At 36.4% G+C, this 72,089-nt stretch overlaps 1 long non-coding RNA gene across 3 annotated transcripts; it reads left to right on the forward strand.

The window, feature by feature from the left end:
- The first annotated feature begins 22,795 nt into the window (after window positions 1-22,795).
- LOC115610852 lies at window positions 22,796-45,155 on the forward strand. Of its 3 annotated transcripts, none has more exons than XR_003992359.1 (9): window positions 22,796-22,901; window positions 25,998-26,097; window positions 26,745-26,803; window positions 28,948-29,013; window positions 33,559-33,834; window positions 33,938-34,034; window positions 37,417-38,089; window positions 40,628-40,695; window positions 44,036-45,155. It is a non-coding gene; the product is annotated as an uncharacterized LOC115610852 (long non-coding RNA). The 3 variants fall into 3 exon arrangements; XR_003992361.1 differs by having other exon boundaries at window positions 44,129-45,155; XR_003992360.1 differs by lacking the exon at window positions 44,036-45,155 and adding an exon at window positions 40,796-40,852.
- The last annotated feature ends 26,934 nt before the right edge of the window (window positions 45,156-72,089 follow it).

The raw sequence follows: 72,089 nt of genomic DNA on the forward strand, positions 1-72,089 counted from the left end.
ATTGTGCTTGTAGAAACAGTCTTATCATTTTTGTATTGTATTTGGCTGAAAAGTGTTAGCTTTTCAGTCTGCCATGTTTCTGCTGCAAGTACTTGAGGCTGCTGATTTCTCTATGAAAAACATCCATGCTCATTCAAAAAGGTAAAATAAGCTAAACCAAACTAATAAGTAGAGTCTGAAAAGATTCCTGAAAGCAAACCTGTAATTCTTCTTTTATAATAGTCAGTGTGTTTAATAAACTGAAAAAAAAAAAGGAAAACCAAACCAAAAGAAAATCACAGGAAAAAGATACTCAAATGATGACCATAAACTCAATGTTCTGGATGATTAATCTCTTGTAACTTCTTGATAGCTGTTATAAAATATTTAAAAACATTGGCTACATATAAAAGAGTTGAAAGGCTGCACAGTCTTTTTTGAAATTTAATAGTCTGTAGTAAAAGATCTTCCGTTTGCTGGTTGCTTGGGAACCTACATCAATACAGAAACTTTGCACAAGAGTAAAGTAGGATTTAGGAAGATGCTGGATACATATATACTGTTATTCTTAACAACAAAGAATCCACAAGGAAAATAAACTTCAGACCGTCCATTTCACTGTGACTTTAAATACATTAAGAGATTTTACTGAGAAGCTTAATAGCAGAAAATGTATTAAGTGCTTTATGATCTATTCTCTTAATCTATTTTTATCTTTATTTCTATTTCTATGAATACTTTGTAGATCATGAAGAGAAAATGTTTGGCTACTGTCACGGTTCAACCCCACCAGGCAACTAAGCACCACACAGCTGCTCACTCACTTCCCACCACAGTGGGATGGGAAGGAGAGTTAGAAAATGGTAAAACCTGTGGGTTGAAATAAGAACAGTTCAGTAGTTAACATAAAGTACAGTATAATACGAATGCTTCTAATATTAATGATAAGGGGAAAAATGAGAGATAAAACAAACAAACAAACCCCAACAAACAACAGTGATTGGTTCCTTCCCCCAGTTTCTATACTGATCATGAAGTACTGTGGTATGGAATACCCCTTTGGCTAGTTTGGGTCAGGTGTCCTGTCCCTGCTTCCTCCTAGCTTCTTGTGCCGCTCCTCACTTGCAGAGTGTGAGAGACTGAAAAGTCCTTGATTGGGGTAAGTGCTACTGAGCAACAACTAAAACATCTGTGTGTTATCAGCATTGTTCCCAGACTAAAGCTGAAAATACAGCACTGCACCAGCTACTAGGAAGAAAAATAACTCTATCTCAGCCAAAACCAGGACAGCAACTAATTTTCAACTCTCTCTTCTTCTTCGACACAAAAGCTAGCACAGTGGATATTACACTCTCAAAAATATGTGTTGGGGTTGTGCTGATGGTATTACGATGCTTTGGGGATTACCTGTCATTGCTGGCTTGTCCCTGCCTGTTTGCAGAGGAGGAAGAAGGACCTGCTTCTTGTGAGAGCTTTCCCTCCAAAGCATAGCAGTGGGCACTGTGCACGCTTTTAGCAGCCAGGAGCCTTTTTACAGGGGTGCAGGTCCCACACACGTTATCTAGAGTGTGAACTTACTTTATTTTTGCCCCTATCAACTACATTCCCAAACACTGGACAGGGATGCAGGGAGAGTGAAGGTGAGAAATAAATATTAAAATCATGGAGCTTAGTATTAAGCAAGGCTTAATGAGGGCTTGGAGTTGCACTACTGGAAACAATTTCAAAGAGAGTGATTCAGCTCCACAAATACGGCCATTGAAAAGCTTAATCGTCCAGCTTAAGCTAATCACCTTATGTTTTCAGTAACCTGGCTCATTGAATAATTTGGGCAAATATCCCTTGGCTTTCATAATGAATTCAAGAGCTAACAAACTAGGTAGGAAGAGAGCTGTTGATCTGTGATAGATAACACTGTGTTTTAAGCTTTATTTCTCTTTGAAGCTTTTTTCTGGTAGTCCATAAGGTGAAGTCCCGCACTTTGCTATTATCCTGGGGGTCTTTGTACTTGGTATCATACACACAAACTGGTGTGTATGTTGTCTCCATAGTTGTGGTAATCTATACCCAGCCTCTCATATCTGTTCCTTTGCACTTTTTGGTGATTTAGGGTGAAAGGCTGAATTAATACAGAGGAAAATTGAAAATAAATTAAATCACTTAAAAATATATGCTACTTTTCCTCTTCTCAAGTACAATGAAGAGATAAAAGCATGTAAAATGACCGTGTTGCTATTCATTCCTAAACTCTATTCCACTTTGTCAAGCAAAGGTATAAAGGTCTTCATATTATGCCAGCCAAAATTGTCTTTCTTCCCTCCCCCCCCCCCTTTTTGGTAATATCTATCAGTGTTCATTATGACCTCCAAGACATAAGCATGGACATTCAGTCATAGTATTCATAATTTCAGATGAAGAATACTAAGGAATAAAACCTCCTTATGAGAGCTGGAAATTATTCAACAGAAGGATGACTTTTAGTAGAATAACCTGGTTACTTTGATAGTAAGTAGTGGCTGAAATGTCTACATTACTGGTTAGTTAAAAGATGGGTTTTCCTTGCAGACAGAATTGGGCATTGCAGTCCATTGAAAAGACTATGTTTCAAGAAGGAAAGCAAAAAGTGAATACAACTTGTTTCCTAGTCTAGCGAGCTGCATAGTGTGAAGAATAAAAAAAAAAAAAAAAAGTGGAGATGAATATTAAAAAAACCCCAACAAACAAAACTTTCCCCATTATTCCATTTTGTGATGTCTTCTAGAGAACTGTTTATCCCAAACTCAAACCAAAATGCATTTCAAGTACATTCTTATGAATATCTCAGAATAGGTAAGCTTAAACTAACGCAGGTTTCTGTCATTATGGTTACCCTGAAATTCCTGAGATTTTTTTGGTGAACCAAGTACCCTTAGATACTTGACTGAGAAGCACATGTAAAATTCCAACGTAATTCTGATGATTGTAAATAAAGTTTTCCTTGAATGAAACATCTCTAGAGAAATCTTTTCATCCTTTAGGTATGCATTAGAAATGAAAGGATTAGGATGCTTACTTGCTGTTTTTTACTGAAATCTAGATTGCTAATTAAAACATGACATAGAGTAATTGTCTTTCACACTCTTAAATCATGTGTATTTGGCTGCTTGAATTTCAAAGAATACAACACAGATAAGTAGTTAATTCAGTTTTTCCACCTGATTGCTATGCTTCTTACTGAATAAGCTGCAAAATAACATCAGTTTGGGTTTGGGGGGAAATGTGCACAAGAGTTATGAAATACAGCATAGTTATACAAATTTATGCAGATGGATTTCCTTCACACATACTTTTAAATCAGTTTTGAAACAAGGTTTATGAATATAATACATGGTGAAATCCTGTATGTAAATCTGAAAAGGCAATTCTATAGTCTTGCCATTTTCTGGGTTTTTTTGTTAATTTCCTAATTTTCTCACTGCCTTTGCCATTCCTTAGACATGGTTACTGTTACATCTGAATCTAAGAGGATTATAAAGGCATCTTAAATTTAGGGTAAAAAGGTGATGGACTGTTTTAAAATTTTACAGATGGAAAGAGAGGACATTTTTAAGTTCTATTTCTCAATGAAATGTTGCAGTCATGTATCTTGATCATTCATAGAAGTTTCGATAGTCCTATCAACTATAAGGATGTTTAGTTCCATTCCATGTGGGAAAAACAGATATACAAAACGATACTAAAACCCCCTGAATTCAAGAGGTTATAATAAGTTGTAAAAATCTCTGTAAGTTTTCATTCTGCCAGTGTCACCTTATACCTTCATTCCTATTCTCAGTCAAAAGCATGAAAATGCATGCTTAATTCTGCCTGGTTTATGAAACTTAAGTATGCTTCTAAATGAGCATAACTAGCTAAATTCAACTGATTTCCCCGACACTTCAGATTTATGTTTTTTTTTCTTAAAGCACATATATATGAGCTTTGCTAAATATAGCTTTTCTTTTCTGATAAGATTATGCTCCTTATATTTCATAGAGAAGATAGAGAGACTAGGTCGTATTGCTGACATGTAATTACAGAAATACCGTTAAATAGGCAAATTCTTTGATCAATAAGACTCCTTATCATTATACAGCCTCTTATAGCCACATGCTCATTAGGAAAGTCATGAATTCAAGTCTTTTATGAGAGCTTCATTGGTACAAAGTATTTATTTCAAGCACTAGTATCTCCAATTATCATTCTGATGCAGTTCAGCAGTGTTGAAAATTAATGCCAATCACAAGATTTCCTTTGAACTTTCAGAAGAGCAGAGCTGGAACAGAGTATACTACTGCCTTCTGAACTTCAGAACAGTTTAGGCACCCTCTTTGCATACTATGCAGCTCAAGTCTTTTGACTCTAGCTTGGATAATGGCAGGAAGCTTGAAAATCAATTACCTTTAAATACTGCACAAGGATATCCTTTTGATTCCTCATCAAAAGCACCTGGGATATGTGGTATTTAATTGTAATTTAAATGATATGCAAATCTTGTTAAAAGTACCAAAATGAAAATATATTGCCTGGTTTTGTAGAGTCACTATTTGCTACCTGGCTTGTTGAGCTTGTTGCCTATAGCCAGTGCACTCCAAGTTTCATATTCACATTGGGGTTGGCTCTTGGGCTGTACACAACTGATTAGGTCAAGTTGACCTTGACCTGTGCTTAGTCATGGTGCTGAATGGTCACAAAAATTTCAGAAATCTCATTTAAACATGTCTGGACTTTAAAGACCAGCAGAAACTCAGCAAAACCAAGGGCAAAATACCAACCATGGATGCAGCAGTTCCTTCACCTGCAGTGCCACTAAAGGCATGTTTCTTGGGAGCCACTGCCTTGCAGGGAAGGGATATGTTTACAGCACTGAGTCCATAGCATTGTGTTTGAGGCTATATCCTTTTGTTAGCCTGTTCCTAAGGGGGTTTTTTGTGCGGAGGTGGAGTAGAGCATAATGTGAACACCACGTTTTTCTGGTTGTACATCTAGGCTGTGGAAGAATTCTCTTCTGTGCCATAGACAAAAACACAGTAAGCAGCAGCTCAATGATTTGTGCAGAAATAAGTGTGTTGGTGACAACCGAGTCCTTCTGTAGTCATTTTCTCCCAAATGAAGGAACAGCACCTTGTGTCCCGATCTGATCAGCGTGTTCCTCCAAAGCTTGTTCGGCAGCTCAGTCAAGGCTAGGGGCATTTGCTTTTTCATATGTCTTTTGAGTAGGGCACATCTATAAGGTAAATTCTTGGGATTAAAGACACTGCCCAAAGCAGCAAGGGAAACCAGAGACATTGGAGCCAGAAGTTCAAGTGGAGATTTCCGCTGCTCAGCTACCAATGCTGCTTTCTAGCTGGGGTAAGTGGCTCTCATCTTCAAAGTGAAAACCATGTAAATGTCCTATCAGGTCAGAAAAACATGGCTGTCTGTCTTAAAAAGGTGCTTTAAGAAGAATTGTGTAAAATTAGGAATTAATTTATAGTATAAACTTCCATACTATGGTATAACCTTAGGGAAATTCATCTTACCTTTATCAAAATAATTATCCTGATGCTGGGTCTGGAAAGGGCAGTAGGATTTCCTTTAGAAAGTCTTGGTTTGTGCTTTGTTTTCAATTATCTAAAGAGATTTCAAATTGTTTTTCTAGTTGAACAATCTAAGCTACATTTCTCTGGAAATCAAGGTTTAACCTTTTTTATATTCTACAAATATTCACATCCTCTTGCTTAGGATATATCTGGGCTGATAGAGGAGATTTTAGTGCTGATAGTAAAGACTGATTGAAACAGAAAGCTGAATATTTTTATGTGCTTAATTCAAACAAAGGGTTTATGTAGGGAAAAATAAATGTTATTTATCCTTCTGTAGGAGTTTTTTACAGCCATCATCCTTATAGAAAGTGGCTGAGCTCCAGAAATCAATATTTATTTCCAGCATATTTAAGCTTCTTATATAACTAGAACATTAAGTTTATAGAGCTATGTAAAATATCTGATTTTAAGGCTGTGACAAGTGTTTAGTGTGATATAAATATATATATGGTGTTTATGTTACCTCCTGAGGAATGTATTGCATGAGAACAGTTGTGAGGGGTGAATCTAACACTTTCTAGAAAAAGACACCCTGTTTTCTATTTCTCTAGTAGCCTGCTATAGAAAATAGCAGTGAATTTAGTCCATCACCAAGATTTCATCAACTTCTGCAGAGGTCCATTGAAATCTCAGATTTATTACCTAACTTTTGAACTACCATACTAATGCTTTTTCACTGACTGAAGTTACAGAACTAGAAGAGAGTAGAAATAATGGAGGACAATCTGGATGATTATGGGCTTGATTAGTTGGAACAGCCATTTTTAAATCATACTTGGTCTTGTTAAATTACGCTTATACTCATCTTTAAGGGACGAGTGAGTTTGCTGGAATCAGTTTCTTTAAAGTTGGCTGAAAAGTGAAACTCCAAATCAACAGTTTTTACAGCTCTGGGGTACAATATTCTGTAAGAGCTGAAGATGGTTATATAGTTTTATGTGTTGAAGTTGTATTTTCTGAGTAATGCCTTGTGTAATTCTACTTAAAGTAGTACCTGATAGTCAAACTCTCATTATAAATTTTTCCCCCGTTATTGACATTCTTCTATGGAGTTTTGGTAAGAATTGACCTTTCTATTTTAGTTGTCAGTAGGTTAGCATGAAATATCTATTTTACAGCTATGATTTGGACATAGAAGACATGTCATTAGAACTTGACTTTATCTTGTTCTGTACAGTCCTTTTGTTCTTATGTTTCCTGACTATATCAAAGCTACATCACATTTCATAAATGTGTTGAAGTGTTGGTCTGGCTCTTGATCCTCATTTCTTTTTTCCTGAAGCTCACAATTTCTTCCATCATCCCTGCTTAACCTCTGGCTTTTATCTTTCTTTTCCCTCTATTAAAAAAGAATCAAGAAAAACAGAACTGAAAAGAAACAAAATATATAGTAAATATTCTTTATAAAGAATAATTATGTATTTATTGATACAGCTAACCCCAATTCAGTCTAAATTCTGATCAAGTTAGCTCCTTAGATAATTTTCTTTCCCTACCCTTGTGATACTTTCAGATGTCTCCTGTTGCTGGCACTCTTCTATATGGTCCTGATTCTATACTCTTTACATACAGCCCTCACAGAGACTGTCTTTCAAAAGTTATTTTGTAATTAAATATTTTTGTGAATACCCTTTTCTCACTTTCAAAGTTCCTTGTCCTGTGTGTCTGATGAGCTGTAAAATTGGAGTTTTAATTTGAATAACTTTGAAATTTGAAGGTCTTCTATTCATAGTATAAGTTGATATGTATTATTAAATGTATACATTTCTATGCAGTTTACAATCTATAAACAACAGTAAAGAAGGGTCATCCAAAAGATAGAGTTATTCAAGTGCAGTTGAAGGGCTGGTGATTTCACAGCTATTTACTATCCTCCCAAATTTTAGATTAAATGAGTAAGGTTCCTCCACTTAAAAATGTAATTACTCACTTGGTCTTATCAGGTATTCCCTAAGAGATTTAATGGAAAAAAAGGGGAAAAATTTAAGAGGAGAGGGAAAAAAAAAAAGAAAGTGCTTTGTACACAAGAAGACTGATGGATTCTTTTGTTGGTTTTCCCTGATAATCTGAAAAAATCAGTTGCCATATTAATAACATACTGGGATTTATTATTTGTAAATGTAGACTTCTCTAAGTTAAGACAGTATTTTGTAAACAGACAATTTTTACTTTACTTACTTTAGATCCTATTTCAGCTTAAGGCTGAGGCCCTTCTAATATCAGTTAAAGAAAAAAAAAGGAAATATAATAAAAGGCAGGACCCTCTTTCAGCAAAGCTGTATTTTAGACGTGCATAAACACATAAACGAGTGAAATAGCAGGCCAGATCTCTCACAAGAAAACATTATTGCATCAAGTTTTGGGATAGGGAAATCTGGTTAAAAATTAAAAGGCCCTCTTGCTCTTCCTAAATCTGATTTTCACAGGATGCTCATGTTAATCTGAACCATGTTGTAAAAGATGTTCTCTTCTTATTCCTTAATCTCTCCAAAAGACAACATTGTAGTAGATGCTGTCCCAATTTGAAATGAAATTCCATTTAATGAGAGTCAGCTCTAAGCTGCATCTGACATTGATGTGAAAGTGACTTTTGAATTACAAAGTGGGAGCATAGGCATTTCATCTTTGAAATTAAGTACTCAATTTTTCTGGAGACAGCATGAGATTTCTCTGTCCCTCTAAAATCTCTAGGTTTCCTGTGCACTAACAATTTCTGTCTAGATTTTCTGTCGATCTCTAGGAAATTGTTAGGTTTGTAGTGATTCTTCCCAATATCTTCCTCCAGTGGCAATCTTCTAGTTTCTCTTTCAAGAAATACTACAGAATCAGGGAAGCAATGATCTTTACAATGAAAAATACTGTTGTATTATAATCATTATCACCATAATAATAAAAAAAATAATACCTGTTGTAATATTAAAATCGCACTTTCATTGTGTGCAAGAGGTACATCAAGAGTATATAATCAAGAGCTGTCTTTCAGGTTTTATATTCTCATTTGCATTGATATTAATTAACACCACAATTAAGGATAATATTACTATCATGGGAGTTAAGGGTGTTGTGGTACAAGGAGAACTAGAACTAGAAATATAAGGAAAACAGCAGGACAAAACTAAGGCAATTGACAATAAAACTAAACATGTTATTACAAACTGACAAAATTATTTTGATCGTACTTTACTAGGAGATCAGTAACCATATGGATCAACCTAAGCAGCTTAAATACCTAGAAATAATTGTTTCGTAATTATAATTCCATGCGACACAACAGGACTGGGTGGGACTTATGCAAACATACATAACGAAGGAGATGCCTGCTACTTTTTAAAGTACTTTTAGCTTGACACAAGTTCTCAAAAATTAGTTGTCATGTCAGCTGCTAGGTGTGGAGAAGAAGCCTTGAGAGCAGAAATGGGAGTAATTCAGCTATTGGTCAAGGGCTTTGAGGGCCTTTAACAAAAGGGGCATAATATTTTCACTAGTACTCTAGCCTGAGGTTGTATTCAGCATAAATTTATTCAAGTACTTGTGTATGTCTTTTTGCAAATGTACTTTAATACTGTTGAAGCATTTTCCCTTGCCTTTCCCATTCTGTGCAGAAAAGGGTCAGACAGGTTGAAGAGCCAGCCACCTTGCTCAACTCCATCTCTGCTAGATCTTCTATCAACAAAAAACAGTCTCTAAGAATAGCTTTTTGGTTTGACTCATATATTTGAAGGACTGTGTTAGAGGAATATTGAAAAGAGAACCTAACTAAATCTGCTGCTTCTAACAACACACAATGAAAATAATGGTGGTTTACTTTTTGCAGTCAGATTTGGTTTTTAAAACTCACGCTACAGATGTACGATATGAGTGGGATTTTTCAGAAACCAGTTGGAATAATTTTGCTTCCCTTAAATTCATGGGATTTCAGTGGGAACTGATACAGGCTCTGGTTTTGTATTTGTAAATTAAGCACTTCATAGCAGTGAAGGGCAACCTCCATGAAAACCATTTCTGCCATTTTTATAGTCATCTTCTAAGCAGAACAGCATTTTGAGCTTTTATTATCATAGTGTTATTGTATAAAATGATGTTTCCTGGTTATAATAAGAGTGTGCTTACACTTCTGCGCATCATATTGTATTGTACTAGCTTAAGCTTTTAAAATGCAAGTATTTCAAAGAAATGGCTGCTTTTTAGACAATTTCACTCTTCTAGATCATTACATAAACCCGCATTACTTTGGAAGATTACTTGTGTGTATGTTTACTTGTTATTGCAGCAAGTTTCTGAAGTAAGTCAATATTACTACTTTATTTATACACTTAATTCTCATATTATCTCTTTGATTTCAAAGACAGGTATATCAGTTCATCAAAGCCATAAATAATTTGCTAAACAAAAAAAGTTAATACCTTTCTAACACATTCGCATAGTGAATAGGAAGGACAGCAAAGCAACCTGTGACATCTTTGAAGAAAGCAAATTTCAGGTATAGATAGATTAAAAAAAACCAAAACCAATTACTAGTACTAAGTGAAATGTAGTTTTCTGACTCAGATACGTGGTGTAACGGCACAGAAAGGATGTAGAGTGACTGTATTGAAAGAGTAGTTGATCTGCATCAGCCAATTACCTATTTTATATAATTTTAATCCCAACTTATCACTTACAATTAAGAATTAATAGCTAATCTTCTAAAATAGCATATATTCTTCATTGCTGGTATTTCTCCTTACATACAGCTCTTCAGTTGCGTAGAAATATTATATCACATTGGGTTTACTTTTTTATTGGTGATTATTTTATTTGTTCAAGCAGAGAAATTCAGTCAGCCAATGTCTTTATTTGAAGGTGAAAATAAAAGTGACAATGAAAGAAACCTCAGTGCAAGCAGAAATTGTAATAGAAATACTGAATTTTAATTAACTAATAATTACTATCCAAAATTCTGGATAATGTCAGTCAGACTCAGAATGCACTCCTTTGTATAAAAGATTTATGCAGTCTTTCTATTTTTTATACAAATTTCAAATTTCCTTTCATGTTACTGTTAATTCCACATGAAAAAGAATTTAGAAATTCTCTTTCCTCCTTTCTTTCTTGTAGGCATAGTATGTTTCTTCCAGTTTAGGTTTGTAACTGTTTTTCATTTTGCCTTCCTCCTTTAATCTGTAAGCTTCAACTTAAAAGGAATAATTTTTTAACTTTATTTTTTAAATTTCAAAATATTTGTTCCCAAATATGCTTATATACCTGAGTAAATAAGTCAGGATATTCAAGGGACTGTGCAGGGTCACTTACCTGAGTGACTGGAAACATGAGATTTGTACTACCCTGGAAATGACAGGAAAATCTTAGGAAATTTGGACATGCCCTATCATTATTTATTTAATTGATATAGAGCTTACTCTTTTTTTTCCTCAGTGTTTCCTGTAGCTTTCTCCCTATCCCCAAGGACCTATTATTTGATAACTTCTCATTTTATTTAGCTTTTTTTTTTGTTTATTAATTTGGGGAAAAAAGTCTTTGCAATTAGAAAAGATCTCTTAGGACAAAAGGCAAAGCCCTGCCAATACAGAACTGTATTGTCCCTTGTGTTTTACCCATTTCATTTTAATTGTTTTGAGGAAGATCTAGCACATTGTGGGATAATCTCTAGAGAAAAAAGTGGAAATATACCCTTTCTCATATACAGTAAGTCATTCTTCACATTCAGACTACATTATCCTTTTCTCAATTTGATCTCATTATTTCTAGATATATCCCATTTGTATTCTTAAATAATTACTCTTGCCCCTTGGTGTTTACCTTCTCATTACTTTTGACAGATGTATCTCCTCCCTCTCCCCCCACTTAATTGTTGGTTAGTCAAGCTGTACATATTTAATCTTTCTAAGCTTTTCTTATGTGTCATCCCTTCCAAACCATTAAGCCATTTTCCCCTGCTTTGCTCTGAGTTACTTTCAGTATGTCAAAGCGCAAAAGATGGAGTTGATGATAGTACTTGTCAAGTGTTTTCCAGTTCAAATTTGAACGGATGGTCTGATATTTGTTGACTTGCAAGGAAATGACAGCCCCGTCCCTTGTTTACGCTAAAGTCCAGTTTCTACACTGTGACAATGCTAAAATGTCTTCATAAGGATAGTGATTTCATTGCTGCTACTGTAAAATAGTCTAACACCATGGCTCTGGTTGATGCTTTGTCAACTTAATTTTAAAATAGTCCAAACTTTAAAATGCACATTTTTGTGAGCCTTTTGTTGTTGTACAGATATCTGTTCATATGGAGGGGTTATATCATGAGAGGACTAACAAGAATAAACATATTTTGGTGTTGTAACTCGAGAACTTGCTATATGTGAAAGAACACTGTGAGACTAAATGCATGGAAGGTTATGAGGATAAAGTGTCCCAGAAGGCAGTGTTAAATCTCTGATTATGAGCTGCAAGAGGGATTCTGCCACACAGATTACAACCCAAAATGTACAGCTTTTGATGGGAAAGATTTCTGAAACTAGCAGAACTATCAGACTGGCTGCATTTGCCGACACAACAACCCCTGCAGATTTTGTCTGATTTTTTTTTTTACAATTAAATGGTCTTCAATTATGAAGTCCGAATTAAGTTGGTAGGGTTTATCTGAAACCACTACCTTATTGGCAGGTGATATTTCAGGTGAGAAACAGATGAGCAGCTCTTGCTGTTTCTCTTACACCACTGGCTTCTTATGCAATCAAAATAAATTGCTGAGAATGGCACGCTAAATCAGGGATTTATATTGACCAGCCTTGAAGAAGTAACATGAAAAAGACCCAACCTGGGAAGATGTGAGATGAATTTTTCTCACTAAATCAAATAGAACAGCAACCAAAAAAAAGGGAAATGCATTTGGAATTCTTATTATACACATGAACTATGGAGATTATGTATTATATCCATTTCCACATGCTTATTGGCAAGTTTCAATTTCTAAAGAGATCTCCCATGTTTATCGGAGTGCTTTGATATCTGAGAGGAAAAAAATAAACCTATAACTGTACTGATCAGTGGAAATCTAACATGCTGAAATCTGTAGATATATCAATATTGGTTTAAATTAATATAAATGAACATATTTAAAAAATATTTATATCAACATCTTTTAATCTCTTGCTACACAAACATGTTGATGAAAACTTTAGCCAAACGTCTGTTTGTAGACACTGATACCCTACCATCATTACTGTTTAATGTTCAAAAAAATCATTAAAACTACGGCATTCACATTTAGGTCAAGTCTAAACATAGACATTTAGGTAGACTCTAAATACATAAATAAAAATGAGAAGAAAAAAACCAGGAATACACTATTCAAGAGATTAACAAAATCTTTCTTAAAATAAAGTGCTCCTTCGAAAAAAAAGAACGTGAATGATATGTCCTGGATGTACCTTCTCAAGTATACTTGCTTGCCTGTGGATTTTAGATTTCTGAGGTGATTTCTGAATCTTTCTTTTCTTTATTTCTGTTTAAAATATTGCTAGAACTCCAATTTAATTTCCATTTGATTCTCTTTGCTCACTAACTCCTTAAGCTTTCTACTTCTGACAGATTACAAGGGTATCATTAAGTAATGCAAGTTCATGTCTTATTAGTAGACAATCCTGTTGACCTTCATTTCCCCATGTCCCATCTTGCATCACATTTTAATGCTGGCAGGCTCATTTTTACTTTATCTAGGCTTTTAGCTCTTCCCTTACGTATAAAACAAGTACAGAAAACCATGAGAGCTTTGGTGCTCTGAGCTCACCTTGGAACTGTGGTGTTCCAAGGCAGGTTAAAGGGTAATGATCATGACTGGTTTTATTCCTCTGTTGTTTATATTTGCATGCTATTGTGTTAATGGAAATGCATCTTCTCTTGATGAACAGACTGTAAAGTGTAAAGGCGTTGGTAGTCTCATTAACTCTGGTGAGTCAAGATGTGAGAATTATTTTTAAGTCTCACCATTCTTCAGAATTATCGCCTGGTCTATTCTGTGACTTTGATATTAAAGTCCCTCTATGGAACTAATACGGTCATACATATATTAACCTGTGATATTAATACTTGATGATAGTGGTTAGCTTGAATTTCTCATGTGTTTTTATTCCTTCTCTGCATGGGTCACTTTGACCTGGCTTTAATATGCATGATTTGATTGACCCCTGACCAGTAATATGTATAAGCCCTGAAACAAATAAGGTCTGGTAGCAATACTAATCACCCTCTAAATCTCTGTAAAACAGGCTGGTATGAAAAGGACATAGCCAATTTAATGCCAGTAACTTTGTTTTCTAGGCAAAAGGGTATTAAGCCAGCTTTCGCAAAGTACATGTTGTACTGCCCTTTCATTTCAAGCCAGTGAAGGAAGCAAAGGCATCATCCATCACGAAGGTGAAAAGCTGCCAGGTATCTCAAAACCTCACCTTTCATCTTCTGTGCAGAAAACTGAAATTAACACTGCTGATATGAAGGAAGGTACAAAATCATATGAGTTCAAGATGTGGATCTTGATAGAGACATTCACCTAAAAATATGAAAGAAGAGGAAAGTGAATCTTTTCAGCTGGGTAAATCTTAGTAGTTCTGTATATATGGGAAGCTGCATCATAATTGTAAAGCATGAGGGAAAAGCAACTCCAGATACTATACTGAAATCTCCCTTTTCAATACAGGAATGAGTTGCGTTAGAATAGTTTTAGTGGAGATACCTATTTTACTTGCTTTGGAACCTTCTTTCAGCCAGATAATATAAACTAGACAAAGCATTTGCATTTCTGCATGAAAGAATATTGCCTGTAGTATTTCTTAAAAGTAGTAAATAGCCATGAGCCATTACCAATTATTTAGTCAATACCCACAAACAGATTTTCCCCTTTTATTATATACGGCACCTCTATTCAAAGGTACTTATACGTAGACCATATTTCTGTAAATACGTTTTAACACCTCATAGGAAAGCACAGTGTTTCGCAATAATCTTGTATTGGTTTTTAAAGACTAGCTATAAAATAACTTTGATTAAATGTAAGCTTTACATACCTGAACAGATGTAAAAATTAGTTTTCTATCTAACCTAATCTTGGTCCTCCAAAGAAAAGTTTTCCGTCAAGTATTCCCTTTTCATTCTAGTTATCTGGCAACAGTCATTCTGAAATACAGAGCTGCTGGCTGGGCGCAGGCTCTTACGTGCTGTATGTATCATCCCCTGGGTTGCTGACAACCACTTGAGGATTGAGGCCCAGAAAACAGCAAAAACTTGCTCCCAACCAAGTATGCATTGTTTTCTGTGCACAGAAGAGAGCCAGTAATTTGCTTTCCTGTGATATGCATTTGAATAGTCACATCTGTATGACATGGAATTAGATTTTTCTCATAATATTGGAATTGATCAACTGTGTAACAAAAATTTCTTGTTGAGGATTGTGTTGTAAGCTTGGACAGGCTTTACAAGAAGTGAAGAAAAGAGTGTTACAGTGGGGAATGATTTGAGGTGATTTTAATATATCCAGCCTCTCCTTCAGATAGGAACTTTTTATGTGTTATATCAAGTAATTACTGAATTAATGAATTCTATTATATGGCAGACAAATTCATCGTAAGTAAATTTCTCTGAGGTCTGACCTTTTTGTAAAAATTGGCTACTGACAGCATTGGGACACCTGATGTAAGAACAAGCTTAGAACTATGTGACATAGGCTTTCATTTCCTTGTTTACTAGAGATAGCAATGAATAAATATATTTTTTATCAAATTTCTAAATATATCTTCCTTTTTAAACAAACAGGTAAATCGGGGAATCTAGGTAATATCAAGTAATCTGAATAACAATCTCTTGGCTCTTTACTCTAGAGAAATCTGTAGTTTTAAAGAGTTCAAAGATCTCTCACAAGCTCAAAACCATCTGAACAATTTACTCTTATTATGCTTTTTATTGAATATCAGCAATATTAAATGAACTGTTGATTTTTGTCCAGAATTGTGGAATACAGTGTTGAGTTTAACTCATAATAAGTAAACAAGAAATAGCATTTTTCCTTCAGTAAGGTGCTTTGTTTTTACCAACATAAAATGGTAAAATGGAAGGTGAAATTATTTTCTCTACTCCTTCGGCAATTCTGTTTTGCTTTTGTCTACAGAAAACCAGCTTGATGTCACATGTAACAATTTCATATGTGCTGTGCCAATGAATATCTGCAGTTTTAGGTATTGAAGGTGTGGCTCCAGCCTCTCTAGGTCAGGGGATTTGCAGATGGAGGCCCTGAAATGAAGACTGCAGAAAGGCAAGTAGGATCTTTCAGTATTTTCAGATTATGTGCATCTGGAGCAGGCAGGCTCTAAAAACATGTCTCTGGACATACAGGAAGAAAGCAATGATGCGGTTTAATTAGCAACAGTGATAATCTGCCCTCTGAAAATTTTTGGTGATTACCTTTTATGGATAAATTTATAATACTTCCCACGCCTGTGGGACACTCTGGTCTACAGCTGGGTCTCCATGCAGCTTCGCAGAAAGTTATAAAGGCCACAAAGAGAGAACACTTCTCTTAGCCAACCCATCATTAATAGAAATAGAAATCCCAGTCCTCTGAAGGCAAGAAAGAGGATGCAGAAAGTTATTAAAGAAAAAAATATATGCAAGAAATATATGGTTGTTATTCCTAGAGATGACAACATGGTAGCTTATGTCCCAAGCATGACAGAAGGATCAGAGTAGTAAGATAAGTTTATATATGTCTGATGATAACGTGTGACCAAAGAGGAGAAATGGAGCAAGCGGTATCATCAGATCTTGTCAAACTGCACTCACACAGCACTCCCTTGCACCTACCTTTCAATGGGAAGAGGAACCCTGAAATGTGGTGTTCTCTCAAACTCCTGTGTGTTTTGCCTTTGTGCACAGTGCCTGCTGAACAGGAGAGAATTCTGACGGTGGCTGTGGCTTCTGCAATAGATTTTTTTCTCTTTAGAGTTGATAGAAATAGTTATGTTCATGTAGCTCTTTCTTTGAATAGTATTTGGCACATGGAACCAGGTGCTTTTAGCATGGGGTGGCAGAAAGGTGGGCCTGGGGTAACATGAGTTTTAACGGCAGTCCTTATCTATACAGAAGGCTTATGTGCAAGGAGAAGTGGGATGTTGACTCCAGATGTACTTTAATTCATTATGAGAGCACAGAAAATAAAAGGGGGGATACCGGGAACCTGTGAAAGCAGGAGTGCGTAGGTTTATGTTACTATTTTGTCTTCAGTATATATCATAGGTTTGAATTCAGACCAGTTATTGAGGTGGTAGTTGGTCCAGTATTGTACTGCACAGCCCAGCAGCTATTAAGAAGGATCAAGGTCAACCTAGAAATCATCTTAGGAGCTACAAATATAATTCTGAACCACTGGGGAAGATGAAGTCAAAATCAACAGCTTGTGAATCCAGCACTTCTATAGCTTGATTGTTGAATGTTGCTCTTTGAATGATTTTTTTTTCTCTCTCTCATTGTGACAAGGAAAAAATCCAACAAAATAATTAAAATTTGATCCAGCCCTTATCTGTTTTTCCCTAACTGAGCATAGCTGCCTTTAACAAGTAAATAATCCTTCCTAGCCTTGTAGCTGTTGTGAGTTGGTTTAGATTAATCATTTTATGTGAAATTACCGCTTGATTGACAAACTAACGGCCTTAATTCTTTTTTTTAGGACGTGTGTCCTTCACATATGAAACATAATTACATGATCATGTAAGAAGCTCTAGCAAAAATGTCAGCCCTAGAGTTAAGATTGACTGTTAAACAAAAAACAGACTTCCAATATTATAACCTCTGAGCAAAAATTAGCATGCTGGTTCCCTAGGCAGTCAGAGCACACAGAAAGCGCAGAGGATCAGGATTTCATCCTGACAGATGTATTATTGAGAAAATGGCCACTTTTGGCTTTGTGATTATTTGCTCAGATGTTTAATCTTCATATGATAGCAGAGCTTGCAGAAACTAGTTGCACGGCTGTTCATATGTGCCTGAAGCTGAGAGCACACATACATAAGGCTTGTACTTACTGAGCTGAGAAGCAGCCAGGTGAATCCATTGCCCTGACAATGAGGCAGCACCCGGAGGTAGAAGGGGGTCAGGTTAAACACACTGAATTCCTCATGCCAAATAGGCCAGACCTAATCACAGAGATGAGGGCATGTTTACACTCCCCAGTGCAGCATGACACAGCAGCTTTGCAGTAACTAGCTCCAAGCCTAGAGCGACGCTCATCCAGATGTATTGCTTCTGGTTTGGGCACTAGATTAAGCACAGCTAGATCAATGAGGTGCTGCAGGACAGAAGAGCTTCCTGGAAAACCTGGGCTCAGAATAAACAGCAGCCTGCTAAGCAGAGCCTCTTCTCTTGAGGCGTGGCCCTTCTGAAGCCAAATCTGCCCCCTGCCCGCTTTGCAAACCAGGTGTTGAAAGGAATATTTAAAAAAGCTTATCACATTTCCAGGATAACTACCCAGGCTGTTCATGCTGTGTTAGCATTTGTCACATGCCCCACTCTAAGAACCTGAAAGTGATGAAAGGACAGGTTTTGGTATTGGTTTGCAACCTGCAGGGTTGGTCAGCTCGAGCCACTGCAAGTACATGGACCAGGACTTGTACCAAACATGCCTCGGTACTCCAATTGGATACTCCAGTGCTTCTACTCTTTTTTTCCAAACAGCTGGCAAGTTTGGGGTTTTGATAAACCATTTAGACTCAGAAGCTCAGATCAGTTCAAGGCTAGGAATTCATTTTCATCTTTCCTTGATATAGCCATGTCATCAGACATAGATCCTCCCTTCTCAGCTGCCTACCATTCTGATACAGTCAAAGGTTAGGATGGTTGGAATGTTTCCTTTATTTAACATTTCTTCTATTTATTCAGCTATTGTGACACTTGTGACATAAACATCAGGACGGACTTGGCAGCTGAATGATATTGCTGTAGCCCCAGCTCTCAATACAGACACAGTGTGTGCTGTGATGGTCCTCTACTGCACAGCCTCAGCACCCATGGAGGCAGCCTTGAATGCCATGCAGTATCTTGAGCAAAAAAATTGGGATAAATGCTAACATCAAAATGAAATCCTACCATTTGCACAATAGGATACTTTAGCTATTAGCATATAAAAGTAATTTTGTCTTAACTCACTAATTTCATTCTCTCAAACGTCTAAAATGAATTTACCAAGTGGATGTGCAAGGATGGAAAGATACAGTCTAGTGAATCTGCTTGGTCATACACATCAAAGTAAAATACCATTTACATAAATATGAGATGAAATAGGTCAGTCACATGCATAATAACTTCTCTAGTATAAAATGGTACCTATACAATATGTGTTGTACGGTATGTAAATTAGTTGCTGTTACCATAGTTCATATTTAATTCACGTCATGTTATCTCTGGTCATTAAAGAATAATATTGATAAGCATCAATTAAATGGAAGGAAGTGTGTGGTTAATATGCAGATTTTTAATCATATATTTTGAGTTGGCCTCTAGTAACTGCATACTTAGAAAATACTATGGAATAAAACATGCATCTCAGAGAGATATGCAATGCTTCCACAAATTCTAACAGAATGCTTTCAGATTAGTAGACAAGCAGCACAAATCACAGCAATGAGATATGTTTGTAAACATGCAGAGCAATGTACATAATAAATACATAGACCATTTATATATATATATATAATTTATTGTCAGGTGATTAAATATCAGTGCAAATATTTCTCAAGGTAAGTCCTAAATATTTTAGCCTTTTTTTATGTTTTGGTATACACCCATGTAGATGTCTCTGTGTAAAATATTGGGCTTGATTCTTTATCAGACATTGATCTACTCACATTTATTTTGCTGCTGTTATTTCTGATTTACTCCAAAATTACCGGGACGAGATGATTCAGGTCCCTCATATCTTGGAACAGTAGTACATCTCAAAGACATTTCACATTCCAGAAATACCAGGATGAACAGCTTCCAGAAACAGATGATGTAGTAACATGAAGTGAATAGTGACTGTATGTACTACCATTGTTTGGTACATTTTGAGCCCTTTCCTAAAATTCCTAGGAAATTTCTCAGTAACAGATTTTCACTTGTAGCCTGCATATGAAATTTGGACTCAGGCAGAAGTATTGAAATCAAGTAGCTTGAGTTTCAATTCATCCACATTTCCAAATTCCAGAAAACCTGTTCCTGCAAATTGTCCAGATGCTTCAGAGACACAGGTTACCTTTCCTAGTGATTATGGTGCATCAATGCAAAGGATAGAAGGGCAAGAAATTCTGGACAGAAAAGATTAACACATAACTCCAACAAGGGCACAGAGAGTGAATTTTAAGAAAGATTACTTTCAGGAGAAATGTATGGGAAAAATATTTATATTTATACAGGAAATTATGTTTGGATCTTAGTATATTACAAATCCAACTGCTGATTGCAGGAAATTACACAATGGAAACTCGCCTGCTTGTTGGAGAATAGCTGTCCTTGGGCATGAGGGCATATGCCAACAAACTGGGAGTCCAGCCAAGATGGCAGATCAGAAAAATGAGGTACCAGATTTGCAGCACCCATAAGGCATCGTGGCAGAATACCAGAATTGCAAAAAATTCCAAGTGTGATGTGCATAATTGATTTCATGGGCTGTCATTCCCCTCCTCCCCCCAGTTAGTGGAAATAATATATTTAAAACAACAATCTATCCACATTTTTATGAAAATGCAAGCTGGAATCCTTTGAGCAAGTCCAATGTCTATTTTTTATCCAGTTGTGGTCCTATACATTTATAATTCTTTTTAATCCAGTCATCTGATAATTTTATTCCAAATTCTTAAAAAAAAAAAAAGTACTAGAATCAATCACATTTTAAGAAGGAAGGAAAATTTGTTTTGCAGTCCAACTTTAGGTGGAACTTGGGTAACCTATCATGAAAATTTCTCTATAAAATCACCAGAGGGAAAACTTCTCTTTTCTGTCTGCAGTCTTTTCTTCTCAACCACACCAACCGAGGTGACAGACTTAGGGATTTCTTTAGCTCAATGAGAACTCTAATTAATAATGGCTGGAAATGTAGCAATCACAACATGAACAAATATAGTACAGTTATGTTTAATGTTTAGTTTAATTGTTATTCTGTTTTGGTAATCATTTATCTTTACCCAGATTTAAAGCTTTGCAGAGTTAATGAACGGCTTTCATCTAAGTTCTGTAATTTTCCATTACTATATATTGTTAATTAATTTCAGCGAACACTGGATGAGAGAATGTTACTATCTACATCTCAGAAAAAAAAGTCCTACCCTGGGAAAAGTTGCTATGTATGGAAACTAACTATTGCAATCTCACCGTTTTTTACTTGGGTGAAATAATACGAAATAACGTGAATCTGGAAAAAGCCTTGAGAGCATTCATTATTTTCAAATTAACAAATGAATGCACTTCTCAGATCACACATTTTAATGAGAAAAAGTTAATTTTAAATTTTTAGGGATACTGCAATACCAGAATGTTCCTAAAAATCTTTGCTAGGCATTTCATTCTAGTAAAAAGGCATTGAGAATTACTGTGACTGTTTCACTTGTTTTCCTGTATATATGTATATATGTTTTTATACACACACACATTTTCATATATATACACACGCATAGAAAAACAAACAAAATATGTATATGTTTGTATATATACAAAGACACTTGTGCATGCAGATTTTCTGTATATATTTTTAGGATGAGACTTACTGATTCTGCGCAGTTCTGTCTATACAAACCTCTGTCCTGCTCTGCACTGCCCAGGAGTGAGGTAACTTGTCTGCCAGGCTTCAGTGGCCCGTCTGGCAGAGCATCTCATTCTTGTACATAAAGGAAAGGCAGAAAACTCACTTTGTTGCAGTTGGCTACTCTTGTAAGCAATTTGTATCATGCACTGTTTACATACTAACACACAGAAACAAGTATGTAGCAGAAATGATGGTCCTTACCTATATTTGAAGTTTAAAGGCAATGATGTGTACCAAAAACCAAAAGAAAAACCTGTGAACCACTGACATGTTTTCATTACTTCCATAAAACAGTAAGAACAGAAAAATTAACCTTTGTTGGTTTTTTTTTTTTTTCTAACTAGTTGTTCTGTTGGTTTATTTTAAGGGAAATATGACAATTACAGTTTTAAAGGTACAGCCTTTAGTATTTAAACTATTACTTTAGTTATGTTCCCCTCCAGATATGTATATGTTCATAGTGTTCCCCCCCACCCCCCATAACCTGGAAGTTTGGAGGACAAGGTAATCTATACAGTACTTAAGTGCTAAGACAAAGTAGGTCTTCCCTGTGTAACCTAGAAGAGTTTTTCCTATGCATTTTTACTTCCTCCATGGAGTTGCATTTAAATTAATCTTTATTATATTAGCAGTGGTCTGGTCATGACAGTGCCATTGTTCAGGTTATCCAACAGCTTTCTTTCATTGTTGTTTAGTCTTGGACGACTTCACCATTCAGACTAAAAAGCCTCTGTTTGTTCTCTACCTGGGACTGAGTTTTAATGGCAAGTTTGGGCAAAGCCAGTTGTGCCATTTGTCTGTGAGGGGAGAATGAAGGAATACACAGCTCTTTTCATTGCAAAATTATTGCATCTGACCTTTTTCTTCTTTTTTTTTTTTTTGTCTTTTGGTTGAACTGAAACACATCTTAGAAGTGATTTTCTTTTGACAGCTTCTAATGTGCAGACACTGAATTGTATTCCTGAGAATGTTTTCTGCACTTCACAGTCCTTTTATAGTGCAACTCAACTCATGTATATTTACCTGTGAGGAAAAGAACAGAGAGGGGATGGTCTTGTCAGTAAAGCAATAAAGCAAAACTTAGAATACTTGGATTTAGTTTCTAACCAGGTTGTGTATGTCTTGAATGGTCAGGATGCTTAGCGATATTTCAAAAACCACTTGAAGGCTTTTCAATGAAACTCACTTGCTTTTTGGAAAACAAAAGTCACATTTTTCTTCTCTCAGCATAATTCCGAGGCATTTTTTGTACCTCCCCAGGAAGACGGGCATGCAATAGATTTTCATACATTCCATTGGAATTATTTTGAAAAATAGAGGTGGTAACACTTTCTTTCTTTCCTCTATCTTGTTCCTTTGTGAAGGAAGCTGTCTTTTGTTGAATTTACTTAGTACAATGAAGCTGGGAGCTGAATAGCCATCCGCTGAATGGTGATGATGATGCTATGGAAGAATTCGTAATTCCTATGCTATCCATTTTGCAGTATGAAGGAAATGGGTCACAAATGGTGAGTAAGTTACTCAAGGGCACCAAATGTCACAGGAGGAAGAGATGGCTAAGTATTTCCACAGACCATTGAAACTTAGCAATGAAATAAATATAAGGGACTGAATTCATTATGGAGTTGATTTAAATGATGGGCTTAAAGCTCCAATTAGGAAAACATGCTTAGGTCTCATTACAGGCAGAACTACATTTAAATGAACTCTTAAGTAGGACTTCATCTTGCATTTAAAATTAAACCTGAATTGAAGGCTGCTTTTTCTATTAAATGCTAATTTACAAAATCAAAACTTTCAGTAATTTATGGGTATCTGAAAGCAGTTTCATATATGTTATGCAATTATAACTTCAGTAGTTATTGCCAGACCCACTTCTGCCTGTATACCCATGTGCAAAAGCGCTTAAAAATGCACACTGCTGAGAAAATACAGTGTTATAGATGCAAAATAAAACCTAAATGAGATTGTCCTAAGTTATTCACATTCCGTATACTGCAGAATATCAGGATAGAAAGTTACATTCCTAGTATTAAAAAATAAAGTACATTATTAACTATTGATTTTTTTTTTTTTCCTTCAGACCAGGAATGTAAACTGAATTCTGATTAGGCCTGATTTTGCCTAGTAATTAATGAAAATGATATTAGGTCCATAGATATCAGAGCCTGCTGTTCTATATGCTTGTCTTTTGAAAAATGTGTTTCTCTTCTTACATATGCATTCTTGCAAAGATTATTCATGGATTTCCAAAAAAGGTTTCAAGCATATAGATGGGCAACAGTTTCTAAGTGTTCACCGTTCTGGCTTTTAATTATTTCAGTGATTGAAATACCTCTGCCATCTTTGGATCACTTGTCAGTGAACCTGACATTCAGATAATATTTGGGGGGATATAATACTTTTAGACGCTATAATTATGAAAATTCACAATATCAGAAATTTCCTACATTCATCTTGCAGAGTGTGCTCCAAACAGTTAATAATGTTGTGATGATTAAAAAAACTGCAGAGATGTATGTATGCAGGCAACATAATTTTCTCATCCAATTAAAGCAACCAGGTGTGATGTTTCTCATGCTGTTATTTTCAATTTTGCTTAAGGACTTGCTGTAAATAGTCTTAGTCTTTTATGCTTAGGAAACAGTGAGTTAGTATGTAGTATTTTCTTATTTAAAATGTGTGACATGCTGCTTTTCCTTCTAGTTCAAGCAACCAGATGCAGGGGAAAAAAAGTAGAAAGTGTTAGTGCCACAGTATTATATGCCATGGACACTGTAAAAAGGCACTCGGGAAAGCAGGGCTGGTCCTGCATTTCTTCAGGCATCCAGTGAACATGCAAAGGGGCTCAAAGGCGTCTTTCTTTTATTCCGTGGAAGATGGGTCTGGAGAGAGGTGGCTGGGGTCGTGGCACTGTGTGGGTTGGCTTTTTTGTAGGGATAAATGAAGACTGTCATGCTGTGAAGGTCCAGGCTGTTTGAACCACCTTTTTACAACAACTTTTGCCGGCATATATTGCACTGGTATCTAGACTGACTTGTTTGGTCAGCTGATCTTTTAATAAATCACAGCTGGTGCAGGGGAATCACTGTAAGACCTATTTAAACACAGGTTAGAGAAATCAGGATTTTGGCAGGTCTGTGATGGGGGCGGGAGCCCCCAGGTGTATTTAATTGAGAGGACTTGGATGGCTGTAATGTTTGTCCCAGGTCACTTCACTGGGAAAATTATAATCTTTGTGGAGCGACTTTCTTGGGCCAGTCACCTGTATTCCCTAACCTTTATGAATTCCCTACATGTCTCTCTGGCTACTGCCTCTCCCAAAAAAGCTGCTTACTTACAGGTAAATTTTCAAGCTCTCTTCACTCTTCCTAAACAACTCCCATCCAGCCCCGTATCTCCTCCTGAACAAGAATAATAAAAGACTATACAAAAGCAGGTTCTGGGATGTGCAAGGATGCTTCTTGCTGTCATTTATCTTTGTGAACACCCTGATTATAATAATGAAGCAAATAAGACCCAAACAAATGTTTTAGAGAATATATTTCTTTTGCTATATTGCATATGCTGAAATTATACAGCCTTTATAAAAGTCCCAAATGAAGTGAACAAAGTAGAATTAGTACAAAACAGGAACTTTTCAAATGTGATTTCCATCACTGGATATAACCAGACCTGTTATTTTTCTCTGACAAATGGCTCCCAAGTTGGCAAAAAATACAAATGGATTCTTTAAAGAACATAATTGGTGACTGCTTTCAGTTTTGGTTGTTTCTGAGGAAGTTTTCCACCTTTAATTCATTCTTTATAGTAATGGGGTATTTCCTCACTGTGCCATTGTAAGTGATGATACAGATCCAGCTGAGTCCTCGGAACTGAGTGTAAATTTAGAATTAAAGTTCCTTGGGAATGCAGAACTTAATGAATAGGAAATTTATAAAGGATTGTATTCTACTGAAGCACTATGCTTGCAAGCTCCTCATTCTCAATACCATCCCTTGTGCACAGCCTCAAAAAAATCCTTTGGGGGTGATGAGTAATGCACCAGTGTGAACAGAAGCGGATTTGGAGAGAAGACAGGATGTTTCTGATCACTTTGGAAAGAGATAATGTCATTATACTAAGTGAAGACCAAAGTAATCTATGGGGTGGAAATCGCAAGATAAAGCTGAGGGTTTTATTTTTAATCCTCCATCCACATCCACATGCTTTAGACCCTTTAGGAAGGCCCTGCTAGTTGAACAGAATGTTGTATTATTTCAAATAAATGTATTAATAGAAGATATTAAAAATCACTGTGGCTTTAGGTAATGTTTTTAATGTTCGGCTCTGTTTGACACATCTGTCTGGAGCCATGGGAAAATTGCAAATTAAAAAGATCCACAAGATATGCACACCCCAGTGTCTGGGAGAGACTAGTCATTTGGGTAGGCCTTTTTTTTGCATGCTCTGACCCAAATAGCTTATTTTTCCCCTTTGATTTAGAACACAGCAGAAGTTATTTGCTATTTGTAGATCAGGTTATTTGGGTCAAAGCACTGGAGTAGGCCTGAAGTATCTGAATGGCCAACGTTTTTTCCTATTCTTTTTTTTTTTTGCATCAGCTCTGTTCTACTTCACTGCTGCTCCACATCACAGCATCAGTGACTGGTGCCAAGCTCCCTGATCCCAGCACAGCAAAACTCCATCTGGGTTGGAGTGCAGGTGAGATAAATACGCCCTGCAGGTATTTGTGGTGGGCACTTCTCTTTTCAAACAGATTCAAGCAGTAGTTGGCGAAGAACATGAGCTGCACGCACTGCACATGATCTTTGATAAGCCACTCGATACAGCATTTCTTAAGTGAAAACATAATTCAAAAATTATGCTGGATGAGAACTCTGCCATTAGGCAATGACAAGTAAAGGGTAATGATCAAAAAGTACTGTAGCTAGCAGAGAGCTGCAGGAATCATCGCTTAGTCCAGTCGTCCTTAACATCTGTGGAAGAGCAGGAGCAGCATATTACTATTTTGGAGGGCATAGTTAGCAGGGAAATGTTGAAAATACCCATACAGATACAGGATTGAAGTGGATCTGGGAAAAGATAAAAACTGCTGCTTAGAAAATTATCAGAAATGAGGACAATGTGGGGAAAAGTGATAATGTTATAGACTTCAGAAGAGCAAAAGAGAACAGATTATTAGATGGGCTTCTGTATGTCAGCGTAATAGGCAAAAATCAGTTTTATATATGCAGAATTAATGAACCGGGAAAGAAAGAAATGATAGTGAGAGAGAACAGAATATGCACACACCCTCCAAGTTCACTTTGTCTGATGAGTCTGATGATAACTTTTCTTGTACTCAACAGGGAGTTAAAAAGAGGACACCAGGAGACAACCTCTGCTTTGGAGTTGGTCCTCAAAGTAGGTGTGTGACAGAACATTGTGGTTTATTGCTGCAGCAAGGAGTGTCCTGTAGTCCTCTGTCTCTGCTTTCCTTTCCTTTATAGCCTTCATTATTGTCCCACAAGTAGCATTCCAATAGGAGCTTTAGATTTCCTGCTCATCCTTCACTATTCAGTGGGGGAACTGAATCTGGGAATGTTTGGCAAATGCTGTTCATCTGTGATTTAAATATATGAAAAATAGGTGTGAAGTGCTGCTCAGCTGCATGCCTACTATGTTTCAGGTTTCTGTATTTATGCTGAAGTCAGTACCCTTATCTAGCCACTTCTTAATGAGATTACATGTACTCACACACCAACTGTGCATGAATTTTTACAGATTTCCATAGCAGCTGCATCCTGCAGGATATACAGGCTGGTTTAGCTTTGCTTTTGAAGAGAAAAAAAAAAAGGGAAGGAAAATGTTTTTTTAATCGATTTTTTAATCGTTGTAATAAGATGTAACACTTCCATCAAAGTAAACTCTGGCCTTTTATCATCTCCTCTTATGTACTGCAGTTCTTTACTAGTCCAATTAGCCCGAATAGCGAATGTTCCTCTCCTTAATTCACTGTGTTGGGACAGTATCAGCAAAGTGAGTGACCAGTTTAACCAGCTTTTGCCCAACAGAACTCAAAATGCTCTTTTGTTCTATCAATCACCTTTTTTTTTTTAAGATCTTCTAACACCTGAAATAGGGCCAAGGTTTCTTGTTCTCTTGCCTGCAGAGTCCCATGTTTAATAAGGAAAACACAGTTGCAGTGTTTTGGCATTGGGCATGGAACAATGTTTGGGTAGGAGCTGCACCTAAAATTAGTATCCTCAGAGAACGCCTCAAAGGTATCTTAGGTGCATTTAAGCTACGGAGGGCAATTGCTGAATGGTGTGAAGACTTCTGCTCAACAGTCAAAAATGTCATAGATTTAGAGAAAAGAATTTTCTGCTGTGAAGCAAAGGAAAAGTTTTACTTGCATAAAAGCCTAACAGGAATATTTGACTGACTTTTCAGAAGATTTAGATTTTAAAAGAACATTCACACTATTGAGTTTTGTAATTAAGGAAGGAAATTATGTGCATTTCAACTACAATTTTGCCATGTAATATTGTTAATTTTGCACAGTTGTTATGAATATCTATCTAGGGTGCTAAGATCAAAGATAAATATGCTAAAATTAATGGAAAACCCCGAACCCTATTGCTATCCACAGATTAAAAAATAGTTGAAGAAAAAGCCACATGAATTTAAATGGTTTTCTTACAGATCCTTGCATTGTGTCATGAACATCCTAAATGAATCCTTACTATATGTAAGAGGTTTTTGTGTCATCCAGTGAGTGATGAAATTACCTTCAATGGTATTTTTTTTACAGACAGCTGTTTCACATGCATTTCCATTAGAAAGAACAAAGTGTTCAGGATTAAGATGAGAGTGCTCTTCAGTGGCCTCAATAGCTGGCTCATTCAACTCTTCAAACTGTCAATATGCCAGATAGTGCTATGTAGCGTTCCCATTAAACATTTTAATCAAGAAAAACTACTGTAATAGCATCAAATTGGGCATATAATTAAAACAGCAAAATTTCATATTTTCTCTTTCATGTAACTGTACTAGTTCTCTAATAAATTTCATAAAGTTGACTCATAATTCTACTTTGGCATTCTGACAAAAGAACAGAATTCTTTGCAAGTGTTTGCTTAATTTCCATTTTTCAAACCTAATTTCAATTTTTATTGCTTCATTTTGAATATACTGATTAAAGTAATATTAAGTCTTGCGAAGCTTTGCCAAAGAAAATGAAAGAATGAAATTATGTATATTTAATTAGCTACAGTTCTTATTTAGGCACAACTTATTCTTTCTCTTTTAAGGTTGATTTTTTTTATCAAGTAAACTCTAAATCACTTGTAACTCATTACTCAACCCTGTAAGAAATATGGGGAGTGAGAGCGATGAAGCACCACTTTAATATTTAAAACCTGTTCATTTAAACAAGTGCATACATATATTATTTAAGTAAAATTCAGAAAGCCATTTTATATTTAATATTTATTTTAGAATTTATTTTGTATTTATTATTTTCTATTTGTTATTTTCTATTTTTTATTTTAATTTTTTTGTTCTCCTCAGGTCTTCTCAAGATCTGTATTTCCACTTGTACCACTCCAGCATTGGCTTCAACATTTCTGCTTCTAGGTAACAGGTTTCTAAAGAAACAAAGAATAAAACATGGCAACATACGAAAAAAAAATTATTAAAAAAAATATTAGAGTTTAACTCCTGAAATTCCTAAGCATTCATTTCAGTTTAAAATACATTTTTAGGTATGGCTTCTATTAAAACAAGCAGGTATTAGTGTTGTTTGTTGGGGAAAGTGGTGTGTTTCTGTGTTTTCTGTCTCTAAGTAGCCTTCAAAATGCTTAAGTACAGAAGTAGTTGTTTTCTTCCTTATTTAAAAGTGGTTTTGTTTTCACGGTCAAATGTTTTTGGTGAATTGGGATTATGTTCAGCACCTTTACAAAGTACTCTGAAATGATCAAGCCACATTGAACTATTATTTCATGTGTCACATTACAGAATGAGCAGTGAACACTAAGTCAATCAAACATAAGTGTGACAATACTAATTTTCAGTCGAAAAATAAATTAATTAATTTCTATCAAAAAGAAAAATATTTAGGATTTACAATTCAGCATCATACTTACACAGAACTAAGGGAATGAATCTAATAAACCTTTGTTCATAGAAACAGTTAGGATTGAAGATGACGATCTCTCAAAGTTTAAGTTGTAATGCCTCTTCTACAATAGCTTTCCCTTTACTCTGAAGGGAAGAATACAAAACATAAACTAACTGCCCTCTTTTCCCCAGATCTGGGAAACTTACTTACTCCAGTGGACCTCTCAAGAAAAACCAATAGTTTCCTACTCAAAAGCAACCTTTATAAAAGAAAAAAATCAGGGGTAAAAGCAAAACACGATTGTAAAACCACTTTGCAAAACTGAATAATCTATCAAAATTGAGAATGAGAATACTTTGAAATGATGATTTCTGCTATTTGCAGAATAGTAGAGTAGCTGATGAAGTAGGTAGGTAGTCCCTTCTCCTGGATAAGCTCCTACAATTTTTTGTCCAAGTCTTGAAAAAAATCCAGTTGTCAGTCACTTAAACTCCAGCCACATAACCACTAAATAATGTATTTTCTGTCATATAAATAAATTCCCCTAATCATGAGTAATAGTTAAAGGGAGCTCAGAAAAATCCAACCACTAGAAAGACTGTTATCCTTGAAGTTCTCTGTGATTTCCTCTTGCCATAGGCAAGCATTTTAACGAAAAACTAATCCCTAAGTAAAGGGTTCTCTTTTCTTTCCCTTTCTTTCCTTTTTTCCTCTCTCTCCCTCCTTTATGGCTCCTTCATTTCACCGTGGAAGGCTGCAGTTAAGACAACACATGCATCAATCAACTTGGACATCACATTTAGCTATTCCAATATGAAGACTAGTGTCATATTCATCCTCATATCAGACTCTAACAACTTAACGTTGCAAATATATCCACAAAACTGATCTGTAATACACAAGCAGGTTAGGCACGGCCCAGACTGGCAGTTTCTTGGTGCCAAAACATACCAGCAAAAAGGTGTTTCTTTAGTAGGACCCATATACCCTGAGAACTCTGGGTTGCTCTTATGACTTTGGTCAAAAAAAAAAAAAATTAAAAAAAATTACTATCTTTTAAGATTTGGCCACAGACTTTCCTTTTCAACAATGAAAGTTCTGTAGTGTATGTGTAGTGCTGTACAGCTTCCCTGGTCATGATTTCTTAAGCTTTTTAGTTTAAAACTCTAGTAATTGTAAGCACAGGAGCAAGGAAAAAGAGCTTCTGGGTACAAATGGCTACAATGCCATACAATTCTGTGGTTTTCTCAGTCAATTCTATTTTGAAGTACCTCTGAGAGTCTAGCCAGTCTACTGCTGGAAATGTCTCTCATGATATATGCCATATAAAGTACATACTGCCTTATAATACGATTTAGTTTTACTTAGCACATGTTTAATAAGAGTGTCTCAACCCACTAATTAGAACAAGTAACCCAGAGGTCCATTATGAATTGCTAAAAGGACAGATATGATATCCCTAGGAAAGAAATATGACTGCCTTTATTTATTATTAATCATTACTATAGTTAACCAATTAACAAAGCATTTTATCCTTTCAGGATAGGCCATATTTCTATGTTAATTATTATCACTGAGTTATTAATGCTACATAATAAAAGAATTAAACATTTTGTGTTACTTTGCCCTAAGCAAACAATAGCCCTTAAGGTTTGAAACCTTCAACCCCCTCAATAATTTATTTAAATAGTAAAATAATTCATTTTCTAAACGATATAACCATATTTACACTGCAAGTAAATGGGTAAATGGATAAATATTCTGCATTCAGGCAGAAGCACCTCGGTCTTCACAGCAAGGACTTTTGCTTTGCCTGCTTCTATGTCTCAATATGTTATTCAAGCTCAGAATGCGTGGAATAAACTTCATGTCTACTTGCTGGAGTCCTACTGTCAAGTCTTAGTTTTGCATGAAGAGATTAATCAAAACATCTCATGCGTATCTCTAAAAGAACTACTATCCTGGCTAGGGAAGTAAGATGTGTCCTATTTTGATCTCTTTGTGTAGAGTAGTTCACTCTCTTGAGAACAAATACTTTAGTTCTTGTTTCCCTGATTACCATGTCAAGGTTTTCAGTGGAGCAAGAACTGGATTTGTGGCTCTTCGTCTTCAGGGGGGGTACTCATAGCCCTTGGCTAAGGAATTGCTCTCAAGTTTAGTCTTTTTTTGGTGCACTGAATATTTAATTAGTTATTGCAAAGTGGAACAGCTTTCAGGCTGAAATGGGAGGAGGGGAACATTTTCCTCCCTCATGAATATCTTATGGGATATTCTCCTGGAAGGTAAGAAGAATTCAGATCTTCTCAAGCAGCAAAGAGAGTGAACCCAGGTCTTTTACAGATAAGCCCAGGGCATAGGCTTGGAATTAAATTAACTGGAAAGCTGCCTAGTACTAAATGGGTCAGGCTGTGTCTGAGTAAAAATAGTCCAGGTAAGTTAAGTCACCTTGCTTTTGCTGCAGTAGGCAGTCTCCCAGTGAATCCTGATTCCCATCTGCCTCTGACGGGATCCATATTTGAGGCACAGTTTTCCACCATCACAGTTTCTAATTGTTTCCTTAACCATGTGCACTAAATTTTCGTGAATCCTACTGTAATCTTACTATTAGAGATTTAATTGTCCTCCTGCAATGTGTAAGAGACATCCAAACCAAAGCAAGGATGCAGACTTGACTAGGTAGCTACACAGCAGAAAGAAATTGTTTTCTCTTAGTTTAAACATGTTTGAACCTTTACTGGAGCAAATACCAACAGGTATCATGGCCTCCAGGAAAACCAAAGGGAGTACCCTAGATGCCTGGACTTCTCAATAGTATCCTAATGTAATAGACATTGTTGAAAGGGAAGTTTAGAGAATTAGTGAATCCTTTTAAAATTATGCTTGACTGGACATAACCACTGTGAGAACCCAAAGATTATACATAGTATCAGGTTTAGCTTCAGTATTAGTTTCTTATTTTTATGTGTGTGTGAATTATCTGTATTTTTAATCAAAATGGCATAGCCCTAAGCTAAAATATTGTGATGGATCTGTGCCTAAAATGCACACCCATCCAAGATTCATTGAAAATAGAAAGCACAAAGTGGTTCTCAATAACTTTCCACTTTCTTCTAACCTAGATATTACCTTTTACTTCTGAAAATCATCAGACCTTGATAGATAGCTTTGGTGTTCCACCACTTTTCTTTGTTAAATATTTAAACACTCAGCAGGTTTCCTCTTTTCATGTTTATGTACCAAGTGGAAGCTAAAACAGAAATAATGACAAACTTTTGTTAAATGAAAATTATGTCAGTTTGAGGCTAATTTTCCCATTGTGACTATGTTTATCATTCAGTCAGCAAATACATTTTGGGAATCCATTTACAATAAAATCTCCAAATGGAAGATTTATCTGAGAAAACATTCTAGCAGCATCAAATTATGGCAGTTGTTAATGATGTAAATAAACAAGTATTTTGTAAATTGATAATGAATGCTAACTTTATGATAACTGAGAATACCCCAGCTTTCATTAAAACCACTTTTCCTTGTGAATACCCTGTACAATTTGCAGTTTTTGTTGCTTTCCAACCTAAACTTAAGCCATGATACAAAGCTTTTTTTTTGTCAACATATTTGCATTTTAAAGGGCATCTATACTACATTTTTACTACAAATGTAATCTATACTAAACGTAGTCTATACTACATTTTTACTACAAAAAACATAGTAGAAAATATGTGGAGAAGAAAGAAAAATGGAGGGGATAAGGTTGATTTCACTTTGGCACTTCCACTTCTTCTATTTTCTTGATAAGACCTGCCAAATTTGATTCTTAAATATGCATATACAGCATATATCAAATGTGCTAGTAAATTTACAGAAAGGAAAATTAAGACAATAATTCAATTCAAAATGCTAATTCTTAACTGATAGATTAGTTAAGGTTTCACAGCTCATTATACATTATAAAGGCAACACAGAAGATGCTGTTACTAATCACAGGAAAATGTTAACCTTAAAAGAAAAATTTATTTGTTGAGGAATATTGACTTCATAATATACTTTCTTCCCCAAAGGTCAGAAATACCTGAAGCCATGGATTCTTGCTACGGTCCCAGGACAAAGGCCACAGAAGCAACACAATATTTGGAATAGAGCTTGGGAAGTCAACTCTCCTGCCAAAAAGTAGGATCAGCCACACCTGTCTCTGTGCGGATAGATGTTTGCTAATATATGTTCTTTAAAACCGCTCATGACTGATGGAAATTCCACAACCTCCTTGAATAATTCACGTCAGACTATAGCTATCTGAACTGTAGAAAAGATTTGTCTATCTTAATATCTAACACAGGGTAGGTAGCTATTAACACCAGTTTTATACATGAAAAAAAAATCTTTAAAAAGTCTTTAAAATTTAACATTAAATATATCTTATTATTCTCTTCCTTTTGTTAGAAAAGTTCAAAGAGATTAACTGATACAACCGAAGTCAACACTGCAAGTCCATGAAGGAAAACCTGGGTGGAGTGATCCATTTCAAGCTTGTTTCAAGGTAGTTTAAGGCAAAAGTCTTTTCCAAACTCCCCTCACTTTTCCAGTCATATAAAATTCTCCAGCACAACGATAAGCTATCTTTCTACACTCTTCATGTAATCAATCTGTGTTGTTAATAGCTCACCAGTGAGTTATGTCTGCATCACCAACCCTTTTGATGGACAGCTTTTTATCAGTAAGTTGCAGAAGCTGTATAATAACAAATTCCAAACTTTCTCTTTTATAGAACAAAAATGCATTTACATAGCCAGAGCTAGAACTGTATTTAAATTTAGAGGTATATACATTTCCGTAGAACAAACTGCATTTAAACTGATACATTTGCTAAAATCTGATATTTTTATTCCTATTGATGAAAATGAATTATTTTTTTTACCTCCTAGTTAGTTCTCCCTGTCTCCTTCTCTTGCTCTCTCCATCAGTATCATCTCCTCAGTATCCCCAGGAATCTGGATCAAAACTTTAAGGGTTGTTGAATGCAGCAGAATGTGTCTTCTTAGCGGTGTAATGAATCAATAGATTTACTAAATGTCACACCAGGCTCACACCTGAAAAACAGGAAAGACTCTGAACATAACAAGAAATAAATCCTTATTTTCTGTCTCGTTCATTTTAACAAAAATCAGTTCTGAAGGACTGAACAGCTAATGGCATTATGTGTAGGTGTGAGTAGTGCTACTTTTTAAAGATTTTATTTTTTTTATGTATAAAACTGGTATTAATAGCTACCACCTACCCTGTATTAGATATTAAGATAGACAAATCTTTTCTACAGTTCAACTTTGACACTGAACCTTATTCCTCAGCTGCATACAAACCCACTGCTTTACCAAGCCAAACTCACAATTATAGCAAGATTCTCCATTATGAGCACTGATCAGAATTCTTATCGGGGGAGATTAAGTTATGAAGATCCTAATTCTGTTAGCTATCTGGTGGTACCTTCATCCATAACAGTTTCTATCCACCTTCAATTAAAGCGTGTTTTTGAAAAATTTACAAGTTTTGCTGGCAAGTGAGAAAGAATGGGGGGAATAAAGCTCTAGTCTTGTTACTGCTTGGGTGTCTTTTTATCTGAAAGACATCTGGGAAGAGAAAGAAGCTAGGCAAAAACTGATCCTTGCTGTGAGACTACGGAGGGGAGAAACAGACTTCTAGCAGTTAAGAAAGCTGTTCAGATTTGCTCATGAACTAAGGACAGATGTAGGGACTAACAGCTCTTTTCTGAACTAACTGTAACCTTTAAAAATAGTCCAGTTTGAGTTTGCATGAGTCATAGTTCTGGTTTATCCATGACTTTTATTTTTAGTGTAGTGCCCCATGCTTTTGCTGCTTTTCATCAGGTAGCTTGCAGGATATTATCACCCTCCTATCTGTTGTGTCTACGCCTGAGGCTTTTTCCTTACCTCCAGATGCTTCAAATGGTGCAGCAAAGTGCGACCGTAATGAGGTCTCCGTAAGCGCCATGGGGATAGCACGTCAGAGGTCTTGTTACTTCTATGGCTGCGGAGGCTGGCTGGGAGCAGTGTAGCTAGGTGCGTGGAGAAGGGAAATGGAGCAACAAAGTGTAATTACCTAACACGAGAGTGCTGGAGCCTGCATTAGTGTCACTCTGCTGCTCCTAGCAGCAAAGCTCAGAGGGGGACCTGGTGAGTCTCAGCTCAGGCCCAGCATCCTGGCCAGCACCGACCTGCACTGCACACCTCCACCTCCAAATGGGAGCAATCTCAGATGCTGCGCTTACTCTACTCTTCATATCCTAATACCACCCCACCCCAAGATATCTGAGGAAAGCGTTAATAAGAGATAGACAACACACTGATTTATATATATATATATTTTTTTTTTTTTTCACTTAGCCAAGGAAAATAAGAACAATGAAATCTTTTTGCATGATTATGCCAGGAATGCTAAAAACTTTTTTGGCATATTAACTACCTTTGGTTCTAGGTATTACGTAGTAATTAGTTACTTGCTCATACTTCAAAGATGTTGCAGTTAAAATAATGTTTTTTACTAGATGTGCAATAAAAGCTAGTCAGAGATATGATAAATAATTTAGTGAACAGTTTGGTAGACACCTTTGATTCACTGTGGACGTAATTATTTTATCTGAAAGCTTAAACAAACACTTGATCATACCCATTTACACATTACTCATCTTGAAGGTGATAAATGTGGTATTATGCCCAATAAACATCAAATAATCTGTATTTGAAATTTCAAATTCACAGAATGTACATGACTTACATGACCTCCAAGTGGTCTGTTATGGTAAAGATGCTTTAAAAATTCCTAGAATAGATGGTGTTTTTATAACAAAGATTAAAATCTACTTCGAAGCAATGAATTTGCAATGCAAGTATATGAGTTCCCTGCAGAACTGATATTTAAGGACTAAGTGTTGATTTGCTGTAATTTTTGTATTTCATTGAAGTTTGAAGGGGTGGGGAGGTTTTCTCATTGCTAGTTATCAGATGTGTGTTGAAAGAGCTCACTTCATGTGCTATAAGCTCTTCTGTAACATTTTTTTGGTGCTTCAGGTATTTCAATTAAACTAAGTACTGCAATGCAAATGCAAGATGAACTTTGCAATATCACTTAAGGTTCTTTGGTCACAGTAGGGTTGTGGAAGTTTCAAAGGAGATCATAAAGAACTGGAAAACCAGTGATTCTTCACTGATCATTATTTAATTAAGTGAGTTATAAAAAGGGAAGAAATAATAAAGAAATTACAGGAAAGGTATTGAAATTGAGTTGCGCTGTAAGATGAAAAGCAGCGGTAATTATTACTAAATTATTTCCTCTAGTCAGAAAACAGCTGACATTTAATGAATGGCAGCAGCTCAGTTCCTTCAAGGCAGAAGAAGAAATGGGGAAATACTTCTATTTTTGCCTGTAGTAGATTATACATGCTTAAGGAGAAGAGAAAGTATCTTAAGCAGTGACTGAATACTGAAACTTACTGTATCTTTATTTTCTCTGATTTGCTTTCTTCTTAATACAAAATAAGAAAAACAGTTTTACCTTTAATATTGAGAAATATACAACCAAAAGTTTCCAGCTTTCTGTAGAATTCAGCCTCTTTAGTGGCAATATCATGATGAAAAAATCTTTGGGTTTTATTGAAATTATGTTATTGTTTTTTTATGTACTCTGTTATATGCCGTATCAGAAACATCTCATGCTGAATGATACTCTTAATAACCACTTCCAATAGGTTCATTTCTTTTGGTATGTTGTGTTTAGTAATGAAAGAAGTTTTGACTGAGTTTGCTGCAGTTGATTTTCAGAATGACTTTCAAATGCACTGCTTGTCTGCACGCTGAAGTGAAAATGTAAGCAATACCAGTGACAAGCATATTTTGCTTTTTTTGCAGATTTCAAACACTTTCTAAGGTCAAGTGGGTATTGCTGGCCAAGCATCAGTAGTTTATTCGTTGCTTGATTACAAGTGGAATTGTAAATGGAATGAAATAAGATGGATATGGAGGATTACCAACTGCTGTTGGCATACTACTGCATGCTTAAAGATGTCTTCATTCATTAGCAGACTGTTTTAGCCTGCCAAGTTGGAAATGAAATGCAAGTCACAGCTTGTACATTTATCACTGTAAGGAAAGCATCCTGCCAGTACTGGTTAGGCAAAGTGTACTCGTAGCCATTAGTAGTCCAGTCTGATTACTGGGCTCAATCTGTTTCTAATGGCAACCTTTGCAGTGACAGCATTGTTTCCATCTGTGCTCACATGAGAAATTTTAAATCTTGGTGTTTAAAGTTCTTAAATAACCTTACAGACACAATTATTTACTTTCTTAAGGATTGTTCCAGCTGGTGTACAGCAACCTGGTATAGGCATAGGCAGGTGCAACAAGCAAACTGGCCCCTACCTTCTGCTTAGCAAGCCAAATATTATTGTTAGCCAGTACTGCCTCCAATTGCAACAGGTACTGTGACTTGGTATCTTTGGTTTGTTCTCTTAAACGACCTGCAATTCTCCTACCAAGCACTACAGTGAATGACTGTGCTCCTTCTACTTCTGAGAGAAAGCTGGTAAGTGCTTTAAGTGGTTCTTAACAAATCTAAAGTGAAATTGGGGGAGTGAATACAGATGGCAGGAGAAAACTGAGATAGGGTAGGTGGAGAGAAGGAGAGAAGAAGGAAGGGAAGAAAGAAGGACAGGAGAGAAAAGAAGGAAGATAGATGCAGGGGACAGTGGTGGGAGTGTGCTGATTGGTCATGGAAAAATTATGGGACAATATACATTAAAAAAAAGCAGTTGCCTATAGCATGTTTTTCTGAGTTTTACTTTTGCTGCTATGTTATGTCTTGTACAATAAATTTTAATCACATACGTGTCAAGCCGTACATTATTTCAGCTTTGCTAAATCTGTTTATAAACTTTCTCTCTGTAGTACATGTAAATATTTCTCCTTTAGTTTTAGGTTCAAAAAACTGCATTACCAAGTGGGTGTATTTTCTTGTATTTTAAATATGTCTGATGAAGTAGAACTTCTGTCTTCTGAGGGGCCTACCTGTAGTTACCTTGGAGGTCCTGAATAGTAGGTAAATAATCAATCAAAGTATTACTTAAAGTATGAGCATAATAATGCAAAAAAGAGAAGAATGTGCCAGTTCTCTTTTAATTCATACCAAAATGCAATATGCCTACCTTTAGAACTGATATGCTTTTAAAAAGCTCTGTTCTTCCCCTTTATCTTGAATAGGCCACGATAAATTTACAATTGGAATTCATCCTCATCAAAGTTTTATTACACTGTACAAGAAACAGCCAGTTTAGGACGTTACTGACTCCTGGCTGCCAGTACCTCTATAGTAATTTATTGCTCTTCCAACACAGCTGGAAAAACAAAATTACACCTCATATGTGGCCAGTTTCTTAAAAGAAAAGCTGGCAGTAACAACATCTGTCATGCTAAAATGGCCTGGCTGACTTGGCAAGCTGGGATGGATGGGCTTTGTGGTAAACTCCAGAAGAAGTGAGATGTCAGGCTTCCCTGAGCATCTGACAGCAACTCAGGCACAGGGAGCCCTAGTTGGGATCTCTGTCCCAGGAGGAAGGCGGATTTGGCAACCCTTTTCTGTTCTTGAGTAGGATAATAGGAAACATATTTTACTCTCCTGGTGAATATGTGAGGATGGTAGCAAGTGTCTGAGTGTCTCCATAACTGGAGACCATTTATAGAGACCATTTCAATATTGGTTAGTATGAAAAAGTAAGAGTAAGTGACAGTGTCTATGAGCAAGTTAAAATGAATGTTTATATTGAAAGGCTAAAAAGCAGATCTTAGTACAGGACAAAGAGTGGGTTCCACAAGGCCAGAGGAAGAATGTATCTGATTGAAAGAAAAACCCAACAAGAAGACAGAGGGGAAGGCAAGGCACCTAGGGCACAAAGTCAAGAGAATAAAAATGGAACACAAGAACAGAAAATCAAGAACAACTATTAAGAGGGAAAAAAGTGTTTTCATAGGTCTATAACAAGATGGTATCTGTAAATAAAATAATACTACAAAAGTTGAAAGGACTGGGTAACACATTATATGTTCCGGAACATTTTTCTTTCTAGTAATACCTGAAGAAAAACTGTGCCTTCTGTAAAAAAAACCCAAAACACTCACAAAACCAAACAACTAAATGACAAGGGCCTTTATAAAACAGTCTTAACTTGTTTTAAAGTCTGAACATATATGAACATATATATATATGAAATATATATCTATCCAAATTTCATAAATAGTTAACTAACAAACTGAAGCAGAGGCCAAAAGCCTTTGACACAAAGGTTTAAAATATCCTATTGCCATGATCTAGGGTGAGGTGTCCCTGCCCATGGCAGGGGGCATTGGAACTAGATGATCTTAAGGTCCTTTACAACCTTAACTATTTTATGACTCTATGAGAACTGGGTTCATTAAAAGAAAAACCATTGAAGCAAAGCTCAAATATCTGATATATCCAAATTCTTCCAAGATTTGTCTGTTACTACTGTGCACACTGCATTTCTATGATAGTAATTTAGCCCAGGTCCCTCCTTCAAAACCAAAATTCAGCTTCCTTGATGGGAATTGAGAGAAAAATGGGCAGAAGAAAGTGACTGTAACTTCCAGGGTTAGAAAACAGTAGAAGAAATTCACCTAGAATAAGGACTCATTCTCCAGAGGTGAGGGTAGGATATTAAGAGTAGTATTATTTTTCAAGATATTAATGACCAGTGGGATGTTTTGAGCAAATAAACATAATTTAATTCTTAATGAATTATCAAAAAAAAGAAAGAAAAAAAAAAACTCACAAAAAACCCAACACAAAAAAAACCCCTCCCAAATGACTAGAAGCAAAAATTGAGTTACTACGATTTAATTTTAGCATAATTCTGTTGCAAGCAATCTTAATACTGAAAAATGAATTGAAACCATGCTGTCTGGTTAGTGAGCAGTGTAATAATTAAGCTGCAATAAACAGGAAACTGGGTCAAGGAGCTCAGATATATTACAATAGACCAAGGTTTAGAGTATCTGAAATTAATGTTATATTGAAAATAACTAAACAGTCACTATTTCATTTCTACAGAGATCTAATAAAATTGAGACAGCAGCAATGTCCGGAGAAGTTACAAGAGGAAAATTCTGAGTGCTGAGGTGTGTATAGAGCAATTGATTAGACAAAATGTATTTCTCAAGATAAAACAAATGCTGAAATAAGGACACTTTACAGATTCTTCCTTATTCTGTCCCAAAGTCAGATCCACATGCTGCAGTTTTAATGAAAGTACATCAGGGAGAGCGAGCATGGAGGTGAGTTTCTGATTTGATTACAGTTAGTCACGATTTAAAACAAAGACATGGAATCAGCAACAGGTGCGAGAAAAAAGGCACAGACGTGACAAAAAACATGAAATCATAGAATGTTCTGCTTTCAAAGGGACTTTAAAGATCATCTAGTTCCAACCCCCCCACCATGGGCAGAAACACCTTCCACTAGACTAGACATTAATACTAAGGAAAGAAGTTGAGGGAAGGGAGGTGGCTATCCACCAAGGGTGATGGTGTTCAGAATGTTCCTGGGAAGGTGGCTGCTGGCCTGGAGGGACCATGTTAAAACATTCTGGTATTACACTCACCCCAACCCACTGTGGTGTGTTTTAGCAATACAAAATTGCGTGTGCAACCATTTTATGGGTAATTCTGCTGTCAAGTCTCTGCATTCAGTAAAAGTGATCATCCAAAGCAAAGCTATCTGAAGACTTAGGGGCAAAGTTTGTGTCATGAGGATTAATTAATCTCACCTAAGCTTAGCTGCCTGTGGTGCAGACATTACAGCAGAGCTTGTCATCCTCAAATTAATTTACAGTCAATGAAGACGTTCTTTGGGGTGCAGATCATCTGACCGATTTTAGGTATCTATTTTAAGATGTGCTGAATCTTACCTTACATATTTTTTTCTTTTTTTTTTTAATTTCACGTAATCATATGGTGATTTTTGACTAGCTGAAATGAAGTAATACCCTTGGCAACTCTGTCTGGTCAAATTAATATTGTTCTCTGTGCCTATATTACCTGCTCAGATGAAAATTTTTAAAGATTAATTGAATATTCTTCAGGAACATTTTTTTTTGGGGGGGGGGTACATAAAACTGCTACTAAAGATGCTGTCATAGAGATCGTCAACTATCTATGGACCCAAGCCACTTGTTCTAGGAGTTCATTCTCTCAGCAGTACTCTGCATCACACTCATATCTGAAAGCAGATACAAAACTTCTATGACTCATTTAAACAATACTTGGAATTCAGTCAGTAGAAAAACTATTTCATATTGTTACGAGGCTTTCTTGTTTTACTTTCCCTCCTCCTAATAGTTGCTTAACATTTTCCTCCTTATCAAACCCAGGTTAAAAATTCAGTGTTCTGAATTAGCATAATGACAGCCTTGACATTTATTGATAAATGTAGAAATCAAACAAATAAAACAGCTAATACGGAAAAAAAAACCTCAAACCCATCCTCACATCTCTGGTATACTTGTACCCACATCACAAAAATGCTAAGAAATGAATGTAGAGAGGGTTAAACTTGAAACATAAACTCAGCTATATTCAAATTAATTTGAAAGCATGAAATAATCACTGTTGAAAATTATGCTATTAAAAAAATTAAATTAAGATTTGTGACTCACTTCAGTTTTGATTTTATCCCTTCTGCTCTAGAAAATTACAAACTGCATATCAAGCGTCTGGTGGGGTTTGGGAGGCAATGACAAACATCCATTCCAAGATAGATCTTTTAGATTGAGACAGTACCGACTCTATGAAAAAGGGGATTGAGACACCTCACTGCATTTCTTACATATTGCAACCCTGTTGCAATTCACCTGTTTTTCTTCAGCGTAGAATGTTTTGATGTTTGTGATTCCTTTTACAGTGTTTTGAGAAGGAAATATTATTTTTCAGGATCTTGATGTTGTGGGATTTAACATTTATGATACGTTTTGAGTAAAATATTTATTTTGAAAACAAGCAGCAGCATGTTTCCAACTTCCTCATTTTACTGTGTTTTCTAGCGTTAGCTATAGTAGAAAACCTAGAACTGTTGAGCCTCTCTATCTGACATCTACACAAACTGTTCAGCTGTGGGAGACAGAAGTATGCAGCTATAGCTATTCCTGTCAGCAGTTACAGTATTTCTGCTGCTTTTATGGCACCTTCTCCCACGATCAGCTGAGCTCATGAGAAACTATGGAAGAATCATAAAAATGTTGGTTGGAAGGAACTCCAGTCTGATCCTTGGACCAGCACTTACACCAGCAATAGTTTTTTGAACATTTTGAACATATTTTTACCCCACAAATATGAATTTCAGATAGTAGAGTATGTTCTGTGTATGTACATGAATTTATAGTTACATTAGAATATAATGGATCTTACTTCAGTAATTTTTTGCAGGAATGTGAAAATAATACTGTGGAAAAACCAAGAACCATTTAAAACCAAGTTACATACTGTGTATATACTCTGTGGAAAACTAGAAGACTAGAAACAAACAAGCATGCATTTATATATTCATACATATTTATATAAAGTTTTTGATGAATTTTCTTAATGTAGATTATTATGGATCATATAAACAAATCCAAATCAACTGATATTTGATCTTAAATATTAGTTTATAGCTTTGTGTTCAAAAGATTACACCTATGATTTCAATTTTCTGATTAACTATTAAGACTCTGTTCTAAATAGGCCCCTTTCTTCCAAGAACCCATATGAGCTTAAATATCAACTGTTACCCAGAAATACTGCATTTACAATTAATAATGTATGGAATTAATCTTTGGACAAGAAGAAGAAATCATAGATTCTGAATCTTGACATATTTTTCTCTCTAAAAATCAAGTACAAATGCAATCTGGGTTTCTTCACACCGTAGAAGAGGCAGCTGGTCTAGTACTGATCTTATTTATGTTAGCATTATGCCAGCGTCAAGGAAGATACTCTTCTGTTACTGTGGAACCAGTGAGAAGAAAATTAGGCCAATTTCTGCACACAGACAGCAATGAAGGAACCATTTGGGAATACCACATCTAAATTTAATAAATCTGTGCCACACATGGCTCTGCAATTCAGACTGATCTCACAGAAGTTTTGTGTCTAAATGACATCAGGATCTGACCCACTAATTCTAGATTTGGGGAGGAGGGGGCAGAGGAGGTAAGTTCAGGCTTGTGATGGCAAACTCTGTAACAAGAAGAATTTGAACTGGGTTTGTGATTGTAGGAACGTAATTTTTCTGTATGGGGCTTGTATATTTATAGATAATGACTGATATCTGTATGTAGAAAGGGATCAAAACTAAGAATAGTATAAATGAAACCATAATAATTTTACTGCCTTAGGATCTTGAATAAACAGTGGCAGGTGTGAGAAACTGCAACAAAATACTAGTCCGATGCTAGATGACCTTTTTTTATATAATGATTTCCAGGCTTATGCCACCCTGGAGTTAACCTCTGCATTAGAAGTCTGCATTAGAATTTCTAACCCAGACAAGTTATTTAGCTTCTATTATGGTCAACAGAGGAAAACTTTCTTCAAGTAGAAAGCGGTTTCATCTCGCCCACATTACAGCACAGAAAAATGTGGTCACAGCAGCAGTGAAGCAGAAGAGGAGGATACAATCCTAACAGGAAAGAGATATGACCATCCACAGGAAGAATGCACAGAAAATGGCTGCATTATGATAATGGTGGTGTATTGATTTTACAGCATCCTGCAAAAGAATCTTAGCAAGATTGTGAGGAGAAGGTTCTCATATGTGTTCTCCCTCCAACATCAACTGTATCATTAGGTTTGAAAGGTAACTTCACATGAACTAATAAACATTGTCTTTGTATAATTCTAAGCATAATGGAAATACAAAATGTGCTGCAAAATTAATGTAGATGTAATGAAACCACTGAAGAAGCTTGCTTTTGTGGTGTATTAGGACAACATAAGAGGTGCCAGTTGGCTTATATAGACAAGGCGAGGCATGATTTAGCCTGACTACTTCAGTTTATCGGTATTAATGTATGAAGAGCACTGTTTGTTGTGGGCATTAGTTGTTGTCTCATTTCACCTCGCGTTCTGAATAATAAATGGTTATGCATGTTGCCTTCAAAATAATGTCATATAAATTTTACATAATTTAGTTATTAAGATAATATGTGACAATATTTTTGTAACAGTATCCTCCCCATCACTCAACCGCTTCTGAATGCTAAGGGCCAATTAGATGATTTTTGCCTCTGAGATCTGGTAATCACTTGTTGACAGATATTAAATGATTCATCTAAACACATTCAACTGTTTTCTCCCATGACAGAAATATCATTTTTCCTTTTCTTTTTTTCTTTTTTTGAATGAATGTAGTGGTTGGGTAATTAAAGCTCAAGAAGTTTAGAGCACCCAACATCTGAATTGCACTACACTTCAAAACTATGAGCACTTAATTTATAGTGCACTTTTAAAATTAATTGCAAGCCCTACCATCGAAGTAGCATTATTCTCCATTAGGAGAACATTTTGCTCTCCAGTTGCTTTATGCTGCAGCCACCTCTGCAGAAAGGTCTACCAAGCAAGCACGTTCATCAAAAGAAAGACGTTGCAAGACACTTACTATGGCAGAGGTCTTTTATTGACAACATCTAGGCTGCATGTAGTATAGCATCTCTGTAAAAGCTCCTTAGGTTTGCTCCTTTCCCTGTGGCCAGCAGCAGGGCATTCCTAAAATGGGAGTAGGGGTTGTAGCTGAAGAAAAAGCGTGGTGTCATCCCTTCCAGTTTCAGTGCCACTAGTAACTGATGTGACTACTAGAACCTCTCGGGCTCTGATGAGATGTGAACAAGAAACAGAAGGGATATGGGAGAAAAAAGTTCTCTTCTGCAGTGCTTGGTCTATGGTCCATCATCCTCTGAATACCACTTGGTGTTCCTCAGCACCACGCATGCATTTCGTGGTCTTTTCCAAAGGCTTTCCTATTGGAAAGCCTACCTATTGGCTTGCTAGTCTGCAAAATACAAGTGCAGCTAGTGAGTTCTTATTTCATTTATATAAAAGGATAAAGAGAGTCATTTTAACAAAACCTCAACTGATTGCAAGTTTATGAACTGCATCCATCGTAATCCAAGGCAGGGATTTTACCTTGAAGTATTATACTCAGTTAGGTTTGGAAATAAACCGGCAAAAAATGTGCATAAATCTGCTACAGTAGTTGCTTTGAATTCTGTATTCCCTACAAGCTCACAGGCTAATTAAGTTATTACTAAAGCATTATGGCAGCATAAGAAAAAATTATGTAGTGTTTGTAAACAATGCTGTTCTAATTGCTTTGAGTTTTGAGTGTGGGTTTTTTTTCAAACTATACTACTTCAAGAATCATAGAACCGTTAGGATTGGAAAGGACCTTAAAGATCATCTAGTTCCAACCCCCCTGCCATGGGCAGGGACACCTCGCGCTAAACCATGTTGCCCAAGGCTCTGTCCAACCTGGCCTTGAACACCGCCAGGGATGGAGCATTCACAACTTTCTTGGGCAACCCATTCCAATGCCTCATCACCCTCACAATAAAGAACTTCTTCCTTATATCTAATCTAAACTTCCCCTGTTTAAGTTTGAAGCCATTACCCCTTGTCCTACCACTACAGTCCCCAAAGAAGAGTCCCTCCCCAGCATTCTTACAGGCCCCCTTCAGATACTGGAAGGCTGCTATGAGGTCTCCATGCACCTTCTCTTCTCCAGGCTGAACAGCCCCAACTCTCTCAGCCTGTCTTCATATGGGAGGTGCTCCAGCCCCTTTATCATCCTCATGGTCCTCCTCTGGACTTGCTGCAACAGCTCCATGTCCTTTTTATGTTGAGGACACCAGAACTGTACACAGTACTCCAAGTGAGGTCTCACGAGAGCAGAGTAGAGGGGCAGGATCACCTCCTTCGACCTGCTGGTCACGCTTCTTTTGATGCAGCCCAGGGTACGGTTGGCTTTCTGGGCTGCAAGCACACACACACTGGCTCATGTTAAGCTTCTCATCAACCAACACCCCCAAGTCCTTCTCCACAGGGCTGCTCTGAATCTCTTCCCTGCCCAACCTGTAACTGTGCCCGGGATTGCCCCGACCCAGGTGTTAAGCAACAATACAGCCCAAGCTAAAAGATCCAAAAGATTGCATCTTTCAGCTATAATTTTTTGTATTGTTGATATCCATTTTTCATCAGCTAGTTTTCAATTAACAGATTAATATACATACCTGTATGAATGAAATACTTATGTATATGACTGTTTCCTAGTTTAAATCTAGTTTTCTATTTGCTGTATGTTGTTTTTGTCTTCCTCCTAGAAGTGACTTAGTAATACTTATGTATTATATTTATAATTATCTATATAAGTATATATATGCAATATATATATTAAATATACTTCTATATTATAATTAGTTTTATTTTTAATACGATATATTCACTTTTCAAACTTAGGTATGTCTATTATAGGGGTTTTAAAACGGTGTTTTTCACTTCTTGCTATACATACGAGAATCTGTCCTTTGCTGTCACCACCTGGCTTACTGCTTTTTATTGATGTCAATCTAACTGCAGGGAAACTTTTCCTAGTTTTAAAAAAACAAAGGAAAGAAAAAGAGCCAGCCCTTTCCTGCAGATATAAACACATCATATTCTGTTTGCAGTTTGCACTGCCACCCACAGAGGAATGGGAGGTGAACTTAAGCCATCACCAGCTTTTTGCACATGTTTTTACTGGCACATTTAACTTTCTCTGTTTAGCCACAGCTATTTGAGATGCCTCCCACATTCACCGTAGAAGGCACACTGTTAACTAACTTCTTGTTTAAATGAAGGGCTATGCTGACAATTAAATGTAGGATCGTGCATGCTTCAGTGCCGTACCTTATTATAATCAACGTGAGTAGAAGCACAGTGCTGAAATTATGGGTTTTAGTCTGCATCTGCATGGCATTATTATGCTTATCAAGGTGAAAATGTCAACGCTGAAGAATGTAATTGTGTACCTTAAGCACCAGCGATAGTTAAACTGAGCTCCTACCTCCACTATTAATGCATCGGAGTGCTACTCATAAGAGGCACCGTAGATCTTTATGTACGCAAAGCTTTCAATTCATGATTTTATTTCCTTCCTTTTTTTCAGTCTTTCAGAGATAAGGATTTTCTGTTCGGGTATTAATTCAGTATAGATTTTCTGATGCATTTTTTCCTTTTTAACAAAGTCAGGGACCAGAAAGGCTCATGTACGTTTGTATATAGTTCCACTGCCCTCCAGGAGGTCAAGTGTGAAATGAGTTGAGAGACACACTGACAGTCCATGCGTGAGCTGAAACGACTCAAGCTAGTTATCAGTAATTTGGATCTGTGGCTGTAGTCTGGGTTCTTATTATATAAAATCAAATCAAATAATAAAATAGTTCAGTGAATTATCTGGATTTAGTATATTACCATTTTCATCTTTACATTGTCTCACGGAAATTCTGCATGTTTTATCTCTTGATTTTAATGTTTAGTCATCTTGAACATTTTGATTTGTTATTCATTTATATTGCAAAACAAATGCAGTTTTCTTAATGCAATATATTATTTTGTTGGGTTTCATATACATGCAGTACTTCTAAGTCACTCACCTGTTAAGTTATCTGTATGGATGGGAACACCGTTTCTCTTTACACAAAGAGGGAGGGAATGGTTTCCTCTCCAGAGTCACCATGACTCTCCTGAGTTACTTACACCATGCTGAATCCACAGCATTGCATCAACACATACACCAGAAATCAATCCCCATGACTGCGCACTAGTATTTCTCAAATGATAATACTGCAAATTCTGTAAGTCCTCCTTTTCTTTTTTTCCCTTCCCCTTCACTATTTCCCTATACAACAGATAGTAAGACAATATAATATAAACAATCTCTTTTAAAATGGTTTCAATCTGTTTCAATTTCTTGGGGAAAAAAAAAAGAAATTGCACAGGCTTCAGTATTACATGAATCATGATTTTAAACTGATTTACTTAGCTCTAAAATAGTATGTTGCTACTCTAAATCTCACTTTTGCCATGAAGAGCAATACAAAGGCCAGTCAAGTTGTCTATGGATTACATACATGATTGAAGTTTGCTTTTCTACACCATTGTGTAAAAGGAAGAAATTAGAAAATATTTGTCTTGAAGCAGCTTCAGTATTTATGAATTACTTGGTTATTTCCTTACAGATAAAATTAATCTCAGCTATAAAGAGAGAATGTGCCACTTCCATTTACACATTTGGTAACCTAATTGAAAGACCTGACCACTTGTACTTTTGAGAAGCTTCAACGAACTACCTGTGGCAGCTAAGGAGGACCACAGCTATGCACTAAGCACAGGCAGAGCTCAGAAAAATGAGCGCTTCTAGACTTACTCTTATATCATTTATTGAAGAAGTTACTTATACCACTCAAAATAATTAAGAAAAATAGTTTTGCCTTTGAAGCACTGAACCTTGGCATGCTTTTCAGTCGCCAAGAGCCAAATTTCTGTTCACCCATATATGAATAGAGCATGGTGAAAGAATTAATGCACTACCTGGTCCTATTTCATGGCTATCTCTGACTGTAGTTTTAGGTCACGGTGATTAGTGATGGACTCCTTTCCTCTGTGTAAGCAAGAAGCTGAAGTCCATTGATGGTTAAAGGCAACTCACCAAGTCTTTCCTAGTTGACTGCTGGGATCTAGACTTACACAAATCACAGGTGATGGCATATTCCTGCTGCAGTGCTGCAGCTGAAGACAACTTATCAAGCTAAGCAAGAGGGTCAGATTTCTATTAAATGCCATAGCATCAAAAGTCATAAAATACATTCACTGCCTTTTAGCAGGAAAGGCATATTATGGGACTGGGAGGCTTGGAATAGTAATGGATCAATCTGAGAATCACAGTTTTCTTAATAATAAATATAAAAGTTAATAATAAATATAAAAGTTGCAGATGTCAAGTTTGTTTCTAATCTTGCTTGTACCAATATAAATCTTGAACAGCTCCATCAAACTGATGAAGTAAAACTAATATGAATCAGTATTCTAAAATGAGACAGTCAGCCACTTTTTACGTATTACTGTCAGAGCTGTATATCTCCACTGATTTTATTGGAATTATATATCAAGATCAGACTTTTAAATCATTCTAAAAGCAAACCTCCTGTTGCAATGACAGCTAAGTCCTTTCTATTACATACATTGAAATATATGTGAGAGACTATTATCAATTCTGCAGTTGTAAGGTGGAGCCTGACTTTCTTTCTGCCTTACTCCCCATAATAACATGAATAATAACAATAATTTTAATAATAATTGTTAATATTTACAGGTTTTTCTTAATTATTTTGAGCTGTATAAGTAACTTCTTCACTTCCACAAATGACACAGGAGTAAATCTAGAAGCGCTTATTTTCCTGAGCTCTGCCTGTGCTTGGTATGTAGCTTTAGTCCTCCTTTGCTGATGCAGTTCATTGAAGCTTCTCCATGCAGGCCAATATTCCTGTACAGGCAAATGTTTTAGCTGATTTCCAGAAGCAATAAGGCCTTTGAGAAACAGAATCACAGACTGGCTCAGCCTGGAAGGAACCTCTGGAGACTACCTAGTCCAGCCCTTTCCTGCTGAAGCATGTTCCGCATGTCCAGGTGGCTTTTGAACATCTCCACGGACAGAAACACTGCAATCACTCCACACAACCTCTCCCTGCTCCTGTAGCACAGAGGGAAGCAGCTCGATGTCATGTAGCCGGAGTATTTGTGCTCTACATGCTTGTGAATCAAGCGGGAAGGAACACCGAGAGGGGAATAGGCTGTGACATGACACTGCTTTGAAGCTCCTATCAAGTGCAAATAAGGCTTGTACTAAATAGGTCCCTGCTAGAGAGCTGTCTATTTTTATTTGTAGTGTTTAGCTTAAAAAATCTGGCTTGGTTCAATTCTTGCAGCATTCAGAAAAGGATCAAAATGACACTTTTGGTTCAATAAAAACAATGGCTTTCATGATTATCAATTCAGTTTCATGTTTGTTTTGATTACAGAAAGCCACGATTCTAAAATATTGAGCTTAACTCTGCCAAAGGACCAGGCCTCATAATTTTTTATCTAAACCCAACACTTTCCTAGTGCACATAACCCCTCTCTGCCCATTCTGTTTCTCTTTCGATAACAAACTGCTGACAAGCCATGTTTGATTGTCTTGTGCAGGCGAGAAGATCAAATACGTACAGAGTATTAACAAAAAGGAAAGAATGTCCTTAGGGAAAAGAACATTGCAGAACATGCATTCGCTTGTACTGCTGGAAAGAGCTGTCAGTCACTGCAGAACACCAGTTCAGAGGCCTCCTGCCATGGGAGGGAGCAGGACCCTGCACCCAGAGAGGGGCTCTTTGAGGGGACTTTGCTCACCCGCTGCTCCCCACCACTGACATAACAGCTACTCTGCCTGTCTTTATCACAAGCAGACAGTGAAAAATCCTTCTCCAGCATGTTACATTACCAAGAACCAAAGCCCATTTTCTTCCCCAACAGCACTGTCTATCTGCTTCTTGCCTGTTTATTCTTTTTCCCAGTTTTTTTTGATCGTAACCTCTTTTTTTCTCCAGTTAGTACTACTCTATGAATGAAGCAAACCAAGAAGAATTGCAGCTGTCTGGATTTAGGGCCACCTGAGTGGCAGTTGGGAAAGCAGTGAGGTGACTTTACTTAAAGGTTTGGCATCAGCAATGATTCCCACCAACTCTTTTCATGCCTGTGTGATAACAGCATACACAGGACCCACATTATGGCCACTTGCCATTGCCAGCACTGCACTGGGCGAGCCGGTAGCACTGCTCAGTGTGCTTAAAGAGCCAGAGAACAAAAGCTGATGCCAAAGGCTGACTTCCACCTTAACAGTCTCTGACACGCTGAAACAAGTTCTATGAAAGCCCGCACTGAAGTTTAAGTAGCAATAATTTTGTCTCGGAATTCTGTTTAAAAATTACTTTGTACGGATTTTATGCAAACATATTTGCATTTACTGTTCTATACATACATATACATATATGTTCTATATACAACTACATGTAGAAAAATATTTCAAACAATTTTCTATAGCTGATCCTTGACTGCTGTTTGTGATTTTGGTACCTCTCTTCAGTCTTGTCCATGCCAGTTTATGTTACAAAAATATTAATTTGCTACTAACATCAGAGCAGGTCCTCTCCTATCCTCATATTCCAGCCAGAACTCAGATGTAGCACTGGACAGAAAAAACAAAGGAAACATTGAATTAACAAAAAAGAATGAAATGACAGAATGAAAGTGAAAGTTTTCTTGAGAGAACAGGAAAATTAGGTCAGTGGTCTTGAATTATTCACAAAGGGTCAGAAAAACTCAGGTTCATTTAGCACAGTATATTAGTGGCCTGTTGATTCTGATAAATCAATTGTTCTATACGTATATCAAATGGTATATTCGGAAAGCTTATGAAGAAAACTCTATAGCCTCAGAGACAAATGTTTATGTTGAACATGGAGAAGAAACCTTTAGAAGTTAATATTCGTGCCTCTCCTCTACCTGTGCCAGTACCCCTTAAGTAAGAACTTTCTCATGTTCATCATGAGTTAACATACATACATATTAAAAGCGCACACACACACACACTGTACCTTCACATGTTCAAGCTGAATAATGCAGCAACTTATTTTAATATGAATGAAACTGCGACTCATGCTTGACTTGAGCTTAATTTGAAACCAAAATTCTCTGGCACTTCCCAGCTGCTGCCTTGACCCAGCTGACAGGTGAATCAGGGACAGCTTTGTTTTTCCAAGGTTACCCAGCCCAGGCTAAGTTTTCTTTTGGTGTGCAGGCTTGCAAAACCACCCTTTGAAGATGTGGAGTTGTCTTCCTCTCACTAGATCTTAAGCTTCCTTTAAACTGTGATGAAGTTTAGGTAAAAGAGTTCTAATCACCAAAGAAATCCTTTAAAGCATTGATGTTTTCAGCTGTTAGATCACCTTGTAAAAGCAGCAGTGAAGGACTAAAACTCTTGTCCAGTTGTGTATAAAACTTTGGCTATGCATGCAGGCCTCAATGTGACAATAAAAGGAATCAAATATAGGACTTGCATCTGTTCTTGTGTCAGTCACTGTAAAAAAATTCTAGTGCTAATAATATACTTCAGCTTACAACCTAATCCATTACTGATAGAGCAAAGCAAAGCCAGAAAACAAAACATTTTATTATGCGTTTCCCATTTGAATAGAATAACCCAGTCAGAAATACACAGAGATAGTAAGTATTTGCCAGTTTGGATAATATGCTTGCCACTATAATTGGCAGAATTGATCTTGCCAAGTATTCACTTCACAGTTCAAAATTAGCCCTTCTCACAGGCAAGTCTCACACAGGCAGACCACTTCCTTTTCAGAGTTGTACTGATGAGCAGCTGATATAAAATACAATTTCACTCCAGGTTAATTTAAAATTTATTAGAAAAGGTGAGGTTTTAGCCAGAAAAAAAAACCCCAAAACACATGATTTTTCAAACCTCTTTTCTGGAAGGATGCTTATTTTGAAGTGAATATAGCCTCACGTAGCCTCAATGAACATGATAATAGCATTATATTGTCAACTTCTTAACAGACGTTTTATTTTTTTACAACTCTCTAATATAGAAATCCCCAGATTTGTTTAGCATACTTGGTAGCTGATCCAAGAGGAATTTTAAAATAATTTCACAAGACATGAATCTAAGGTTCTGTAATTTCACAGCTCATTCAAGTTTGCTTTGTCTTACACTGCCATTTGCACCTCTGTAAAGTAAAGCATTAAAACCTGAAGTGAATGCCAGCACTTTAGTTTTCATATGAACACCACAATTTGCACAGACACAAAAGATAGATGCTTTAGTCTGGTCAGATGTCTTATGAACTATCCTGCTTTTTTACCAAAACACCTGTCAAGTAATGACAGGGAAGTACGAGTGATGCTAAAACAGAGATTGCAGGTTTACTGCATTTACCAAGGGCTGTTCCAGATGTGCTCCAGCTACTCAGGTTTGTTGCTTTATGAGAGATCAGTTGAACAAACCACAATTATGCTTTATGGAACTGTAAAGTAAAAACTTAGGAATCAACAATGACTTCAATTTAAACTATAGCATTGCTAACAGTTCAGCCTTTTGAAACTATTCCTTTGGGAAATCATTCTACTTTAATTTAGCTGACCTCTCCAGAGATTTGGTATTACACCAGGAGGACCCGTATGCGTAGTGCTGAGAGAAGCATTTTAGTAAGCTTCCTTCAGTGATGATAGTCTAAAGCAAGTCATGGTTCTAGTAAAAAGATACAATTATTCCACTTCCAAAGCCAAGAAACCGTGGAGTACAGAATCTATTTTACTGATGGAGTGCAAAGTTGCTTTGTGACCACAAAAGTCAAATATGGCCATCTATTCCAGATGATTTACAGTGAAGGAAGCATGTAACTGAATGCCGTATGAAGACAAGCCCTTATTCAATTTAAGTGAAAGCTATAAAAATATTTTTAAAATACTAGTATGATAAAATAATACTTTTCAGTTTTTTAGGAACTTCTAAACAATTTATTGACTTAGCTTCATATTAAAAACTGTTTATATTCCACACCAAACTTCAAGAAGCAAGGTGCAAGGAGCAGCTTGCTTACCCTTCAGTTCTAGGTTCAACTAATCCATCTAACCACCCAGTGAAATATAGCAAGAACACTTCCTAAGTCTATTACAACAGATGACAGATGTTTTACAAGTACTGGCTCTCAGCTGAGGCGCTTTGACTGATGGTGTGAGGGTGGTTTCATAGCCATGCATAAGACGATGCATACGTCACCACACAACAAGAATCCTGCGCCAGTTGCTCAGTTTTGCCACCTTCTGAATACTGCTGACTATATTAAGACAAAATAGTTTCTTAATATAGTCAGTTGAGACACTTCATATGTGGGTACAAACTTTACCATTGTGATATTGTATTTATATGGCTTCCTAACATGTCATCATTCCTAATGCTGAGGTTTTATCATCATCCTAAACTGACATAATAGTGGGTGCCTGCTTAGAGTCCTGCCTTCATCTCTCCCCTGTCCCCATACCACACATGCCCAGCCCTATGTTTTGCGAGCACCAGAAGTCATGTTTCCTTATCTTAAGCTTGATCGGGAGCACGCTCAGAATGAAAATCTACTTTTTTTACCCCCACACATGCAAATCAGACCCTGGATCTATCTCACCATGTAATTCCACTAGCGTACTCTACAGGTACAGAGAAGCACCAGGAGCAGAAGCAGTGGATGGGAATGCCCTGCTGTGCATTGGTCTGCATTTCCATGATCATCATCAGACTGCAGCCCAGAAGGTAAAGCTACTAGCTCTAATATCTCTGAAATGATCTGCTTTTCACTGGCAAAGAAATAAAATGTTTTTAGTGCAAACAGCTTAGAATTTCACTTCAAAGTATAATTAACTAAGCAATTTGCAACAACTGTTTTGTTTTTCTGTACTCACCACTCAGTAATTACCACTTTAAAAAGATAATGGTTCCTTAATGTGAGCTCCTGACAGCAAAAGTAAAGGGGAACTAACATACGGAGTTGTCATCAGGCTCACTAATTTCACCAGTGTAACATATAGCGTGGACTTAGATGACCAGGAAGGTGAGCTGCAAAGAAACCTACACGTAAATGAGAACAAGCATAACGTGGAAAACTACTGGAAAGACCTTATAACACTGTACCATGAGTGAGACTTACTGGAGAAGGACTGTTTTGCAGGTGTAAATGATTTATGTGCTCAACAGAGAAAATAACACTGAGGAAAGAAGGAAAAAGAAAAGAAGGAGGAAGATGTGATAACATGAAAGAAAGGAAAGGAAGTGAAATAGCAAAGTGAGAAGCAGGAAAAACAAAGCGATGGATTGCAATTCTGTGGCATCATGTAAAGGAACAAATAGGGAAAGAAAAAGGAATTTAAAAGCCTGAAATTAAAGCCAATCCATAAATCTACTTTTTATTTGAGATGCGGTCCTGGTTTCAGCTCTAATAGTTCTTTTCTTCCTAGTAGCTGATGCAGTGCTGTGTTTCAGCTTCAGTCTGAGAAAAAAGCTGATAACACACCGATATTTTAGTTGTGGCTGAGTAGTGCTTACCCTGATCAAGGACTTTTTCAGTCTCATGCTCTGCCAGTGAGGATGGGCACAGGACGCCGGGAGGAAGCAGAGACGGGACAGACCTGAACTGGCCAAAGGAGTATTCCATACCACAGCACGTCATGCCCAGTATATAAACTGGGGACAGTCACCTGGAAGGGACCGACTGCTGCTCAGGTCTGGCTGGGTATTGGTCAGCGGGTGGTGAACAATTGTATTGTGCATCACTTGTCCGTCTTGAGTTTTATTCCTCTTTCTTGATTTCTTCTTACTATTATCATCATCATTATTATTGTATTTTACTTCAGTTATTAAATTGTTCTTATCTCAAGCCTGCGGCTTTTACCTTTTTCCGATTCTCCTCCCTATCCCACTGGGGAGGCGGGAGTGAGCGAGTGGCTGCGAGGTCCTTGGTTACTGGCTGAGGTTAAACCGCGACAGTCCAAGCTGAAACCAGGACAGATGCAAATGATTGCTTAAACCTATTTTTCTAGTAGATGTTGCTATGCAAAATCCAATTTCCTTTGTAATTTTGCTGATTTTTTTTAAAAATGATTTTGGATTTCTATAATCGTATTTAAATATTATTTAAATATTTATGTGTATCTAAAAGCAGTTAAAAGAGATAATAACTAAGAAGAATTTAAATTTTCTGACATTTTACAGTGCATGTAATGCAGAGGCTTTATAGAATGCAGATAAATTTCCTTGACCTATTGCTGAAATTTGAATAAACATATAATTATGGGCTTTAAAATATATTTATAGTGGGACATTAGGACCTGATAATGTAGGCTTAAAGTAGCATATTAGAAAATCTTCAGCTTGCAGACAATTAGACCTATTGTGGGGTCACTGTGGGTTAACAATTTATTTCCGAACTGAATGGGAGTTTTGTCATTGATTTAACAGGATCAGTAGAGTACATTTTGCTGTTTCTTTTTTTTAAATAGTTCTTCTGAACAGCACATCTCAATCACGTTGCAAAACTAGCTCTGGAACAATAAAGCTAAGAATCAAGTATACTTACACTGTAAGCTGGTGCTTCTGCATCCAGAAGTACTTGATGACAGCAATCTGGTCGATGACTGAGGTTTCTCCACATCTTTTGCCTAATAAAACACATGGGTGAATTCAGCAAAATAAAGTAAACCTGAAAACATCAAATTCCGTCAGGCACAGGCACTAGCAGAAAGCCCATTCTGCACTTCTACTTCCAACCAAGGAATCAAATGCATCTGAGTCACTTCAAATAGCTGACACACAATGGCATCAATTTCTATGCTATCCATGAGGATATGCATACGCACACAACTTTCATCAAATAACTTTGAGCCATCTATTTATTAGCAGAGATCTGCTATTTTATGAATCGTTAAAAAAGATTGGTTAGTTTAGGAAAACTGTGGCATGGGGGTTGGAACTAGATGATCTTGTGGATACCACATCCCTGAAAGTGTCCAAAGCCAGGCTGGAAGGGGCTTTTAGAGCAACTTGGTCTAGTGGAAGGTGGCCCTGCCCATGGCAGGAGAGTTGGAACTAGATGATCTTTAAGGTCCCTTCCAACCCAAACCATTCTATGATTCTATAATTTGTAACTATGTAGTGGGCAAAGCTATTATAATTTTGTTGGATCTTGTTTTTCTAACATCTTACAACACCCTGAAATTGCAAAGAAAATAATAGGTAAGAACATATTCACACTGAAACACTGAAATTATAATCCAATTTGAATTTTAAAAGCTATCTTGTTGCTTAATTTTAAATTTTCATGGTTCTGATGCTAAAATATATAATAGCACAACATAACATATAATAAATATACAATAAAATATGTAACTGTTGCATGCTATAATTTAAATGCTGTATTTATAGAATTGATTCAAAATCTTGGGTCAGGATGAGAGGTACTGTGCAGACACAAGGTAAAGGGTATTTCTTTACTACAGAACCTGAGAGGTGACCTGCAGGGTTAGCCAACAGCATGGTAGAACAGCACTAATACTTACTCAGCAAGGGTTATTGCACACTTAAAAGTTCACAGAGGGAATTGATATGGAATAACCAACATGCTGCACTTCCTCGCTTACTTCATTGCCACTTCAGAGATAAGCCCTAAGGCTAAGCAGATAAACGTATCTTCACTATAGCCAAATTTCCTACTGAAGGTTAAGTGTCACAAAAGTATACGTTAAACATGGAGAAATCATTTGCTAAACGGGAATGGACTAGTAGGAGATTTCAGCATGGTTTTATGTTTTGCTGAAACAGGAGCTTTAATAGAAAAGACAGATAAAAATCTGATTGATTCATGAATCTGAGCACACTGACAGCCTCAGGGTGTGTTCTGCCCGACTCATGTAGAAGATGGATGGGGCTGTCCCCACAGCCTCCTCTTCCAAAGAAAAGTGCTTTCCTGTGCGGACTCGTTGGTACTCAGACTTTTTATATCTAGAGTTGAAGGATGTTGGATTGTGGCATATATCTATTCCTTGCTTACAACACACACATATATATATATGTATGTATATATATATATGATGGATTGCAGCCTGCCTTGCTAAGCCCATATATCATCCCTTACATGTGGGTAAAACCAGCAACATTGCTAATGTACCGTTTGTTGTTAGGGTAGCCTGATCCCACCATTCCAACCATTGCCCCCTTTGTCTAATAAGGAATTTCTGCTTTGCTTTCAAACACTATATTAAGTTATGATAGTAATGTTTCAAAATTAACATAGGTGTATGTATCTTTAGTATTAGATCTGCTAACTGATAAAGATTCAATACAAGTAGAGGCTAAATTTGATACTCAAAGCTGATAGCACAATTTCATTCTTCTAATACACAAAGTGAAAACCCAGTTAAAATGAATCTGTGTGTCCTTAGAAGGGACTGTAAAGAAAGTGATGCTGGGTCTGTCTGCACATATATATTCAGGGTGGTGTAAATGCCAAGAAACAGCTCCCAGCTGCTACTGCTGCGCAGTGCCCAGACTGTCTGGGTATCCCTCTCTCCTGTCTTCCTTCTCAAATGCGTTCCTTAGGGCTTAAAGAACGTTTGTAACGTTATTAGAGGGATCCTTAAAATCTGTTCTTGAGCAGTTACCACTGTATAAAAGCAATTTATCTGCTACTCATCTCCAATGAAGTAAACAGCACCTGAAAACATTCTTCAGCTTTATGCACCAGTGCATGGCTAGGCCAGGACTGCCCCTTAAGGCACTGACTCACACTAATGACAGCTCATGGAAAACTTTCCACAGGCAACACGGTGAAAGGTGTTTGGACTTTGCAAAAGTGCTCAATATCATCACATTTAGATGCAAAGATGAAATGTTTGTCAGTATAATACTGACTTCAGACATCCATAAAGAAGAGCTGTTTTTCAGCTCGTATTAGTAAACAGAAAATGCCAACTGAGCACTGCCGATGGTTTTGAACTGACTTGTAATTTTCTACAATATCAATATTTGCAGAATGGTTATTCTGAAAGGTTATTTTAGCTTAAGCTGTTTTGTAGATTTCTTGGTTTTGTTTACTACACATGTTGAGTCCCTTACTCTGACTGATTAGAGATTTTTCAAGAGAATGACAAATTAATCATTTTGATTTGCAGAACGCAGCTTTTAAAAGATAGTATTAGATTTACTTACTTTTTCCTTTTTCTTTAAGAAGCCCATAGATAAACTTCACCCTTTCTTCTGGACGCTAACAACAATTAATAGTGTCTGTGCAATCATTTAGTGAGTCATAAACAGTAACTTGACTTCTCTTTTTGGAGAGCATGAGAAAACTGTGTTAACGAAGAAAATTTCAGAAGCCCCATATGTCTCTTTAAAGACCTTTGTTTGAACTGTGGGTATTTGAAGAGTAAGTTGTGTCTACTCTGGGTGTTTTATCCATGGAGGTCAGCACAGGCTCTTGTGCAAAGCTCAATCTCCTTAATGACACTCTGTAAAATCAAAGGTAGGAACTGAAACAGAAAGACAGCTTTAGAAATCTTCTGTGGTACCTTATCCTTGACCCGAAGTTCTGTGGAAATTTAGCAATAGGTGGTCAGCAGAAGTAATTGTAAAAACTTTTAAACAACTGCTTCTTGAACAGTTTACATAATTTGCTATGGAATACTAGTGTTTCTACTGCACAGTTTATTTAAAAAATGGGGAATCTTGTGGAAAAAGGCCAACTTTTCTCCGAGTTCTGGGAAGGTGATAGTAGGTATTTATATGTCAGAAACAATGACAGATGGTTTGCTCAGAACACGGAATAAACAGTTCCCTTCGGACTATTTTTTCATGCTACTTAGCTTTGCTTTATATTTGAGAGATGAGACTTTTCCAAGTAAAAATTTTATTGCTCACTTGTCTTTTGGGATGCTTTTAATGTTATTATCTATTTTAGAATAGGAAATTTTACCTTTTTATTTTTTTTTTCTCCCAGCATCTATGGAAGATCTTTAAAAGTCAGTACAGTATCTGCTTGTCTAAGCATGCAAACAGGAATAATTATCTAGGGAACATAATCATGGCAAAAGGTTGTGTTTGTCTTTTATTTGAAATACTTTTAGACTATCAAGTGGTTTACAAGTCACTCAAATCAATAGCACAAGTCAACGAAAACAGTTCATTTTATCAACATTAACATATTTTGAGTTTTCTTAGATGGAATGCTCTTTCCCTCAGCATTTTAATTGAGATTTCATAAAATCGTTGATTTAGTCTATCTGGCAATGGTATTTTAAGTTGCGCTATAGTGCAACAACAGCTTGAGGCACTAATGATCTAGAAACCTTCAAAACCCACATGAGGACCCTTCCTCTCCTCTTTCCCTTTCTACCTTCAAAAGGCATCAGCATGAAAATTAAGAATATAAACATCTCCATAAACATGTAAAAATACTACAGAGTGCTGAGGTATACCTATTTAGTCCATCTGTATCATGGATTGATCAGTTATAATTTTCTTGCTGCATGTTCCATTGACACAAGAGGGACTTTTGGGTGCATGCTGCAAGGTGAGAGTAAGTCCTCCAGTGCATCCATGTTTGCTAAACAACACAAATGGTTTCACACAAAACCAGAGATGGTTAAAGGAAAGAAGCATGTCTGAGGTTCTGGGATAGTTGTTTTCAGAGTGTTCAACTGTATAGTCTGTCTGAATTACATTAATTTAAACAATTTTCAACATTTGTTGCTATCTGCAACTTATTGTCTAGTTAAAAAAAGGTTTTCAGGTAAGCAATTATACTAAAAAATTCCCTCCTAAAACAGAAGCCCAAATCTATCTACTTCTTTGAATTAAAAAAACCCAGACATGTGAAAAATAATGTATTTTTGAAAGGATTGATGAAGGATCATACTATACAGGACTATGAACATGGACAAGTTGACAATAATAAAGTATTAAAATAGCATTGCTTCTGGTGAATTCCACATATCTCTTTTCAATCTGACAACTGAACATTGTCAATTAAATAATGAAATGGAAGAGTAACATGTCTTGAAACTGTAGAAACAGAAAGAGTCCAGAGCGACCAGCATTAATATGGGCTACCAGAGTTTGTGAATAATGAAAGATTAGCTGAGTAAATGCTGAATGCAAGCTGAAGATTAAGTGTTCAAGGCCAGGTTGGACAGTGCTTTGAGCAACTTGGCCTAGTGGAAAGTGTCCCTGCCCGTGGCAGCAGGGTTGGAACTAGGTGATCTTTAAGGTCCCTTCCAACTCAAACCATTCTATGATGCTGTAATGGAGAACTGGGTCCACATTTTGGGTGCTGTGCTTTAGCAGAGACTGGATTTTTAGAAATATGGTATTGTACACTGAGTTTTGATGCAACCTTAAAATTAACCACTTCCAACACTCAAGGAACCCGAATCATTATTAAACCCAAATTCTTACACTATGCTTTCCCAGTTCTTCTATTAAAAAGAAAAAAAAAAAAAAAGAATTAAAAAATACCTGTAATGCTATGCTAAGAACTACGTGTATTCAAATGAAAAATAACTTGGTTAGAAAAAAATGTAAATGCTCAGCCTGGGTGAGCATTTTCTTAAATAGTCATTATCTCAAAATTAGTATGAAGGCTGAAAATCTAAAATAGCTTATTAATGGACTGAGACTCCTTAAACGTTCTCATAATGGGAGTCAGGTGTGTATAATCTTTTGAAAAACCTCACTAAGTAACTATCTGCATCTTTAGGCACTTAAATGCCTTTAAGAACTTGTTCCCTATTGTATTATTGTCAATTAATTTCAATTAGGGTGCTAGTATTGGAAAATATTCTAATGTCTTCACAGATATAAGAACAGCAGTCATAAAATAAGACTGTTCCAAAGGCACTTAAAAATACACAGGAATTTAACTTCTAGTGGGTAAAATCTAACTTTTAGTGAGACAACCTACAAACTGCAGATTGCAAAGTTTGCATTTCACTTCTGTACAGCCAGTTAAGTTAAGGGAGCCTAGTTTCACAAAAGGGGAAGTTGAGAATATGACTGTGATTGTTGTTAGGTTTTTCTGGAAGTATACAGGGGCACTGAGCAGAGAGCCTGGTGGTATTTGCCAGACGTGCACCATAGTACATTAGGTGGGACCAAGCACTGAGGGGAAGGGAAGCAAAACATGGTTCCTCCCCTTTATATGGCATAGCATTATCTCTGTGCCAGGATGGGATGTAATATTGTTACCTGGGTCAGCACAGACTTTGGAGCTCAATGGATCATAATACCCCAGCAATAGCTTCATTCCAACAACACTGCCAAAGTTACTGGCAGGCATAGGCTCCCCTTCTGTACTTCAAGAAAAATTCGCAGTGCCTCCATTTTTTTCTTTTCCTGTCTTTCCTGAAAAAAAAAAATAAATAATAAATAAATAAATAAATTAAAAAAAATCGCAATTCTTAACTCCTATCTAACATTTCATACTTAAGCATTTCAGGCTTGTAAACAAAACGACTGAAAGCTGACAGTTGGAAATGTCATGTCTGCTGTCAATTGTTCATGAATAATTGACACTGAGATTACCTAGGGAAAGCTGCAATTATCCTGACTCATTAACATATGAACTAAGCCTGGATTTGTTCTGTGGTTGTAGGATTTTCATTTAACTCCTTGATGTAGAAGGTAAAAAAATCCCAGCAGGATGTTGCTATAAAAAGGATAAATCTGAATGAATAAACAAAACCTCAGAACTATGAATATGTATCAGAATTTCAAGTAGTGTTTCATTTAATCTTGTGTACACTGTTTTGCTACAGTATTATTTCACAGGGAGTATCACCGCGATAAATTTTTTGTCAGCCTAAGGCTTGGAGGACAGCTCTTCTTTGGAAATATATGTGCACATGAAACAGAGGTATCAATGGGAGTATCTTCTTACCCATGGTCATATTTTTATACAAAACGCAAATGTAGGTGTCTACTCAGAAAGCAGAAATAGTTGGTGATCAATCAGAGCACAAATAGAAAAAAATTCAAGCAAGCAAAGTTTCCTGGCTGACAACAGCATCAACAGAGGAAAAAGTGGCTTTTATAGGAATTTAATTAAAAAAAAAAAAAAAGTATGAACTTCATTTTAAGACTATAGTGTGGCAAATCAACATTTACCACTGAAACAAGTAAGCAATGAAATTTGTCAGAAATTCTACAACCTAGGAGAAACATGTAAAGAAACAAACCCACAGTATTTACAGAGATAGTGTAAGTTACTAACTGCTGCTTCAGAGGCAACATATGTGTTAAATGCTTTCTCTCAATCTGTACAATATGAGACTCAAAATTTTTCAGCTGCTGTGCAAAGCTGTAGGGTAGCCTTGAGGTTTAGGTTACAGACCAAATTAAAAGTTCTTTTTTTTTCTGAAAAAAAAAAAAAGCCCCTTGAATTTTAAGTTGAAACCATGAAGCTATTTCCCACAAGCAATTACCATTTTGGATGCCCCTCACTGCTGTTTCCTTTAGACACATACTATGAATTGGTGGCCATCATATCAATCTATAGAGCTGAATTATAACTTCTTTGGTATAATGAGCTGTCTTTGACAGCCGCATGCAGTCAAAGTCATTGTTCAGAAAGGATAACCAAGCTATTGCCTCTCAAGTGTAATACACTTCATTAAAATGCAAGTCATTTCTTTCGACACACATTCACTGAACTCCAACCCTCATAAATCGTGTAACATTTCATTTCTTGTTCACAGCTCTGAAATCTTTAAATTGGGGCCTTTGGTAACTTTCCTCATAATCTCAAAACACATAAATTTACCACTTCAGTCATTTTTCTTCTTTTTTTGTAAAAAGTTGCAATAGAAGATGACAAACAGTTTTGAAGTTCTTGCCTGTCTGGCCCTTGTAGCACACCTGTCAAAAGCAATTATTCAGACATTGGGTCTTCTCACATCATTGGAGACTTCCTGACATCTGCCCACGTCTTCCATCCTTTAATTTCATATCTTTGTTCTGGGTGATAATATCTTGGAAAAAAAGAAACATTTCTTTCTCCTTTTCCTAGGTAGTTTATGTGGCCTTTACATATGGCCTGCATTCCCTCTTAGTGATTTAAGTAGAATGCTATCCGTCTCAACGCAAACACAGAAAATAAAAACAAAGAAAAAAATCCCTACATGTGTAAATTATACGGGAGGAGAGGGGAATTATGAAGAAACAGAGGCCGATTCCTGAAGTTTCCTCTGTCTGAAGCACAGCATTAGTTTGAAACTAATAATAAGTGCCAAAGAAATACCAACAATGACAGATACCTATTTAATCTTCTCCAATAATTTTATATTTTTATCCAAAACCTCTTTTGTCTTTGAGTATTCATGTGGGTTTTTTACGTCTTTTCCTGCATACAGTTCCTCCACTATCACATAAAATGGCCTATTCACTGTTTTTTCAACATACAGTGTGAACCTGGTAACATGACTGATGCCCAGATTTCCTTCTTAGAGTGGGTTCAGCATTAAGCAGTGTAAGACATATTCCTAAAATGTTACAGTCATATGTGCTGTATTACATTCAGTACCCACAATTCTCAAGGAGCAAACCTATTTAAAAAAATCTTAATATTTAAATTTACACCCACTGCCACATAACTCTGTAGTGATCTCTAGAAACTGTCAAATCATAATCACTTTTTATAGGTGAATACAATTATGCATCATTTTTTCCACATAATCTACAGTATGCAATCTATCGTATATGAACACAAGCAAAAATAAGTTATGAATATAAGCAAAACTAAAAAGTGTTCAAAGCCATTTGTATGTATAATCCATCTGAGCTCTCAGCATTCTACCTGTACTCAGGCAGAACAGGAAAAGCCTCAACAGACATTTCCCAGAAGTACCTAAATTTACCTTTTATTGGGATGGATTATTGCTTATGTAGAGAAATTCACACACAGCACCATAGGGATGGGGGTTTAAGCCTGTGTGTACATGCATCATACATATATACATTTGTAATCTGTGCAATATGCCTATATACAGATCTACAAAATCAGCCTCTGTATGCACATTTCAGCACATTTGTGGTTTTAAGTGACCTGAGGGTGGCTTTCCAATCTTTGGAATTTAAATGCCCCTCTCTGTGGAGACTCAGAACAAGACGAGAATTCTAACTGAAGATTAAAGTGGAGCTCAAGCCTTGCACACAGAAACATCACTTATTCATGAGCACTTACATATGTAATGCTGTAAGTCTGTGGAGTATGTTTCACCGTACTTGCTCTAAGCAAGTAGCTCTTCGTTTCTCTTATTTCCTGAGAGCCAGACACTGGATCCCACTCATTAAAGACGTAATTCACAGACAGTCTAATAGTCCTCTTTAAATAGCAAAACCTTTTACATGGCAACGTTTTTCATTTTAAGAGACTGGTTTTTGAATACTGAGGCAGTGATTTACACAAACAGCAGTCACTGGCTATTACTTAATAGAAGACCATTTTAAGGAAAAAAGAACAGAAAATAGAATGTAAAGTTTCCACTTTGAGGCTGTAGTAAAGCTGCCAGTGTAGTAGAAAAGACTAATCAGTACATAAGAGATTCAAGGTTGCCAGCAATTAATTCTAACAGCAAACTGAGCGTACTAAGGGGTCTTGGTCAAATCCTAAGAGTCTTGCAAAAATTTAACTTAATCTTTGCCTTCCACCGAGAGCTTGCCAGGGTCTAGACCATCATCGTATGGGGGGAATATAAAATCCCCTTGCACTGTTTTCTATAACTTATGAAGCATATACTAAACACCTATGGAAAAAAAAAAAAGAGAAAAGAAAAAGAAAAAAACCTACGCTTCACATTTTGTTCCTTCATGGGAGGAGCACCTATTCTTGTCACCCCATTTTCTTAAGCTGGTTTAGCTTCCCCTCTTTTTTTAGTCATTCTCATAGGTATTGGTAAACTCAAGATGTCAAACAGTACTTTAACTTTGTCATGCTAGCATATTTGCAGATATCTTCCTGTCACTTTTGAATTCTAGCTTTCAATCAGGAACGCTTACAGTTACTTTCCAGCAGCATAATTTTACAGGCTGTGTAAAGAGCCTAATTCTACACCAAACTGATAATACTCAGGAGTTCTCAGAGAATTATTAGTTTCACCTGGCTTCAGTGGGAACCACAGAAACTCAAACATTTTGTATTCAAGAAGATGATCTTATGAAGGCAGATTAGTTTGAGTGATGGCTCACGATATTTTAGTTTTAACTTGAGCAACTCCATCAGCCCCCTTCTTAACATGCACAGAAATTGAAAGTGCCACACAGACTCTTACTGGCCACAGGACAGCTAGAAATGAGTGCAGACTTTCAGCTTCAAAGAATATAATAATGTCTCCATCTTATCGTCTTAAGATTGCAAGATCATCCAACAATGAAACAGAGGAAAGCAATGGTCTCCAGTTATCTTGCAGACGCTGCTGCCCATCTGCTGCTCCTTTCCCTGCCTGTTCTCCAAATCCATCATTGGCTTGTTTCCTCACAGGCTGGCTGTGGAGCTGTCTGCTCAGGAGTATTTACGGCCATCGAACATTGCTACTTGAATCATTTGACTTTGCTCCACAAGAACTTCATCCCTTGCTCCTCAAAACCCAAAGAGACCTTTAACATAACATACCTCTCTCAGTGAAGTAAACAAAAAGGAATTTTGTGGCTAATAAAGACAGCATACATTTTATTCCAAGCAATATTATAATTCCTTGGTTTAGAATACACATGGAATAAACATTTAGATGAGAAACTAATACATAAATTATTAAGAAGCAGGGAGGCTCGTTTGTCAAAGTTTGGAGGATTTACAGAATCCTCCAATGACAGGAAAAGCAGCAAACTATTCTCACAGTTACTGCACTTACAAATTAAATGTGCTTGTTTGGTTGCAGTTCTGTTGTTCGTTTTGTTGTGTGGGTTGTTGACAAAAAGGAGGATGGGATTTTCCTGTTGTCTTTCTGTATAAGATGTCAACTGAATGCCAATTTTGGTGTGGCTGTACTGGTAGAAGGAGCAAGTATTACGAAGTGAGACATCTGAGACTGCCCTTGTTACTGAGATCTTACATCCCTTAGTTCCTAGGCCCTTTCTTTTAGCCATTTCATTCTTTTCAGATCTTCCATATGCTCTGTTCAGTGAACCTGTATCATTCCAAAGGGGGCACAGTAAAATCACAGGTGCTGGACAGGATCTAGGATACCAGGGCTCAGAGGGACCTTGGGAGGTCTCCAGTCCCACCTGCTGCTCAAAGCACTGTACCAGGACCAGATAACACATGGCTGTGTCCACACAGGTCCTGAAAACCTCCAAGTACCCTAGGACAAAGCTGATAAGGCCCAGTAAGTTTGACAGCACCTAACTTAAATTTTCTGTAACTTGTTTCTTTTTAATTACAGGTTTGAGACCTTTCTTCTTATAATCAATACTAACTGTGCTAACTAGGTTCTTTTTTTACTGGGAACTGAAAATTAAATGATCAGCTTTCACTGGCATTGCTTGCTGATAATTTTCTCAAGTACTGGACCAGCATTTGTTTTTCACTTTCTTCTAGTAACAATATATAACGCTTACTGTTAATCCTGGTATCTCTCTCATACGTTTCATGTATGCCTTTGTTTTTTCTTATTTAAACTTGTAAACTTTATATTTTCTGTGCCCATTCATCTAAATGTAAGCTAAAAAAATAAACGTATTACTTTTTTCCATATAGTCCATATTTTCCAGGTCTGTGGTAACTCTTACATCTGCAGAACTGAATGAAAGGCTTTATCAAGGTAGGCATATAGTGAAAAATCTATGAGGAATGTTTGATATAAAGAAAAAAAAAAATCAGTTCACCGTTTCTTGCTCTTGACCTGACTGCAAAATGTAATATACATTAATATGTTACGATCTAATTTATTTTCTTTTTAACTTATAATCAGGTTCCATGGTTAGTTCGTAGGGCGTATTTCAAAAAGGGAATAACTCACAACTCCAATTTCCCTTTATCTTGTTATGTTGATAGTGGAGAGATGGGGCTGCTGAAGCATTACAAAGTCATTTCGTGTTATTTTGTCGATGTTACTGTTGTTTTATTATTATATTATTTCTTCTTCTTTTGGGTTGTTTTAACATGATGTTTCGAGTAGGCTGGAACTAGGTGATCTTTAAGGTCCCTTCCAACCCAAAGCATTCTGTGTTTCTATGATTCATTACATGAAAGGACAGCTTTAGAGAAATATATAATCAGAGATATAAGACTCAATCATGTGTGAACAGATGAAGACAGAGCTTAAGTGCACCAAAGAGATTCAATCCACAGCGTAAGATTAAAGAAAATTAGAAAAAAATAGTCTCAGGTTTTTTCCTAATCTATAGTTAGACTAAATCAAACTAAAATTGCAAAATAAATAATTTTTAAAAAGCTTTATACTTAGGTAGAAACATCAATATTATAGAAATATCTAAAACATGAATAATATAGGGCTTTGCAATATTGGCAAAAGACAATAAGAGCAAAATGTAATTGAGACAACTTTAGTCTGTGGGTTGAAAAGAAACATTTGTCCAAATAGTTTTTCATTTCTCTCCTTACTGCTAGTTAAAGAACATTTATTTTTTGAAACTTGCAAGTGAGGCACTTATCAGACTGCATTTGAAGACTGGTTTTAGTCATGTAACAGCAACAAAAGCATTAAAGATGGAAAGCTTTTTACTAAAGAAGGTAGGACTTGGATGGAGAAGGTGAAGTGGGCAAACCAGAAACTGTGGGAGATAAAAGAAATATTACCTGGCATAGAAATGCCAACAGATCAGGAGCACCAAGAAGAAGGGAAGATCAAAAGTTGCACCAGACTCAGCAGTCAGACTCAACCCTTAAGCTTTGCAGTTCTTCCCTTTTTAACTATTGAAAATACAAATGAAGAGGGTGGAAGAAGAAACTGATAAGCATCAGTGTTCTGTGCAAAGAATTTTTAAAACATATGTGGACCTTCTGAGCTGTCTACTAAAACATATGGCAATAATAAGTAGGAAATTAGCTAGTTGAGGGTAGATAATTGTCTTCCCATCAGAACTTTTTTTTCAAGTTAATCTTTTCCAGCATTTCTGTATGCAGGTAAGTAATTTTGAACTGCGTTTTGAACTGCACAGTGATTGGTCAGACAAGACATATAGTATTATTTCAGTTCCTCTGAGATAAATCTGTTTTCTTAAGGGCCCTCTTGCTGTATGTAAGTATGTGCAATTGCAACAAAAAGGAAATACAAAAATAGGAAGAACTGGTACTTTATACCTTTCAGCAGATGACTTGTGCTACTACACACTTCATTGTTTCTGAAAACCTGAAGTTAATAATGACAATTTTATGTCTGAAATCAAAAGGGTAAATAAATGATGTGGATAAAAACCCCATGTGAAACAGTCTGATACTGCAAATGTCTAATCACATCATTTCAGCAGGAGATTAGGAATGTAAACAGGACTTGTGAACCCCTGCTGAACCTAGAGAGTAGTTAACTTCATATACTTGAGTAATATTTAAATCAGTGAGAAATCAATATAACATTAAGTAATCTCACATTTAAAGGAATAAAGCTGAGATTATTCTTCTCAACTCTGTGCAGTTACTTACATGTTATTTTATATCCTTTTATTTTCATATAATTTAAACTCACAGATCAGTTTTCCTTCTGTTTGCTGAATTGAATATATGTTTATCAATATTTTGTGAATAATGAGGTCCACTAGAACATTCTCATCACTCATAAAATATCAGTCAGCTCCATGTCTGTTTCGCACAACAGAAGCCATTTGAATTCTGAGTTGTTAAACGGAAGAAATTTGATCTTATTTATATTTGTAAGTGATGAAATCCCCTGTAATAAGTAATAGAATTCTATTTGACATGTCAGACTTATTTTTATAGTATTATAAATATCTCTTATTTTACCAATTCACTTCAAATGGTATGGTCATAATATACATAAAGACTGCCCATATCTAAATAGAGATTTTGATTAAAACATTTTTATGGTTCATATTCTTGTACCGAATACAGAATTACTACTGTATTTGACATTTTTTTATGCACGTCATATACATCAATTAAAGTCATATATAAATACAGAAACAGTCCATCCTGTTATGACAAAAGAGAAAAAGCCACACTCTACTTCATCCTGGACAGCCTAAATAAGGTTTATATGTGTGTATATATATATGTATGTGTGTGTGTGTGTGTGTGTGTACTTACATCCAACTTTGCTTTCTTGTCTCCTGGTCAAAACTGTGACATGTGACAAGCCAGGGTGTTTCACAAACCCTGTGTCTCTGGGCAAATGAAACGAAAAAGACAATTAGATGGCACAGTTGTAGCATGACATATTAAATTCTCTTTTAACATAGAGCTTTCAATTTTACACTTGACAAAAAAGCAAATATATATTCTCATATCAAAAGTTGCAATGGGTAGTCAGATTATGACTACCAATTATACTCCAGATGTGAGGTTTCTTGCAGCAGCAAATGTTTCTTTAATAATCTATAGAACTTTCATGAGATTTAGTTTGGGCAAACTTACAGCTGTCAAAAGTTACGTTTTTTTTTTGCCAAAATCATGCTTTTAGTCAATCAAATAAAACCCCAACAGTTTTCTCAGTCACTCTGAAGCTTTTAAAATCTGACACTGAAACTTCTGGTACAGGAACCTATCAAGAAGTAACACTGAAAGTGACATACTGCTTTTCCATGGAAGAAAATATACGCTTATAATGAAAGGCTTAGACTGCATTTACCTTCATAATGTCACAGACAAATGAGAAATGATATTTTAGGCTATTTCAAAATGTTCATGATTTAATGCACTAGAAGGCTTCTACTGATCATGGAGGTTGTCCTAGGTATCAAGTGTACAATCTTTAACAGCAATAGCATTATAATAGTAAAGATATTTGTATTTGCACTTAAAGTAAGGAGTAACTTCTCTAACAGTTAATTAAGATGGTTATATCTGATAGAGTTAAAAGAAGAATGTTATTGACTCTCAAATTATCAAGGCTATATCAGAGACCTCTTTTTACAGCCTTTAGGTAGACAGTAACAGTAGATTTATATGTATTTGCTATTTATTTTAAGCACGACATATCAGTGTTCAGGAGATGCTACGCATGGGAGATCTATAGTGTTAGAAATCTCAGAATGATTGCAGCAATGATCTGGGTTTTATTTAGTGCAATAGTACTGATTTCTTTATGTGTCTTAAGCAGTGCCACGATTTCAACTGCAGAAAAGCTTCTATTATGATTTGACAGTTTTAATCTTGCATCCAAAATTTCAGAAATGTGTTAGAAACCTCTCTACTTACATCTGATATCAGCATTGGATCATCCATCTGCAACCTCAAATGTCATAACCATTTAAGACAAAAGGATACTTTCATCCATATTGATTTTATTTTGACCTTTTTAAAGCAATCTGGGACAGACTAAGAAAAAAGCTATTAATTCTTATCCATAAGTAACTCCAGCTATTAACAAAACTACTTAACTCTATTAAGGAGGCTCAAATCATAGAATCATAGAATAGTTAGGATTGGAAAGGACCTTAAGATCATCTAGTTCCAACTCCCCTGCCATGGGCAGGGACACCTTGCACTAAGCCATGTTGCCCAAGGCTCTGTCCAACCTGGCCTTGAACACCGCCAGGGATGGAGCATTCACAACTTCCTTGGGCAACCCATTCCAATGCCTCATTACCCTCACAATAAAGAACTTCTTCCTTATATCTAATCTAAACTTCCTCTGTTTAAGTTTGAACCCATCACCCCTTGTCCTACCAC

The sequence above is a fragment of the Strigops habroptila genome, chromosome 7 (assembly GCF_004027225.2).
Source record: "Strigops habroptila isolate Jane chromosome 7, bStrHab1.2.pri, whole genome shotgun sequence".
NCBI classification, from domain to species: domain Eukaryota; kingdom Metazoa; phylum Chordata; class Aves; order Psittaciformes; family Psittacidae; genus Strigops; species Strigops habroptila.